This window comes from Peromyscus eremicus, unplaced genomic scaffold, assembly GCF_949786415.1.
Source record: "Peromyscus eremicus unplaced genomic scaffold, PerEre_H2_v1 PerEre#2#chrX_unloc_2, whole genome shotgun sequence".
Classification (NCBI taxonomy): Eukaryota; Metazoa; Chordata; class Mammalia; order Rodentia; family Cricetidae; genus Peromyscus; species Peromyscus eremicus.
Genome location: NW_026734289.1, coordinates 2,996,463 through 3,068,551, shown reverse-complemented (window position 1 = coordinate 3,068,551; position 72,089 = coordinate 2,996,463). Strand labels below are relative to the sequence as shown.

Below are 72,089 nucleotides of genomic sequence, written 5' to 3'. Positions count from 1 at the left end.
CCCTTTTTTCTTCTTTCTCTTCCCCTTATCTATTCCTCCACTAAATAGACCTCTTCACTCAGTGCTGTCTGAATGTCCTCTTTGTCTGTCACCAGCAGCAGGGCACCTTGGCTCTCTACCTGCCAGAGCCTTCTTTATACAATTCATAACACTGTTCATGTACAGAAGCTTGAATAATGCAATGTTTCTTTTGTTTTGTTTTTTCAACTGCCCTAGGAGTAAGATATGCTGACTATTAACAGTGCTTCCAAGCATATTCTTCCTAGCTTCATTATGCTTTAAATATACAACTTTCTTTGAAGCTTACCCTTTATTATTATTCATTTGCCAACACTGTGCTCTGATTTTCAGGAATAAAACTCCTAAAGCAATGAAGTTATATCTGAAGAGAAAGACCTATTACCTTGTTTGTGATCTACTTCCTGCATTTCTTTCCTGGTTGTAAGAAGTCCCTGTGACAACTAGGTAAAAAGTGGGTTCAGTTCACCTGACCTCAACTTGAAGTCACAAAACAAACATCTCCTTTACTGTCTTTAAATCTCTCTTTGGTTGTTAATATTCTGGGCACCCTTCCACCTGTGTGACATGGAATCACTCCACCGGACATAGTATAGTGGGCTGTACATGCTAGCCACACTGTGTCCAGGATGAAGAAGGGGAAGTACCTAAGGAGAGCAGAAAGACAGCAGGGTCTGTTATTGGAGCCAGCGACAAGTGCTATTGAAATGCAAATGTTTAGAAAAGCTCTGTGTCTGTGGTGGAAGGCAGGATCAGGAACCATTGTGCTGTGACTTTAAGCACAGTGTAACCCTATGGGAGGTGCTCTGGTCACTCAGGCCTCACTAGCCAATCAGGCCCTCCAGGTGACCTGTCAGTCAGAAGTGGTACAGGGTTCTTTCAGCTGCTAGCTTCAAGCTTGACTTTGAAGAGAAACTGGCAGCAGCAGTTTTGTGTTGTGTGCTGTGCTGTGTGTGCTGGTGCAGAGAGCTGAGCAGAGAACCTGGGTTAGCTGGAAAACTACAGCATTGTGAGTGAAGTGCAGGAGCCAGAGTGGTGGGTCCTTCTCAGATCTGGGGGGAAACTTCAGCCAGAATTCCTGTACTGTGAGGTCCCATATGGTCCTTGAAACTTCCTATTCCCAGTGCAGGCCTCTGGAAAACTTTGCTCTGTGGGACAAATCTGTTCACAGAATTGGGAATAGGGAGGTGTGTATAGAAACATCTTTGTAGGGAACTTGAACATGCTTTTGGTGCACTCATTGAAAGCAGGCCTAGTTTGTCCAGTACCTTCTAGAGGTTCAGGACTTTGTATTTAACTTTCATGTGTAAGATCCATTTATAGTTAATTTTGTGGAGGTTGTAAAAGGCATCTCATGTGTTGCGTTGCACTCTACAACTAAGATGTGAGAGAGAAGATTTGAAATGGTGATATAAAGGATTTATTAATTCTTAGGAGATAGTAAGTCTCACAAAATAGAATTTAACTGAGGGAGTACTGCCTGAAAAAAAAACCCTGCCAGGCAGTGGTTGCACACACCTTAAATGCCAGGACTCGGGAGGCAGAGACAGGCAGATCTCTGTGAGTTTTAGACCAGCCTGGTCTGCATAGCAAGATCCAGGAGAGGCTCCAAAACTACATGGAGAAACCCTGTGTTAAAGAAAAGAAAGAAAGAAAAGAAAACCACTGAAAGTTAAGAGTATTGTAGCCAGGCCTGTTAGAGATTATGACAATAGGATACACATATGTTCACCAGGATTGTCCAGAATTTTGGCTGCAACCAAACGATTACAAAGGAGGCACCCCTGATTTACAACAAGCCACCAGGCCTAACACTGTATTAAAGAATGGGACTCTAACAAACTGCTCATTGAGGAATTACAGGGTCATAACAAACCTTAAGTCCTCGTATGCCAAAAAATTCCACTTTTCTTCTTAAAAAAAACCTAGGTCTGCCATATGGGCAATATGACACCAGGTGACAACTATTTGAAAAGTAAAACACTAGCAGTTCAGTGGTGGTGCATGACTTTGCCCAGCACTCACTCAAGAGGCAGAGTCAGGTTCATCTCTGTGAGTTTGGGGCCAGCCTGGTCTACAGAGTTATGTCCAGGACAGGCTCCAAAGCTACAGAGTGAAAACCTGTCTCAATTAAAAAAAATAAAAGAAAAAAGAAAGTGGAACACTCTTATATTAAGTTCTCTACTGATCAAGCAATGCTTTCCTTTAGGCCCTCAGGCAGGAATTAAGAAAATTCTTGGGAGAGCTAGTAACAGCCTGGGGCCTAGACCTTGGGAGCTTTCCCTAAAGGCATAACATATTGACAATAAAACAGAGCTCCTTCACTAAAACCAGGAATATGCTTTGAAGAGCAGGCAATGGTCATGAATTAGGCCCTTTGTGCTGGGGTTGCTTCAGGTTCCAAGAATCCAACTCTTTCACCAAATATGGCTATGGTTTACCATCCACAGATCACTGTGGGCTTAGTCGGTGATAATCTTAAGATACCCTGTTTTCCCCTTGTACAGCATGGTTTGATTAGCCTCCTCTCTGAGTCTGTCCTATTGTATGGTACTTTCTGCTGACTTACTAGAAGTTCCCCATTTCCTTCCATTTTGCACCTAGAAGTATTATAATGCTGCTATTCTTCTTAAGATGCATACTAGACATGAGACATACCTTGTGCAAGATTTCCCCACCCCAGCTTTTATCTTTTCTACCTTACACTTTTCCTCTCTTCCTCATTCCTTGTGATCTTCACCTCAGGGACATGTCACCTCAGAAGGTCCTGCTGTCTCACATCACTGGGGTACTTAAGTAATAATTTTGGAAATGTCTTTACTGTGTAAGTTTCCCTTCTGTCCAAGGGGGTAGACTTTGATTCTTCTGTCCCTATTTAAGTTGTTCAATGTGCAACCTGGAGCCTAAACCTAAATATCACAAGGTTGATAGAATGTGTGGAATGCAAAATTTAATCACAGCAGGATAAAAGCAAGTTAGAACAAAAAATGGAGCACCAAAGGTAATTTTGTTGGTAGGTAGAACCTAAGAATGTTGTCTTTTGCAAGAATGTGGAAGATGTCAGGACTTTAGGTGGCAAAAATCATAGAAAGTTTCACAGAGAGCTTTACTGACCTGTCTTGTATGACCAGGAAGATAGGAATGTTAAAAGGAATAGCAGAAAGTGAAGACTGAGAGTATACGATTTCAGTAGGAAATAGACTCATCAAAAATTAAGCATCCATGCCGGGCGGTGGTGGTGCACGCCTTTGATCCCAGCACTCGGGAGGCAGAGCCAGGTGGATCTCTGTGAGTTCAAGGCCAGCCTGGGCTACCAAGTGAGTTCCAGGAAAGGCGCAAAGCTACACAGAGAAACCCTGTCTCGAAAAAAAAGTTAAGCAGCCAGGTAGTAGTGGCATATACCTTTAAGCACAGCACTTGGGAGGCAGAGGCAAGTGGATCTTTGTGAGTTTGAGGCCAGCCTAGGCTACTGATTGAGTTCCAAGATAGGCTCCAAAGCTACACAGAGAAACACTGTCTCAAAAAACCAAAAAATAAAACCCATAAATTATTAAGCCAGGCTTTGGAGGTGCACACCTTTAATCCCACAATTTGGGAGGCAGAGTCAGGTGGATCTCTGTGAGTTTCAGGCCAGCCTGTGCTACCAAGTGAGCTCCAGGAAAGGCATAAAGTTACACAGAGAATCCCTGTCCTGAAAAACCAAAAAAAAAATTAAGCTACAGGTCATTTGGATGATATTTTGACTACAAAATTTTATTTGGCTTTTACTCATGGAAGTATTAAACAAGGTAATTCTTACTCTTAGAAAGCAACTTCATACAAAACCTGCTACACCTGTGTTCCAGCACGTCAGTGTCCATCTGAATTAAGAAGTCAAACTTTGCAGGCTCACCTATCATCTGCTGGTCCTGGAAACAAGAAAGAATCAATATTTAAGGTCATGGATTCTTAGTCTGGGGGCTCAATTCAGCATTGCTGTAGACTTACTTGTTTGATAGTCAGAAACCCAATGAGGAGACTGTGAGAGTCCATTGCATGAAGCTGTGAGGATGAATCCTGATGTTGCTGGTTTTTGTTTAATAACTCTTTACTCTTTTGGGGGCCTGCCACCCAGCTCAAAAATAAATCACACACTAGGAGGCTTACTATTTTTTATAAGTGCCTGGACTTAGTTTGGATTGTATCTAGCCATCTTTTCCTAACTTAATTTATCTCATCTTCCTTATGTCTCTGGGCTTTTATCTTTCTCTATTCTGTATACCTCTCTTTACTTTTGATTCCATGGTTTGCTGTGTAGCTGGGTGGCTGGCCCCTAGAGTACTCTCCTTTTCTTGCTCCTTTCTTTTTTCTTTTCAGTTTTCTCTTCCCATTTATTCTCTCTGACTTCCAGCCCTGTCTAACCTTTTCTGCCAAGCTATTGGCTGTTCAACTCTTTATTAGACAAATTGGTATTTTAGGCAGACAAAGTATCACAGCCTCACAGAGTTAAACATATGCAACATAAAAGAATACAACATATCTTTGCATCTTTAAAACAATTGTTTCACAGCATAGACAAATATAACACATCTTACAATAATATTCCACAACAGCCTGGATTTCATTTTGTGACCACATGATGTTGGGATATCTAAAGTATGAGACATCTTCCATAGAGCCCTGGCTGAGATGAAGTAAATAAAGAAATGTATGAGAAATTGCATGGATAGGACCATCTGAGCCTGCTGATATTGAATCCTCATGCATCTGAGACAGAGAAAGAGAATTGATGTCTGTCCTGCTCTACTTCAGTCTTGCCTTTGCCTAATCTTCCCTTGCTATGTCTCCATTTCTCTATTTTAGAATTTGAATAGTATTCTTTGCCACTGTATGTTGGAAAGTTATAATCCATTTTCAGATTTTACAAATGTCACCATCAAGAGACTGTCTTGAGTTTCAGAAGAGACTTGAACATGTGAAACAGTGTAGGGGCTGTCGCAGACTATGAGGATCATTGAAGTGACTAAGTGCATTTTCTTCATAGATGATCATGAGCCTATGTGTACCTAGTCTAGAACAGAGTTGATTGAATGAAAAACCTCTCAGACTCAATGATATATGGGAACATGTGTCTCTCCTTGGTGAATTTCTTTTGATTGCTTCTTCAGTATGAGGAACCTTTTGGAGAAAATTCCTCACTAGGTGTGTGATATGCATCTCTATAGCCTCAACTGATTTCCTGTTCTTTGTGTGTACTGAGTTGTGGTTGAAACTAGTCATCCAGCTTCTTTGTATTGTCATGTCTTCACCACCTTTAGAGACTCTATCTCTAAATCCCATAAGATAGAGTAGAAGCAATTGTTATTCAGTGCTGTGGCTCCTATCTGTCCAAGCTATCTGCCATTTTTCTGCAGGGTGGGGGAAAGTGTGCTCAGTCGCTAGGCAACCTGTGTACAGCTAGATGCCTCTGGTGGTAGTTAAATGGAGATCTGGAACCAGATTCATAGATGATCATGAGCTTATAGGTACCTGGTTTAGAACATAGTTTATTGAATGAAAAACCTCTTAACGGGGACTAAAGGGGTCCAGCCCCCCGATAGTCCCCTCCCAGGGTCCTATTCAGTTTCCTTCTAAAGTGACTTGTTGACTACATTATAATTTGTCTGTCATGAAAGAAGTGTGAGGAGCATCAGAATTATTTGACTCTACTCTCAAAGAAGTATATATTTACAATGTTGTCAGTATTATGTTTTCTCTTGTACACATGCATGGGATATTTTAGAATGCAGTGACCTATGATGATGTGCATGTTGACTTCACTTGGGAAAAGTGGACTTTACTAGATCCTTCCCAGAAGAATCTCTACAAAGATGTAATGATTGAGACCTACAGGAACCTCACTATTATAGGTAAGATAGTGTATTTTCCTTCACATTTTAAAATAAGAGGACAACTGTCCTTAGGTTTTGAATGCTGCTCTGTCATTTGATTGAGAAATAAAATTAGATGAATAAATTAGTCATATTCTAGGATTCACTGAAGATAGTAACATAAATTTTGGACAGTTTTAAGGAAAATAACATATTTTCTGATACTATGTTTAGGATACAATTGGGAAAACCATAATACTGAAGAACATCCTCAAAGTTTTTGAGGAGATGAAACGTAATTTTCTTGTGCTAGTTGATACAAATGTGCCTCTGAAGAAGTTAAAATGTGTCCTGGAAATTTTAAACAAAAGCAACAGTGTAAATAACACAGATTTAAAGTACATCAATGATTGTTAAATTTGCAAAGCATTCTTTTAAAAAAAGACAAGGGAACAGTGGCTTAGCAGATATTACCATTTGAATCATAGCACCATGGGAAATATGTTATAGAACTGACAATTAATTCATTTTATCCTACTCTTATTACAAAAGTATACATAGTGAAGAGGTGATAATTATATCTTTAATCTTTTTAATAAGCAAATAGTGAATAGTAATGGCAGTATACTTTGTATACTTTTTGTAACTGTGCTGCTAACAGATGAGGCAGTTAGAGTCAAGAGTCAAATGGCAGTTATTGTGAAGAAACCTTAATCTATATACCACAAGTCCATGAGTACAGAAAGTCAAACTGTGAATTGAATGGTAAAAAACTTTTATTGGTTAAGCTTCCTTTACTAGATATGTCATATGTCTCTCTGGATACAAGTCATATGAGAATAGGGATATGGAAAGACATAACATACTCGTTTCTTAGAAGCATTAGAAGATATATAGCAGTCCTCATATTTAATATGCTTGTTGTTTGATTCAAGTATACAAATAATTAGTTTTCCAGGTATATTTTTGATGCATCAACAATATCACTGTGCAGAAAAGTTCTATCAGTACTAGGACTTGAAAAATTTTCTTTTTGTCCTAGTTCATTTAGTAAATGTACGATGACTTACTGTATAGGAAAATTTATTAATGCAATGCAGACATTAAAGCTCTGACATTTTCCAGTTCTCTTCAAATATATGAATAATCTCATATATAAAAATATTCTGTTTTCTGAACCATGTAATAAAGGAACTTACCATCACAAGTATCTTCACAGATGCACACCAACTCTTAATAAAGTGGAATAACATGAGAGTAAACAAGGATAAAACCTTTAGATCTCGTTCTTCTTTACAATTGAGCCAAATTGTAAAATTAATTCATATAGATATAAAGATTAAAAAGTGTTTTAAGTTTGATAATGCTTTTATATGTCCCATTATTTTTGCAGTCATGAACAAAATCAAACTGGAAGGAAACATATTATATACACTCAATGGGTTAAAGATCTTGCATGTCCCAGTACTCTTCAAATGTATGAAAAGGCACGTACTGGAGAGAAACCCTATAAATATAATCAATGTGGTAAAGCCTTTGAATTTCAAAGCTGTCTTCAAGAACCTAAAACAAAGCATACCAGAGAGAAACCCTGCGAAGTTAGTCAGTGTGGTAAAGCCTTTTCATGTCAATGTAGTCTTCAAATGCATAAAAGAACACATACTGGAGAGAAACCCTATGAATGTAATCACTGTGGTAAAGCCTTGGCATGCCAGTACATCTTCAAATACATAAAAGAACACATACTGTAGAGAAACTATATGAGTGTAATCAGTGTGTAGAGCCTCTGCACAACTCAATTGTCTTCAATATGAAACTTCAATATGCAACTATATGAAAAATTTAGGGTGGCCATCTGATTATAAAGTGTTTGGTAAGATCTTTAGGCAACATGCACATAATCAGTTACAGAAGAGTATGTCTTCAATAGAAAAGTATTTGAAAGTGTCAAAATTGGTGAAGCATTAGGTGTCTGCTTTTATACAGTTTTTAGCAACACATTCATGGAAAAAAAACATTTATGCATTTATGAACCTTTTGTATAGGGTAAATGAGGGAGCCACATAAACAAGCACTGACCCTGAACATAAGGCCAGAGAAAGACACACCCTTTGGCCCTGAAATCAGAGTGAAAAACATCCTGACACTGAAACCAGAGTCAAAGAAACACACTTTGTTCCTGAATACAGAACCAGTTATAGAAACACCTTGATCCTGAAACCAGAGTCAAAATTTTAAAAGGGGGCAGTAAAACAAACACATTTTGGACCTGAAACCAGAGCCAAAGAAACACACTCTAACTTTGACCAACTAAGCAGAAATCCAAAGACTCCCTGAGCCTGAAATCAACCAATTCTTGAGCATGAAATCCACCCAATATTTCAGATTTTTCAAGCCCTGGGCCTGTTCCTTTGGCAACTGCCTTTTTCCTCCCTGGGAGATTCTGTAACACTCCTAGATTCCTTCTTACCAAATATATATCTTGAATGCATTTTAGGTAAAGACTTTTCACTGGAGTAGATGAGAATGTGACTATAGGATTGGATTATAGAAGCAACAGACCCTTTTGCTGGCAAACGTCCTGAAAAGGTCAGAGCAGAAATAACAACTTTTCACCAGAGACTGCTACATTTCTGCAGCATTTCACCCCTTTCTTGAGTGAAGCATAGAAGTAAGAATTAGAGCTCTAGATGAGAAGAAATGGACATCTACAAACTCTAATAGAGCAGAACAGAAAATGAATTGACAGCTATGCTGAGAAACATCCTCAGGGGAGTGGAAGACAGCAGCACTGGACATCTCTCTTGGGAAACTCTCTTAGCAGTGTGGAGCAGAGTCCAACTGTAAGGGCTCACTTTTGGAGAGGAGCAGGATTAATACCTTTTGCAGGGAGACTGTTTCCCACTGAAGCACAGCATCAGGTGTAGCCTGACTTCTCAATATTCAGGTTACCTTTTCCCTCACAGCAGTAGGCATCCAGGATATCTTCCCTTCATAGCTCTAGGTAAAGGCTGACTTCTGACAGTTAGGGTATCTTTCCCTCCAGAACTGTAAAAACTTGCACAATTGTTTATTTTTTTTTTGATTTGTCATGACAAGGTTTCTTTGTGTAGTTTTGGAACTTGCACTACTGATTTAAATGGTAATGTAACAGTATTAGATTTTGCACTTCTCTTAAATTACATGAAATATCTTACTCAGGTATAAAATTATATTTATTTGTATTATTTCCTTTTCTGTGGAGATATAATATCCAGATCAACTTATAAACGAGTATAATTTGGCCCTTGGTTCCAGAGGGATATAATATCAGCATGAAAGTGGCATGACAATAAGTGTGAGACATAGCAGCTAAAGCAGGAGGCTATGAACTCACATCTTTAGATTGCAGCCTGAAGCAGAGAATGGGACCGGGAAATGGTGTTTGGATATAATTTCTTAAAGCCTTCCCTCCAGTCACATATTTACTCCAGCAGAGCAGCATTTCCTAAAAATTCCAAAAGGATACCAAAAACTTAGAAGGATTGATTACCCTGGCTTCAAGCCTACATGCTAGTTTTCTGTTACATGAACCAATTCATGATGAAGAAAAATTTTGAAAGCAGTTAGATGTCTCAACATCTGTTACAGTAATTAATGCTTAAAAGAAGAAAAACCTTTGTGTAAAATTGTTTCTTTAAACAGTTGTTGTACCTGTAATTATGTGATGTCTCTGTGTTTGTGTGGCTATGTGATCATGCAATCTGGTTGCTGAAAATGTTAGACCATTGGAACTTGGAGATAATGACAGGAAGTTGTCAAAAATCAGACCTTGGTCCTGGGAATGTACATTTCTTAACCGCCCAGTCATATCTCTAGTGCTGTAAATTTTTAAAGTCTATTTATATCATTCTGAAGTGTGGTAATGAGGACAAACTCATACAAGAGAAAAACCCTTTTCATGTAAACAATTTGGTAAAGACTTTAGACATCACAGTTGTCTTCAGCTTCAAGAAAAAGAAATCATGTTTCATTTATTTTTCTTCACACACTTGAAGGAAGTAAATTACTTACCATGTTCACTTAGGACTAGTAGTGGAGATCATTGCATTGTGATTTCTATCTTGAAACTTTTGAGGTAGATATTAAGTGTGCAATATGTGTGACAAATACATTTAGTGATGTTTATTTTGTTGCCTTTATATTTCTCCTATGTCTTGTTCATTTTCTATTGTAGTTTTCTTAGTGATAGGTATTTTTCTGCTGTAATGTATAAAATGTTATACCCATCAACTAAGTGGTCCACAGTTTACTTAAATATCAGGCAGTGTGTGATTATACTTTTCAAGTAAGGTTGTCTGTAAAATGGTGGTGGATTTTTTATGCTGGCTTTGTTTTTCATATTTTCACTAATTCCCTTTAGATATGTGCTTATAATTCTTTTTGGCTTGGATGTTAGCAATGATTCAGTGATACATTTGAACTCATGATCCTCATGTAGCCACCTCCTGAGCACAAGGCCAAAGGTAGGTGATTTACTCCCATCATGTGTACTTTTTTTTAACCAAATTTAACAATGTTAACGTTATAATGCTTAATGGAAGATAATATAAGAAACATGAAATACCTAATGTGTGTATTCAAAGCAGTATTTTCATTTATCTGATAAAATTGTAATAAAGTAGGATAATCAGCAATCCACCATGCACCTCCTACCATAGCTTGCTATGTTATATATATATATAATTTGATGTTCCATTCTTGCCCCATCCACATGAGTTAAATATTTGAATTTCATCTTGAAGTACTTCCTTCCAAGAGAATTATCCAGAGATGCTAGGTAATGTAATATCACTAAGATTTCTCTTGTAAGAAAAATTTATGAGGCATGTGATATGATTATGGATTGTAGGCTCATGGCAGATATGTGAGGACCAGAAGATATCTTTGTGGTTCTCTTAATAGGGTGGTCATCATTTGGTTACCAGCTTTGTACACAAAGACTAACAATGAGCCATCTCACAGGTGCTCAAATAAGATTTGTAGAAATACCACAACATTAAATTATTGTCTTATTTTCAGATTGTAAAGTTAATTTCATAGTAGAATATAAGAACCAAGGACAAATTGAATAATAAATTTTCTTTGCATATTAAAATATTTATGAAATCATATATTTTTCAAAATTGATTATGAGGGCTAAGCATTTGTTTATAACATTGTCTCAGAACCACAATTGAATGTCAGAGAATTGCCTCATTCTCTAAAGTTGTTTCTGCTAAGCCTGAGGACCTGAGTTCTATCTCTGGGTGATCCATACTATTCCTACAATTTTTTTTTTATTTCTACACTTGGGCATTGACATACGCACACTCCTACATCAGCAAATATATAAAATATTTTTAGACCTGTATAAGTGCCACTGAGGTCATTTGCAACTAAATGAATCCGTAAGGTTCACCACTAGATCTCACATAGAGGAAGTAGATAAAAGACAAATCTAAGTTGTCCTCTCAGTGCTAAATACACTTCCTGGCACAGGTGTAGACACACAAATGCATTTCAATCTTTTCAAGTGGTTGAAAATACCAGCAAAGAAAATAACCCAATTATTGAGAATATATAAAATGATTTGCCCAGTTAAATTATAGAATTTCAAGAAATAATTCTGTTCTTTAAAACATGGTTTCTTTTTAAATATTGTATTATCCTTTCATTTTCTGATTCCATTGTAGGTCACTTAGAAACCCATATTTCTGAACTTAGAGGTGCACGAATGTAATTCCAGCCCTTGGCAGAATATGCTGGGCCAATCTCTGAGAGTTTGAGGCCACTTTGGTCCCCATAGTGAATTCCAGGGCAGCCTGTTTGGACACATCCTGTCTCAAAAAAATTCTGAAAGAAAAAGCATACCTCAAATTATGGAATTTTTCATAATATAATCTGGCTGGACTCTGACTGGTTCAACAAAAGCTTTTGTTATCTTCACTCACATCACAAGAGATGTGTTAACAATGAAAATTAAAAAAAAATATAGAGAGTCCATTCACAGAGGTATAGAAATTCATTGAATCCTTTGACAACCATCTAGAGGGGACTTTCTTCACCTTCAAGTCACAGGAGACAGAAAGAGTAGTAGAACATCTTCATCATCAAAATTATAATGATATATTTGGGACCTGTGCAGTTAACTCAGTAGTACTGGTCCTCTCGGTTACCCAAGTTTGATTCCCAGCACCTACATCAGATTTGTCACATCTACCTGTATTTCCATACTTGAGTGCATTCACCTTGTGTGTTAGGAAAGCAGATATACATATGGTAAAAAGACAGATATGTATGTGATTCCATATTGTAAAAAAGGCTTTATTCATGTGTCTGTTATCTTAGAAAAGAATGGAATTTAATTTAAGAGCATAAGTTTTGCAAATTATTATACCATGTTCATGCTAGGTAACAATGGTGACCAGAATATGATATCTGATCCTCTGTGACTGGAGGCACTGTCAGTTTTGAGCTGTCTTGTGAGTGTAGGGAATGAGAGTCAGGTCTTGTATATAAAAAAATAGTGTTCTCAGTGCTGAGACTTACATTCAAGCCTATGACCATGTCGTTATAGTAGTAAGGTGTGGATGGCTGAATTAAGTTCATCCTTACCTCAGTCCAGGTTACCCAGAAGAAATATAAGATTGATAGAACCCAAAACTACTTCACACTTGGTGCTGTAAAAATTTGTTTTTACTCTTCCCCAAATGAGAAATTATTGGTTGAGGAGCAGAGTACACAGTCATTTCGATTTTTGAAACATGTACCCAAACTCTAAGAGTCATACATTGTGTTCATGTATCCAAAAGAGCCATGTGTTGTTTCTCTTTGAACTTATTCCAGTGATGATCCATCCTAAACTTGGCAAGATTTTGCTAAGACCTCACATAACAATCAAATGCTTGCAATTATCAATTCCATTGACTCACAGTTTTATGCCACATACAGTTCATCTTCAAAATTTCCATTTTTTTACACACATTTTCACAAATATTAGGAAAATGGACTGCTTAACCAGAGACAGTTCTGATGAGGCAAGGCCCAAGGAGTTGTTTTTTAGGAAATATTTCTACTAGAAATATGAGACCAGATATAACTAAGAATATTCGGGATAAAAATGGATGACCAAGAGACTACCATTTAGAATGGTACCATTTAGAATGCTTTGTGTTGTAGGATATAAAACTAGCCCCCTGTACTGAATGTTATGGTGACCCCTGAGACAGTCACACCCTCTCCTCATTCAGTATCCTGCTATTTTCTGGTTGTTTAAAAAAAGAAAACAAAAAATCTCAAGTGATTTAACTTCTTAAAAAATCATTTACACTTAAAATATAGAATGAAATAGGATTTTTACCCACCGTTTATAGAGCTACTAAAAAACTCACATTTTCAAATAGTTGGTTAAAATGTTCCATTGGATTGTACAAGTAGCGAGGCTGGGATACTGACAGTCACGATGGATGGTTAGTCAGACTTGGCTTTTTTCTCTTTTACTTCAGAGACTTGACTCTGTTTTTCAGTATCTCCATTTTCTGCTGGCAGATCTGTAGTTGTTGGTCAGCCATTTTAGCCTGTTGCCTTTATTTTCCTCTTCCCTTTTGTTTGCACTCTTCTGTGTGATCCTTTATCCTTTCCCATGGCCTTTTGCAGTGTTGCATCCACCTTGGCAGAGGCAGGCTTGGATAACAGTCTCACCGAGCATGACTTGGGCTCTGACTTCACCACTCTTTCTCTTGGGCAATGATTGTGGTGTCACTGGGTAGGAGGAATGTGTGACGTTGAACCTGTCATGGTGCTGCACTGTCTTAGCTGCCACCACATGAACTGCAGGGGCAGTGGGAGAACTGATCCAAGAGTTTTCTAAACCCAAATCTCCACAAAATGAGTGGAAAATACAAAGAATACAAAGAGGAGAGGAACTGACAATAAAAGTCTTTAAAAGATGGTTGACCATTTAATCCAAGCCACAACAGTGAGATTATCTCCAATGTAGTAAATAGGCAGCAATTGGAGCACAGAAACTCACATGTCAGGTGTTCCCCTTCTTGAGTTTATACCTCCTGTAAGGAGAGAAAAGGAACTTGCAGGCGTAAAGTCTGACTTGTCTGAATGGGATCATTTTCTGCTTCTCTGATGCCTGCAAAACATTCAGTTTGGAGCTCTGAATGGTGGTGACTTTAGAAGACATCCAGGTTATGAGAAGATCCTGAGACTTGAACTGAAGTCTGTCTAAGGCTAAGACAATCAGGCATCTACCAAGAGCTGTGGAGTTTTGACGAATTTTTAAGGATCGACCTTTGGGTGTAAAAGCCCAAAGTTTAAATGTCAGAGGTGTACCTGAGGACAAGCTGGCATGGACTGTACTCAATAGTCACTCAGCTGTGGGAGTGAGCTACCTCCATACGCTGGAAACCATGGTTGCTTATAACTCCAGTTGCAAGGGCTCTGATTTCATCTTTTGGTCTCGGCAGGTACTGCACACAGACACAAGCAGGTAAATACCCATATAGTTAAAACAAAGTTTAAAAAATGAAATTCTTGTTGGAAGGTGGTGATGCACAAATTTAATCCCAGAAATTGGAAGGCAGAGGAAGGCACTGTGAGATCAAGGCCAGCATGGTCTACAAAGTGAGTTCTAGGACAGCCAAGGCTACAAAGAGAAACTTGTTTTGAAAAACTAAAAAACATAAAAAATGCAATTCTTAAAAGCCAGGTTCTAGTAGTGTGTGCCCTTAATCCCAGCACCCAAAAGACAAAGGCAGGTGAATATCTGTGTTCAAGGCAAGCCTGGTCTATAGAGTGAGTTCCAGGAGGGCCAGTGGAGCTACAGAAAAACCAAAAGAAAAATGGTATTCTATACAGTAATGTCACAGCCTTGAGTTGGGCAGCAGTCAGGGCTTAGTTAAAATGAACTTGTTCTGGTCCTTCATAGAAGAATTTGTGGTCTTCTGTGCCAGCTTACTTGTAAGCAAAAGAAGCCTTATTCTCAGGTTGGAATAGCTCAGAATAACTGTTCATTTGAGACTACCATTCACAGTATGAATAGGTGACTTTCCCATGCTGGTTTTTGTATTTGTGTTCTATGTCCTTTGTGTGAAAATTGTGGCATTGATACATTCTTTAAATGCATCTTTTAGGGTATACATTATGATCTATTTCTCTTTTAAATTATACATCATGATATATTTATATTTAGATCATACTGCATGATATAAAAGATAATTTTGCTCTATAAGTCTCCATCTGCCTAAGTGGCTAAACTTGCATTCTCCTGGCCCTATTTAAATTGTTCAATATGCTACCTCAGGTAAGACTTAAGAGAAACTTAAACATGACAGCACATGTGGCATGCAAAATCTGTGCCAGACTGACTTCTCTTCTGACATTAACCACCACTTGATGCATGTTGTTATTTAAGGTATTTTTGTTCATTAAACTTTAGGTGTGTGGAAAAATTTATCACTGGGGAGGCATATTCTCTAAGAGCAGTACCTCCAGCCTTGTAGAAAAAAAAATTCTGAGACAAACTTTCTTATGTTGGATCAGGCAGCCATGAGCACAATCAATTTCACTGTGTTGTCCTTATGATTGAACTAACTACAATTTTAGATTGAAGAACTCAATTACCACTGAGATTTTAAATTAAAAATTTGGGTTATGTAGTCAACTGCCCATTTGAGTAACAGGAAAAGGATTTTTGTGTGCTTGGAGACTAGAATAGAAAGAATAATTTATTGTTTACTCTGCTGAGGGAAACAGGGTAGGCAAACAGCTGCAGAAGTCACCACTATGAAATAGGACCTGATTGTGGCAGGATCGGTGATTTTGTAATTCCCCAGCATGTATTGATCCATGTCATGTGAGTGAAGGCAGGCTAGATTTTGGTGGACAACTTAAGAAGGTTAGCTTGAGCCCATGAATATTGAATTTTGAACAAAAAATTATCCTATGCAGATATTTTCAATCCTGCTTGTCACAGTTATTTCCATTAGCTGTAGCTGTGTGTGCCAGGTCACAGGTCTCAGGAGCTAACTTTGCACATAGGGCCATGGTGATATGATATCTTATTAATACCATTCCCTCTGACAGAGAATGGTGTTCTCTTTTTGAACATCAGTAGACCCATGTGTTTTTTCAATTCTATTTTTTTTTAAAAAAGACAAATTTTGTTTCACTGTTAAGATTTGGTTTTGTTTAAATGCATCACTGCTCTCATCTCTTATTTGTTTCTGTTCCACATTGTACTCAGATCATTAAGAATTTCTTTCCATTTTTCTCAAGTGAGTTGATTATTTATTTCTGTTTAGAGCAATGTCTCCTGTTGCTTAGGCTTGCCTCATACTATGCAGTTGACAATTGCTTTGAACACCTAATACTTCTTCTGCTGCCCAGTAGGGGAAAGAAAGTTCTGCAAACTGCTTCAAGACTGGACCTAAACTGGTCATTGAGAAGAAAAAATAGACTGGTAAATGAGTGTCCTCCAACTTCTCTTGATTTTATTGCAAACTTACAAATGAAGAGGGGCCTGTGTAAGAATTGAGTTCACTGACCAACTATAAAGCAGGTGTACTGTCCTTACAGAAAGGGATGGGCAAGAAGGAAAATGAAAGGTCTCTGCCTTTGACTGTAGCTCACATTAGAAATAAGTAGTGAGGTAATCAATTTTATGTATTTTAGATGATTATTAATTGTTCTGACTGGCCATTTGCATCCACAGATCAGGGAATTGAGAATGTGGATAATGAACTGAACTTATCACAAAACCAAACTACAGTAGTTACACTAGTTTGACCCAAATAGAACTGGATAATATGGTGTAGCCCTGCCTAAAAGAATTATTATTTTATAGATTTAACATGAACAACCTGAGAGAAAATGTGTGGCTAATACTTGGTGTGCTCTAACACAAACCCCTAGTCTCGGAAGCACATGGCCATGTAGCCTGTTTCAATTTTTAAAAATAATTTTTGGGGATACTTTACATCATTTGCATTGTGGTATTCTACTTCTAAGCCTTTTCATAGATACTTCATTGTTTTTTAATTCATGGTCTCCTTTTCTTTTAACAGCACTTACTGTTTAATGTGATTTAAGTTTGGCTGCAGGATTTCTGAGCTATGAAGGAAATGGTAGGCTGCACTGGCCAGTGTCTGTGTAATGGAATACACACCACTTGGAAGAGGAAAAGAATGTGCTCTGAGAGACTGGAATAGTTTCTACTAAAATATGTATGTCCCAGACTAGAGCCCTGTCTCTCCCTAGGGTAGAATCCAGAGCTGTGAAGCCCTGTGCTGCCTTAGTCATTTGATCTCTGCTCATCTAGTAGAGGAGCTGCTACTGTCCTGAGGCCCTGTTAGAGACAAGCTATTGAGCAACTTGGGCAAGCCTAGAAATCAGGAGCACCAGTGGAAAGTAGTTTATGAGTTTTTTCAAGGGTTCTCCTCTAATTAAGATATAGGGAACCATGAGGTAGACCATAAACCATGCCATGGTGAGTGGGGGTGCATTGCCTTCCATGGAGGAGGAACAGGATGTCTGAGCTGTCAGATCTGCTGGGAGTTCAATGGATCATGTGACAGACTGCTTCTGTCGGAGAAGGAAAGAAAGAAAAGAAACTGTCACCATAAGGCAGTCTCAAAAAATGGAGGGTTGGCTGAATGAGAGCTTTCCTAGCATGTGTGAGTCCTATATTCAACTTTATCATGAAAAGGTACAAACAAAAATTTGGGCTGGTGAGATGGCTCAGTGTGTGGGTAGAGGTGCTTGGCCCCCAATCCTGGATCTGCAGGGCCAGTGTGGTGGAGGGTGAGAACCAATTTCCATAAGTTGTCCTCTGACAGCTCTATGGACATGTTGACTTGAACCCTGTCCCTAATAAAATAAAAATGTCATGTGTTAAAATGTCACCACAAAACTCAGTATTTGCACAATCAATGCTAATTAAAATGTTTCAGCCAGGTGATGGTGGCACATGCCTTTAATTCCAGCTCAAGAGGCAAAAGCAGACTGATCTCTGAGTTTGCAGCCTGGTCTACAGTCCAATTCCAGTACAGTCAGGGATACTTACAGCTTACTCTGTCTTGAAAAAAGCCAAACCAAACCAAAAATTAAATACGTAAAAATAAATGTTTCCAAAGCATATCCTTAATAATTTCAGAATGAAAATGCCATGTTTTGTAACCAGATACCACCCCTAAATATAATGCATGAAGCCTTTTATGAAACTGCAGAATAGCCACATGGTAAGGCAGGACATGGTGTTCAGGGTCTTGATGACCCTCAACATCAGCACACCCTTGACACTGACTCATGATTCTACAAAATCAACCAATGGGAAGGTTTTGCACTCTCATGTAGAATATGGATGGCCTGGGTTACATCTCCACAAGTCTGTGAACACACATGACCAACAAACAGGGTTGGATGTGGTAGCCCAAGTCCTTAATCCCAGCCTTCAGGCAGAAAGAAGCAGGTGGAACTCTGAGTTCCATGCCTGTAAGGACTATGTTGAAAGACCCTGTCTGGAAAAGAAAAAGAAAACTGCATAATGGAATATTGGTCTTTTTGAAAGCAAATCAGGAAATTGTGCTCATCAAGAAACAACTGCTGGTTGCAGATGCTGGCAAATGGCTGTAAATAAACCCCCAGACAGTAGTGAGAAAATGTCCAACTTAGAAAATATTTGAACAGAAAAGTCAGCAATGATATGAGAATATAATGACCAATAAGGGGAGCTGTGGAGACACTCGGAGGGTTTGAGCAGTCACTCTGCAATCTTGAGGACCTGAGTCTAAATCCTCAGCACCTACATAAAAACAAATCCTGGAATGTCATGGAAGCCTCTAAGCCCAGCAAGAGATGAAAGACATAAAAGCATCCTGAGAGCATGTAGTTCAGTGAAACCCTGTCACAAAATGAAGATACATGTTATTTCTCTCTGGTATCCATGTTTGCACATAGGGTTGTACAATCTGGCATGGTCTCACCTGTCACACACACACACACACACACACACACACACACACACACACACACAGAAGACAAGCAATGAGTAGAGGGCAATGCCCACAATCAACTGATGTGGCAATTGAAATTAGAGGAGAAACTGGAGCACCTGACCAAGAGGACTGCCCCAGTGTGCCTGAGGAAAATGGGAAATGGTGTGGCAGTTTGAATAACCACTGGGTAGGTTTGGTTGCAGCAAAATATGGGTCTCTATGAGGCAGCTTCTGGGAGAAATGCAAATACAAAACAGGCTGAGCACCCTTAATCCGAAACCTGAAATCTGGAGTTCAAGAACACTGAATTTCAGATCCAGGTGTTCAGTGCCTCATTATCGGAAGTGCTGCTCAACTGGAAGTGGCTTTACTCAGGACATGGAGATAAGATCCTCCAAGAATCCTCAACCAGTCAGAGGACACCTCCCTAGGCCACACCATCTGAAATCCACTCAGCCTCAGGAGAAAGCTGCAGGCATTATCATGATAATATAGACACTCAAGACTCCAGTCAGATCTAGAGGCCACCAGCTGGGGCCTGGAGGAAACTCAGCTGCAGGGTTCTGTTGATGCACCAGACCCAAAACTCCTGCCAGCCAAGCCTTCAAGGCAGCATCAGCAACAAGAATAGAAGCAAAGATAATCAGCTTGGGGAAGCTGTCTGCTGAATGATGTGAAAATGATTTTCCTCAAGGCGGACATCCAGTAATAACACTACCCTCCCCAAGGCACAGTCTAGGCAGAGGCAAACATAACATTTGGATTATCATAAACCAAGATTTGATCAGGGGATGACCTTGCCTGTGCTCAGCAGTGAGCACTGACTTTGCCAGACAACAAGAAAGCCTATGCTCTAGGGGTGAGTTGTCACCACAGGAATACACTTGCAGCTGACTGATCTCTCCAGGACACTCCCTAACCTAAATATGTGTTTCCTATTCTCACTAAGCATTGGAGCTGAAAATATTATACAGGAAATTCCAGAAATGAACATCACCAAAGTTGTACATTTTAAACCATTCTGGTTGGAATAGCAAAATCTCCCATGCTAGATGTGCTTGTGACCTCCACCAAATGCCCACTGTCAGTGCCCATCACTAAGGAGCCTCCTGAGTTACTGCAGGGATGGTGCTGGAGGACAGACTTAACAGAATAGAGGCCCCCAAAACCACAGGGCCCACAAATGAGATGCCAGCACACATCATGGAGACTGCCTAATGCTGAGACTCATGACTATGCCCAAACTGGGAGGCCACAGGTACTTGGTCAAGGTTCAAATGGTGTCCTTCTGGATGTGGCTGTGGCTGTCCATGTATCCTCCACCCCCACTCACTCACAGTGGCTTCAGGAGTAAAGGACTCCATTACGTTCTTTGTTTTCCTCTCGTGTTGCCGGAATCTGGACTCAACACAGTGTTTGTCCTAGAACATGAATACTGCATCATGAAAACACAGAACATGACCAGGACCACACAATGGAGAGCTAGGGCCACTGGCTCTTCATGCTCAATGACAGGAAAAGCATCAACCCTTCTGTTACCTGCAGACTGGCTCCTTCATTCTCCCCAGGTATGCACAGGGCAGCTACTGCATGTAGTAACCTTTAAAGGATACTTAGTGTTTACAAGACATTGATAGAACGTCTCTTGTATGCAGGTGCTTGCAGGAGAAGCAAACATCAAGTAAAAGAAACACCATGGAAAGTGAAAGCTAGGGTCACTGAGTAGGCTCAGTAGGTAGAGGGCTTGATTGGGATGGCTTCTTTGTGCCATCAAACCTAACATCTTCAGTTCAACCCCTAGGATGCACGTGGAAGGAGAGAAACAACTCCCAAGAGCTATACTCTGACTTTCACGTATGATTCCATGGTATCTCACCATCACATCACATTGATGAAACACAATAAGCAAAAAGCATATTTGGGAGAAAAAGGGTTTTGGCCTATACATCTATATCACTGTTTATCACTGAAGGAAGTCAGGACAGGAAATCAAACAGGCAAGGAAGCAGGACCTGATACAGAGTCCATAGAGGGGTGCTGCATACTGGCTTGCTTCCTCTGTCGTGACTCTAACTTTTGTCAACCTGACATAAAACCAGCTAGTGTATCCCTAGGAAAACTTGGCTGACTGCTGAGATCTTCATTTTCCTGACTTCTTATTCTTTAAATCAGCAGAGAATAAACTATCCCTTCCTGCCACCATCTGGACTGGCCCAGCATGAGGCCAGCAAGACCCAACTATAGCACAGCCTCACCCATGGCCCTTCAATGTCCCTGCTTCACTCATGGTTGCGTTCTTCCCCCAACTCTGCAGTCCCTCCCTCATTCCTATTTTCCCTCATCTCCTAGACTCAGCCTTTTGGTCTTCATAAGAATGGAGACTGTCTTGGAAAAATAAGGACTCCCTGCCCAGGGAGACTCTACAGCCCCATTATGCTTAACCCCTGCATGGCTCCTGGGCTCCAGGATCTCTTGGGCTGCCCCAGCACCACAGACACTGCTTGCTGCTACCTTTCACCTGCACACTACTTCCCAGCTGTGCTTCATATAAGCACTGTAATATCTCTGCTCTCATTGCCTGTTCTCCTATGGTCCTTTGCTGTGCTTCACATACTGTGTTGAACTTTCTGATTATAGGAGAACCCATCTTGGCACTGACCCTGAATCCAACAGCCACCAGCAGCATAGATCATGGGGCCATTGGCAGCATTGGCCCAGGACTCAGAGCCCATTTCTCCTTAAATGGTCACTCCAGGCTGAGTCACACTGGTTTGCTGCTGGGTCTTTCAAACCCTAACCCTCAGTACATCTGAATACTCCCGAGTCCTGCCCCTCAATTCAAACCAGTACCTTCTGCTGCCATCTTTGCCCTGCCTCTTCAGGCACAAATGCCCCATCAGAGCAGCCTGGGTCTCTCTGGGTTTCTAGTGTGCCATATGGCTTTCCTCCCATGGCTGGGGATGTCTGCATGCATGATTTATCACTTCAGCTAGACATGGATGCAGTGCCTGACTGTGTTGCCCCTGCTGACCTCACACTCCTGGTTTCAGGAGATTCTCCTGCCTCTCAAGTGCATGGATGGCAGATATGTGCCACCATGCTGGCTAGAAAATAAGTGTGATCAAAGACACATACACGATGTTCTCACTATTTCCAACAATCTGAGCTTATAGCCATCTTGGACTTTGTCTAACAGTGGAAGACTCCATGAATACACTGCCACCCTGTGGACATGGCTGTGTTAAGCAAACCAGGTAGCATGCATACATTGTCAGAGGTTACAAAAAAGAAGGTCAGGCTGAAATCACTCAATGATATGGTCCTCACTTGGCATGGTAAGAGCACTAGTTCCATCCCTGCCATCACAATAAACAAACATCTGCTGGGGATGTAGCTCTGTTAGCATCCTGGAGAAGTCCCATATAAGCCCACCATCCATGTATGCAATCAGCAAGAATGCTTATTATCTCAAGAAAGTTTACAGGAAGCTGGGGCCTGCCATCCCATGTAAAGGCATGATGACAAATACTGTGAGAGAGATGTATGTGCTCCTTTCAATCACAGCTGAAGGTGAGTGTCCAAGGAAGTCAGCTCATCTTAGATATGATTAACTTATGCTAGTGGCAATCATATTAGTAACTTTTAATTTGCCAGGGCTAGTTATTTGTTGATCAAGCTGTAGTTTTCCATTTTGGTACAGGCCTGGACAAGTTCTAGGCTTTGTCAATGATCTTCTGTCAAGGATGGCTGGCCTAGTATGCACTGACCATAGGGGCTAGCTCAGTGACCCAGGCCTGGTGTGTCCTGTCTCCCTTGTCTTTGTCGTTAGAGGCACTAGTAATTAATTGTCCTTTGTTCATGTATTCTCCTCAGAAACTGCCTGCCCAGTCTCAGGAAACTGAAATTGAGGTCTCATCTCTGAGAGAAGATTGATCAGCCTGTCAGAGCATCTGCTTGGTCCTCTGATTCCTCCCTTGAATAGTGCATGATCTCAAATCTTGGAGATATTTCTAATTGTTAAAAAAAAAAAACTTCATTATCAGGGTAGGAGACTATCATGGAGACTCATTGGACCAGGATGCAAAAACCTTTTGTGTGATTTAAAATCTTAACATTAACATAGGGGGTTTAAGCCAGAAGTATAGCTCATCAGGTATCTTCTAGTGGGATCGGGAAGCTGGATCCCATTGGCATCTAAGTGAGGTTGCAGAGTTGGGAATAGCCATGCAGACATTGTTCTAAACAGCGACCATTTTCCCATTACCAGTGGCAAAATGAGCCTCCCCTTATTTGGTTGTGGTGATCTGCAAGCTTGTCATGGGTTTGGTCCAAGGGCTGACATTGGGATTTTTGCATCATCATTTTAGTGGTACCCAGACAGGAATTATCATTGAGTTAAGGCATCAGTGATGCAAGAGCCAACAGCAATTAACAGAAGCAGAAGGGTAAAAAGCCTTTGATGGCTGACAGACTTCCTTATTGAGAAGGAACTTGAAAATGAGAATGAGCATCTGTAACTATTATTATTATTATTATTATTATTATTATTGGTTTTTCAAGACAGGGTTTCTCTTTTCTGTTTTTGTGCCTCTCTTGAATATTGCTCTGAAGATCAGGCTGTCCTTGAACTCACAGAAATCTGCCTGGCTCTGCCTCCTGAGTGCCAGGATTAAAGGTGACCACCACTGCTCCATGACTAAGCATCAGTAATTATTTTATCTCAGGTTCCATATGACAAGAAATTACCTTTTGATGTAACATTCCAAGGGAGGAGGTGGAACAAGGGCTTCTGTAATTACTTCCTGCTGACATTGGCACATTATTTTCAGGACCTTGGAAGGCTAGAATGTTAATCAAAGGTAAGGAGGCAATTTAGAAACCTCTGGTTCATTGACCAGCTGAAGAAACAGCATTTGCATCAGTTGGATTAGTTTATATCAGCTTTCATGAAGTTCAGGGCTCATAGTCACATGGAGCAGGTTGTCATTAACAATTGATGCCTGGATGTGTCTGTCAGCAAAGTGCAAACCTGTAGAGACAGATATAAACTAGGAACAGAAATTAAAATTTATGACCTTATTTGGAACTTTTAGACCCATATAATGCAAGCCTTTATGTCATCAGACCTTTATATTTCTCAGACTCTTGTCAGGACCAGCCAACCTGTCAAACAATACTTGAGTAGCGGAGTGTGGATTAAGAAGAGACAGATAGAAAAAACAGAGATGTACAAGAAAGACAAAGACATAGGATAGATTTAGGAGGACTGTCACTGAATACTGTTGTATCCAGTTTATTCTACCCAGTGCTTATATACAGCCAAGCAATAGACAAGGGAGCATCATCAAAGAATACTACATTGTTACAGACTTCTTTATCTGAAGATTCTTTGGGTTCAAGGAGCAGTTAAGCCACTTCCCTGCAACACAGATCTTAAAAGGTCTTATTAATAAAAAAAAAAAAACTAGAGCCAGATATGGGGTAAAACCTGAAAGATTAGAGAGGTAGAGAGCAAGCTACTACATCTTAGCCCTATGAAATCCTCTGCCAAAAAAGAGAGTTAGCTCCTCTATGCACCCTGCCTTATCACTTCCTCTCTTCAGAACCTCTCAACATAGTTACTGACTCTCAGTATGCAGAAAAAGTGGTCCTACATATTGAACTATAGAATTTATCCCTGATGAGTCAGAATTAACTTTGGTACTTATTCAATTACAAGAAATAATCAGAAACAGGAATTATCCCTTATACATAACTCACATCTAATACCATATGAGTCTGTCAGGCCCATTAGCACAAGAAAATGAAGAGATTGATCAACTATTGATAGGAAATGTACAGGAGGAGTTTCATAAAAAAAAATCATGTCAATAGTGAGGTTGTAAAAAAGGATTTTTCCATAACCTGGAAACAAGCTAAGGAAATTATATGGAAATGTTCTACTTGTTCATTTTACAATCATACTCCACTACCCGCAGGATGTAACCAAAAGAGCACTCAGAAGAATGAAATTTGTCAGATGGATGTGTTTCATTTTGTAGAATTTGGAAAACTGAAACATGTGCACCACACCATTGATATCTACTCAGGATTTCCATGAGCAACTTCTCTGAGTTTCAAAAAGGCTGATTCTGTAATCAAGAAATTGCTAGAAGTTAAACCTGACAATGATCTAGCATATGACTCTGGTAAAATGAAACATTTTTTTGCTTATTAGAATATTAAACATATTACATGTATACCATACAATCTTACAGGAGAAGCAGTCATAGAAATAACAAACTGAACTCTAAAGGGTATCCTAAATAAACAAAAAGGAGCAACAAAACCACCCAGAAATAGATTACATAATGCTTTATTAACTTTGTATTTTCTCAATGCTAATGAGAAAGGAACAATAGCATTGAGAGATATTGTACAATAGAAAAAAAAACTACAGAGTTAAATCAGCCTATATATTTTAAGGATTTGTTGACCTCAGAATGGAAACCAGGATATGTGTTACACTGGGGATGAGGTTTTGCTATTGTTTCTACAAGAGAAGATAAGCTATAAATACCATCAAAATTGATAAAGGTTCGATTTGAACAAGACAGACCTCTTAATTAGAAGAGGTGATAATTCCTCAACCAGCAGGACCATCCAATTTAAATTAACTTGGCCTATTGGTATTACATCACATAAGTCTTCCTAAATGTTTATTTCGCTCTTCTCTACAGACACTGATCACAAATGGTGTTTATGTAGTCCTAGTTCAATTAAAAATTAAAGCTGGCTTTGGAGCTGGAGAATGACTCTCTCCTTCTTTAAAGCCAAGCATGTTGTTAAAAAGAAAATGCAAAATCTCTGTGTCATGTCAGAAGAATCAATTGATATAGGGCAGAATAAAGCCAAAATTAAGGGACGATTCTATTGCCACTGTTCTCATAATACTTTGGTTCTATTTTGATGCTTTAAACTTTCCTTAAAGAATGATCTATCTATCTATCTATCTATCTATCTATCTATCTATCTATCTATCTATCTATCTGTATGTATGTATGTATATGTAACTCAACATAAATCTAGTTACTCTGAACCTGATAGAAGGGAAAGTAGAAAGTAATCTTGAACACATTGGTATATGGGATGACTTCCTAAATATAACACAAGTATCACAGTCACTGAGAGAAACAATCAATCAATGAGACCTCTTAAACCAGAGAAGCTTTTGTAGAGCAAAAGACACAGTCAACAAGACAAAGCAACAACCTAAAAAATGGGAAAAGATCTTCACCAAGCACACATCTGACTGAGGGCTGATATCCGGAATATATAAAGAACTCAAGAAATTAGACATCAAAATGCCCAACAGTCCAATTAAGAAATGGGCTATAGAGATAAACAGAGAATTCTCAACAGAGGAAGCTCAAATGGCTGAAAGACTTTTAAGGAATTGCAAAACCTCCCTAATCAGCAGGGAAATGCAAATCAAAAGGACTGTGAGATACCACCTAAACCCATCAGAATGGCTAAGATCAAAAACACAGAAGACAGCTTATGCTGAAGAGGATGTGGAGCAAAAGGAACTCTTCTCCACTGTTGGTAGAAATGCAAGATTGTACTTTATCAATTTGGAAATCAATTTGGCGATTTCTTTGAAAATTGGGAATCAATCTCCTCCAAGATCCAGCTATACCACTCTTGGGCATACACCCAAGGAATGCTCAATCATACCACAAGGGGATATGCTCAGCTATGTTCATAGTCGTATTGTTTGTAATAGCCAGAGCCTGGAAACAACCTAGATGCCCTTCAACTGAAGAATGGATAAAGAAAATGTGGTGCATATACGCAGTGGAATACTACTCAGCAGAGAAAAATAAAAACATCATGAGGTTTGCACACAAATGAATGGATCTAGAAAAAAATCATTCTGAGTGAGGTAAACCAGACTCAGAAAGACAAATACATATGTATTCACTTGTAGGAGGATAATACATGTAAAACAAAGGTTGACTAGACTTCTACTAACAACTCCAGGGAGGCTACCTAGAAAACAGGACCCTAAGAAAGACACAGGGATCACCCAACAACAGAGAAATGGATGAGGTCTACATGAGCAAACTGGACATGAGGGGGTTAATGAAGGGCAAGTGTCAGGGGAAAGAGAGCTTAGGGGAGTGGGAGGTCCCCGCTTGATCAGGAACAGAGAGGGATAACAAGGAAAAAGAGACCATGATAAATGATGACCCATGGGAATAGGAAGAAGCAAAGTGGTAGAAAGGTCCCCAGAAATCCACAAAGATACCTCAACAATAATCTACTGGCAATGGTCCAGAGAAAGCCCGAACTGCTCTGGTGATCAGATGGCTGAACATTCTAACTGTCGTGCTAGAACTCTCCGCCAATGACTGATGGAAGGAGATGCAGAGATCCATGGCCAGGCCCCAGGTGGAGCTCCAGGAGTCCAAACGGTGAGAGAGAAGAGGGATTGTATGAGCAAGAGATATTGAGACCATCATTGGAAAAAGCACAGGGACAAATACCCAAACTGGTGGAAACACATGAACTATGAACCAATAGCTGAGGAGCCGCCAACTGGATCAGGCCCTCTGGATAAGTGAGACAGATGATTAGCTTGAAATATTTAGGAGGCATCCAGGCAGTGGGACAGAAACCTGTCCTTAGTGCATGAGCTGGTTTTTTTGGAGCCTGGGTACTATGCTGGGACACTTTGCTCAGCCTGGGTGAAGGGAGGAGGGGACTGGACCTGCCTGGACTGAATCAACCAGGCTGAGCTGAGTCTCCAAGTGAGTCCTTGCCCTGGAGGAGATGGGAATGGGGAGTTGATAGGGGTGAGGGGGGGACACGGAAGAGGGAGGACAGGGAATTATATGGCTGATATGAAAATTAAATTAATTATAAAATTAAAAAATAAAGTGATTCTCCCATCAAAGTGCTAAAAGAAAAAAAAATCTGTTTTTGCAAGATTTGCTTACTCTGATGTTTGCCTCCAGCATGTAACAAGATCCTCTTAAATTCTGATTTTTTTCAATGAAAAAACTTTTACAACTCCCAATCATATTCTGTTACAGTAGTTTATTTAAAAAAATTTTCCCCCATTTAAATTGGGGTGGTTCACTTCCACTCAAACAAACAAACCTTCCAAATAAGAATAGCAAGAGAGAAGAAAACATTAACATCTGGAATTCATATATACTACATAAGTTCTAATAAGTCACCAAAATCGTTTATGTGCTTCTATTATTACACCAATGGACACAGGTGTCATTTATTTGTTGTTAGATTAGCCAGATAAGGATTAGAATTCTGAGATTGGAACAGGCAAACACAACTCTATATTTAGGATCAAACATGTTCATTTCTCACTTCGCTGTCCATCTTCTTTGCTTTTAGCTTCTGAGAAGTGCTTAATCAATAAAGAATAGCTAGCTTGTGACTCTTTCCAAATGACAAAGGACAGGAGCCACACACAATATTTGGTAAGTCATAAAGTGAAGTGTTGATTATTTTCAACCAAGTCAAGTGATTCCCTGCTCTAAGCATCATTTTCAGTATTTTTGTAAGTTTAGGATCTGATTTCTCTGTTCCCAGAAAAAGACATTCACTAGAAAGAGATGTGCAGCTTAGCTCATGTAAATGCTAGCTCATCACCCCCATGCCCTAAAAAAAACCCATGCAAACAAACAAACAAAGTCCCAGTTATGAAGGAAGTGATTTTATAAGTCATGCCTTGAGACATCAATCATCTCCATGGTGTATCCCAACCCATCTTTCTCTAGGTAGAAGAAACTGACATGCAGAGGGGCTAAACTGCCAAAGACATAACCAAGAATTTCCTGGGTGTGCCTGCTGTCCTGCCCTTGTTTTGCACTCTATTCCTCAGACCTGCATTATAAACCTGTACTTCTGGTTATTTCAGACTTTATGCTCATTGGATAGCCTTTGATGTAGCTCAAAAGGGCCTGTTACAGGTCCTAGTAGGAGAAGGACAAAATCAATGTGACTTCACATCTGATAAGGTCTATTTACCTTTGAAGGAGGAAATTTATCAAAGATCTCTTTACAAAAACCTTAATGAAGAGGCACAGAAGTTAGAGGGATACTGAGAAGTTTTCACAGGGGTCTGTGTACATCAGCCCTAGGCTGTGTCATCCATCTTCAACATAAGGTAACTAGTGGACACATTGCCTGTCACTACTTACACCCCCACATACCTGGAATTTAAGGTGCTACTTTGCTCTCAGGTTTATGGAGCTTCTTCTGACCTTCAAGGAAGGACATAGCATAAGATTGAAATTCATTGTCAAGGCTGTGAATTCAAACCCAATTTCCCATGTCTGAAAATTTTAATAGTCAGGAAATTCAAAGAAAAATACATTCATTGAAGTGAAGCTTGTATATAACACATTAGAAGAATTTAGCATGGTACTTGATGTGGCAAGACAATATCAAGGCACATTTGTTGACAGGGTGAAGTGGTTTGTGAGTCTATGGGTGTCTCTGGGTCTTTGTAAAACTGTGACAAGGAAACACAGGTTGGGTTCAGGAGGAAGTAGGATCTCTTCTTCTGAAACAGATATGGTGCTGTTGAGCATTTCATGAAATACATATCTCACTGACTTGTGAAAACCCCACTGTCATAGAGTACTTTCTTAACATCTTTATTACACTGAGTTATCAGGTACAGCAACTTAGAATGGGAAAAATTGATCATAGCCCACAATTCCAGGTAATAGTTCCATTTTTGGAAAATCAAGATAGAAACTCAGCTAATCATATCACATCCACAGCCAAGAGCAGAGATAAACAAATGTACCCATGCTGCCTGTTTGCTTGTGCTTATGCTCTAGCTTTTTCATATGTACACAGTATAGGTTACAGACAATGAAATGATTCTGTCCATTTTAGGGACTATTAACAATTAACAATTAATAAAATCCAATAGAAACCTTCTCAAAGTAAATCTGATCTATATAATTTCACATTGAGGGTCCCTCTTCCCAGGTGACTAGTATGATTCAGTCTGATAATAAAAACTAAGAATAGCTAGGAGGTGGTGGTGCACGCCTTTAATCTCAGCACTTGGGAGGCAGATGTAGACGGATCTCTGTGAGTTCAAGGCCAGCCTGGTCTCCAAAGTGAATTGCAGGAATGGCTCCACAGCTACACAGAGAAAGCGTGTCTCAAAACTAAAAATTACATTGCCCCAGCATCACTGACAGGATTTGAGGAGATTTCTGCCTGCATTCAGAGCTGTGGTTCTCAACCTGTGTGGGTCACCACCCCATTGGGAGTCGCATATCAGATATACTGCACATCAAATATTTGAATTACGATTCATAACAGTAGCAAAATTAGGACTGGAGAGATGGCTCAGAGGTTAAAAGCACTGCTTGCTCTTCCAAAGATCCTGAGTTCTATTCCCAGTAACCACATGGTGGCTCACAACCATCTGTAATGAGATCTGGTGCCCTCTTCTGGCCTGCAGGGATATGTGCAGACAGAATACTGTATACATAATAAATAAATAAATCTTTAAAAAAAAGAGTAGCAAAATTAAAGTTAAGAAACAACAAAACAGTTATGTTTAGGGCTCACCACAACAAGAGGAAGTACTGTTCATGCTATTTAAAGATTTAAAGGGTCAGAGAATTGGAAAAAAATAACTATTGATCTAGAGTGTCCAGTGGAACCCAAGTGTTTATGTTGCTAACTATGAAGGAGCTTGCAAAGGATTTTCCTAATATCCTTTGCTCTAAGGGAAACTCAAGTTCTGTGTGGAAGACTCCAGCTATCTGGCCACCTTTACTACCCAGTAATAGCAGACCACTTTGAGCTACTGAACAGAGAGGACAAAACCCACTACACACATGCCAATGACACAGATTTTCGTCACATTGGGCTCCATGACCATATCACGCTTCTATGGGTACTTGTTCCTAGGCTGTATCAGTCTCTTCCTCTAGCATAGCTCTGCCTAGCTGTTTCCTGTAGACTCTTTACCAGGAAGTTGTTTAACAAGTGTCCTTCTCAGTCATCAATAAGTCTATAATGTCTTGTGGCTAAGGAGATAAGGAGATGTAGGTACTTTTTTTTTGATTTTACATTTTTTGTATTGTTTTGTTTTTTTCATTTTTCATTATTAAGAAATTTTCTCCTCACCCCACATACTGTCCACAGAGCCCCCATCCTCCCTCTAACCACCCCATCCCTCTCTCCCAAGCCACTCCACATTCCCACATCCCCCAAATCAAGGTCTCCGATCGGCAGTCAACAGAGCCCAGAACACTGAGCCTAAGCAAGTCCAACACCCTCCACACTAAACCAAGGCTGTTCAAGGTGTCACACCACAGGCACTGGGTTCCAGAAGCCTGCCCATTGACCAGGGATAGATCCCTATCCCCTGCCTGAGTGCCTCTCAAACAGTTCGAACCAAACAACCATCTTCTGTATCCAGAAGACCTAGTCCAGTCTCATGGGGGCTCCACAGCCACCAGTCCACAGTTCAAGGGCTTCCACTAGTGTGGTCAGTCACCTCAGTTGCAGGTATTTATGATGAACTTCAGCATATATAAATTTCTATGATATTGTAACCTTGTGTACATAAAATTTCAGTAGGAGATAAAGATTCAGTTCTACACAGGGAAAGAACTGGAGAATGTTCAATCATCAGGGAGAGATCTCTGGCTTTGGATGAAGAGGGTGCTGAAGGGCTTCCCTTGTATCCCAGCAGAGGCTCCTGCAAAGGTCAACTTGACTTCTAGTATAAGGAAAGCTCATTAGCAGGGAAGCAATGTCAGTTCCCATGACATCTGCAGCTCTTCCCTAGACATTCTATTGTATCCTAGAGAGCCTTGGCATCCTCTGTGATGTCACTATGTTGTGGCAACACCCAATGTCCTTGGGAAATTTATTCAGTGCCTTCACCATTTACTGATGAACATGATGGCATACTGAAGAGTCTAAATTGGAAAGAGAATGGAGAGGGTAGAGAGACCAGAGAGTGACAGAAGAAAGCTGATCTTCAGCCTCCATGTAAAACATCAAGGAAGAAATGATCGAGAGAATGGTGTAATGAGTTCTGTGCAGGAAAAGGGAAGCTTCCTGGAGGAAGTGGGCTTGAGCTGAATCTTCCAGTAATGGGGAATAGAAAATTGGAGTCTCTGGAAACCAACAGAACTACCCTGCTTGTCATGGCTCTTGAAATTCAAGGATTTCAGGATATTAATTATTTTGCCTCAGAAGTCAGGAACTGGTGAGATCAAAGCTTTATGCTGGGAACTCTTGGCTTTCATTCCTTTTGGAGGATAGGCATTGGTAAGTGAACATGAGACCAACATTAAAGAAGAAGGGATTAATGAGGTGTGCCCATTTCAAGGCAGGACATAACTGTACTTCAACCACACTGGCTAACTTTAGGTACTTCCCACCTGCTTTGTGTTCCTGAGTTGTCAGTGAGGTGACTTGTTGAGTCTGGTGACCATGTTCTGCCCTTCTATGTCTTCTCCATCAATAGATATATGGTTAGTGACCTCTCAAGATATTTGGGGAAACTCTAAATTACTGGGGTGATTATTAACTATTGCAATTTTCTGCTGACTTGTAAACCCACAGGATTGCGGACTCTGCAGCCAAGATAAATTCTGAGTGTGCAGCTGTGAATAAGCCTGAAGAGGCTATCTCCTTGATTACTTGGAGCATGTGTTATGAGGGCAGAGAGAACCAGAGAGCTGAGAAAACCACTTATCTTCAAATAGAGGAGACAGCTGAGTTCCCCAGAGGGGGCATCAGAAGCATGGGACAAAATAATTTGGGGTGTCAACTAGTCATTGATAAACAAGCTTTCTCAAACATTTGATTAGGGCTCAGGGTGGTCTGTCCATCCTCTTTGCCTTGTCATACTGTAAGCTAATTTGTGTTCATCTACACACAAGGAGCAGCAGGGAGCCACCATCCCACCAAACCTTTCTCACCAAGATGCAGGTGAACAGAATGTGCAGAGACTGACCTGTCAGATACAGCAAATGACAATTGAAAGAAATTAGCAGTGAGATCGCATGATCTTTATCACAGAAGAGATCATGAAGAATAGGTATTCATTCTTTTAAACCATGTGGTTTCAACCTTAGGTCCACTCTGTCATCATTAACTCATTTTATACAAGGTTTTTGATTCTGGTAGGCTGCATGTTCAGGGTTTGCCTTCAGGGTATGCCAAAATCATGTCTCTGAACTCCACCTAAAGGCAGAACCTCAAATGTGGACAGGAATGACATGAGGACAAAGACTCTTCTGCTTCCTCTAAAAAGAAACAAAAACAGAGTCTGTGGCATGAGTCATACTACTCATGCATTGAAGTAGTAGTAAGTGAGTTCCCAGAATGCATTTGAAGAGATTCTATCAAGTGCTGGCTAGTGTGAGATGTTAGTTGCTGTGAGTTTGAGTTGATTGTTTTGTAACTTGCTTAGAAAGGCCTTGTGTGTTTGATTCTCCAAGCAGCAGTAGGAGAGGACTGATCACACTTCTAAATGTGTGGATACAGGGACTGAGACTGATTCCTGCTCCTTTTGTTCCTCCCTGAGAGGACACGCCTGCATGCATTTGTTCAACATCCAATTGATAGAGTTCTCCCACTCTCACTCAGTCTCTCTAAGTATCTCTTTCTCTGTCTCTTTGTCTCTCACACACTTGTGTATATGTTATGCATTTTTTGATATGTTTGTGCATGTATATCCCAATAGTTCCTGCAATCAGGGATCTGTGGTTGGGCATGAGCAGTTCCCTATCTCACAGTTCCCAGGTGATACCTGGGTGAAAATTGAGAGCACCACTTTGAGCATTATAGTTCTGCCAATGTACTTATTTTAATGACACATAGATATACCTTTGAGGAGTTTATAAATCTATCATGATGTTTAGTCCCATCCTCAAAACGGTTCATGATGTTATTTTCATCTCCATTGTCACAGGAATGATTATAGAGAATTTGTTTTTGAATACAGGAGAAACATCTTCACAGACTCTGGAGGGTACACACCTGTGGAGTAGACACTAAGTAAATTCTTAGCTATTTCAGCAAACATCCTGAGAGAGCTCATGCAGCTCCATCTCCTATCATCTAAACAGCCTGCCTCTGCTGGCCTAGGGTCAGAATAGGTGTAATTAAATTGTATGTAACTCTGTGGGTTTGGTCCCAGGTTTTGGCACAAACAATGTAAGTAAATTTGTTGTAACAACTCTGGGGAAACGTGTCCTGACTACCTGGGGAGTCAGGCAACACCTTGAGCTGCTTAGGATAGCTCTGATGGCTGGAACTGCAAGAAGACTGTTTAGCCCTAGAAGGCAAGATATCCCACTCACCTTGAGCTGATCAGAACAGCAGCTGTTCCCTGAAGGTGTCCTGGACACCTGGAGTTGTTTAGCACAGCTCTGATGGCTGGAACGTCAAGGAGACAGATCAGCCCTGGAGGATGAGTTATCCTGGACACCTCAAGCTGCTCACAACACCTCTGCCCTGAAGGTGTCCCAGAGACCTGGAGCTGTTGTGCACATCTCTGACAGCTAGAATTGCAAAGAAGCAGCCCGACCCTGGAAGGGACAATTTTCTGACTTATTGGGAAATTCAGGCCTGGAACTGATGGGGGATGATTCCCTGCAGGATACAACAATCCTGCTCTTCTCCTGGAGAGCTGCTACAGCTGAGTTTTGCTCAGGCCCCTCTTAAGATGGCTTCCTAGCAGAGCTTTGCTTCTCTGGCCTAAGATGTTTGTTCTTTTGTTCACTCTTCAAAAGGGAAAATGCCTGCAGAAATGTAGCTATGTCCTCCGGCTCTGGAAAATAGTGTTACTTTTTAGCTTTTTATTGCTCTGTCCACTGAGTGATGTCTCAGCAGAGGTCTTCTGTCCAGCTCCTCCTTGTTCTGCTCTTTCAGCTCTCTTGATTTGTACATGGAGGGATGTCTCAACAAGGATCTTCTCTATGCCAGTGAATAAAGAGTTCACAGACAAAATTCTTTTGAGAAAGAGATTTATTTGGGAAGGAGTAGTCCAGGAGAGTAGCTGCCTCTATGAGGGTGGAGAAAACAGCCTTTTCTTCTAACTGACCAGGCAGGCAGATTACACAAGAAGTTTTGGGGATGGAGTCAACCAGGGGTTGACTTCAGGCCCAGGGTTCTACTGTCCTACTCTGTGATTGGTTGGTTTCACAAGTCAGTTGGCCAGGGGCACAGATGGCTCTGATCTGACTGAGCCAAACTGTGTTTGTTTTTTGCCCTGATCTGAGTCTTCATTCCCTAGTTCTGGCCTTCAGGGTCAGGATGGGTTTCTTTAGCCAGCCACTTGTCTCTAAAATAGCAGGTTTAATAAATGCCAAAAGTTCCCAGTACTTAGGAGACAGGATGTGGCACCCCTGATGTCCAGTAGTCTAGAATATACCCAGAATTTCTGTGATACTTGAGGCCTATGTTTATGGAATTCTTTACCTCTAGGTCCAGGACCTACCACCAGCCAAATCCTTTCTATCGAAAGCTCAAGATGGAACATAAGCAGGTCATGTCACACACGCAGAGCTTGAAGATTGAGAACACCAAAGTCTCAGAGAAATTAAATGGTCTGGCCGAGGAGTCAGTCTTCCATTGTTAAGTACCTGTTGTTCAGGGGACCACAACATTGTGCAATGGCCTTCTCTGGCTTTTCTTGTTGCTGTACTGCAGAGTCTGAAGCTCTGGTTCCAGCCCTTCTGCCTCTTAGCAAGCTTCTTTAGCAAGTAGTGCTTTGTCTTATGCATCTCATTCTCAGCTTTGCCAATAGTGAAAGAGACTGTTAGCTAATCCCACCCCCATATTGTCATACTTTATTGCTCCAGAACGACTATTTTTAACCTTCCTAATGCCATGACCATTGAAGTACAAATCCTCATGTTGTGACATAACACCATAAAATTATTTTTCTTGCTACTTCATAATTGGAAACACTATTGTTATCAATCATAATGTAAATATCTGTTATGCAGAGTGTCTGAGATGCCTCCCCTCTGAAATAGTAATTCCATCACTAAATGAGTCATGACATTTAGAAGTCCAGTTTGCAACACGAGATAGGTATGTTGCATGGTCTTGGGCAGGGGTCTATTGACATAGGACTGATACAGCACTAGTGTCTCCTACTCTCACTCAGAGAGGATTTGTCCTCTACTTGCTGATGTTTCCCATTTTCAGATGTGTTGGCATGTACCTTTACTTGCTGAACCATCTACTGGTCCCTAACTTCTTAAATGTGTATCTTTATACCAATAGACTTTGACTTCCCTCTTGCAACACCTTTTTTTCTGTAGATTCCAGTGTTCTGTTATATTTGCACATTTCAAGAATGTTATGCTCTATTCCTACCGCCATTTTTGTGTAAGAACTTTGGAATCCACTCCCAATTTCTTTAGCATCTCACTGATTGTTCGGTGTTTTATTTTCTAGTCTCCATTTGTTTGTATATTTTCTGTAGTTTATTTTTGTTCTATTTTGTATTTTTTTATACTGTGATCTTATAAAAATAATAGTTATTTCACTTACCGTGTTTTTGAGAAGATTTGTTTTGCATAAACCCATTTTGCTTTGCATAAAACCATTTTGAAAAATAATTGCTTAGGCTGCTGTTAAAAATACATTCTGCTACTGTTCCACGGAAAGTTCTGTAAGTGTTAAATCAGTCCATTTATTTGTATATAGGTTGTTCACAGGTTTGCTTTTGTTTTGATAACTGATATAATCATGTATTAAATTCACCCAAAATATTGTTGACTTCTATCTGTTAGCTCATATTTAGTAGTGTGTGCTTTATAAAATTGGGAACATCAATGTCACAAGAACATACGTTTATAAACTCTTGTTGAATTTCTCACTTTATCAATATGTAGTGACCTTCATTTTCTCATTCACTAATTTAACTTTAAAGTGTACATTGTGGACTATCAGTATGGTTAAACTTGTTTGTTTCCACATGTGATTTTCTGCCTAATACTTTGGCACTGAAGTTCATTGGTTGCAGGTACCAAATAGCTCTATGTAGTAGAATATTACTTTAAGGTGTACTGCTTTTGTTTATGTTGAATTTTTTAACTCTGTGAAGCTATGTTACTGTGCCTGTGTAAAACACCTGATGATTTAATAAAAAAAAAAACAGGCCAATAGCAAGAAAGGAGAAAGGATAGGTGGGGCTGGCAGGCTTAGAGTATATATAGAAGGAGAAAACTGGGTGGAAAGATCAAAAATCAAAGACTCAGAGAAGGAGGAGGGTTCCAGGAGCCACGCATCCAGCTACACAGCAAGCACAAAGTAAGAGTAAAATTTACAGAATGTAGAGAATAAGAAAAGACAGAGGAAAAAGATAAAAGGGTTAATTTAAGAAAAGCTGGTTGGAAATTAAGCCAAACTAAGGACTGGGCACTCATAAGTAAGAATAAGCCTCTGTGTATGATTTACTTGGGAGCTGGATGGATGGCTGTCAAAGAGCAATAATCTCCAATAACAGCTCTCTTTCATTTATGTGGTCTATTTTGTCAGGTTATTTTTTCTAATTGGAATGTGAGACACTTAAAACTCAGAATTATCTCAAGTTGTAAAATTATTACTGTCATTTTCTTATATGTCCTTTACTATATGTTTTAAGTTTTAAAGATAGTTTTTACTTAAATATTTTTAGTCTAATGGTGTATTTGGACTCTCTCACATACATTTATACTCAATCTTCCCAGTTCTCTTCTTCTTGCTTTGGTTTTGGGAATGCTTTCATCTAACTTATTATTTTTGTCTGTTTTTATAGGATACATTTATAGAATTCATTGCAATCTTTGTCTTTAGCTATCTTAAATGCACCAAAGATGAATACATTCTGAATGTAAGTTTTCCTTTATATTATTCAATATAACAATTTTTTTAATAAATAGAGTTTTCAAGATAGCACTACTCAATTTCACCCAAAGAGAAAATGACATGATTGTAGGCTATGACAGGCAAAACTGAAGGGTGTTAGATAATTTAAGCTGCCTTATCCAAGCTTGTAAAATTCTAGTTGTGTCCATATTCTACAAAGCCTTTTGATAGTACTGCATAATTTATTTGTGGCATAATGACATTATAAGTTACCCAAACTATTGATAGTATTTGAATGATCAATGTAATAGTAAAACTTACCCTAAAAGTTTCTCTTTTAATCACCAATAACCTCATATGACAAATTATTGGAATTCTCAGTGATTTTTAAAAAATTAATTTATTCATAATAGACATAGAGCCTCAGGTGGAAAATATTAATATTTAAAAGGGGTAAAGTAACAAGGGCCTGAGTAAATAAAGGGCAAAAGAGTGGGGTTATTTCCATTCTCCTGATTTGAAGAGTAGATTATATGGACCATGTCTTAATGTTCAACAATCTCCTGGGATAAAAAATGATGCCTTCAATAATGCTTGGTTTACTATATTAAAGGTAGAAGGAAAAATACTTACAACTCACAGAGAGACTTCTGTTTTCAGGAGTAGAAAAATGAGGATATAAAGTGAGGTCATGATTGGGTGGGGTTGATTTGCCATGGGGCTATTGTGGCAGACTGTGAGATCGACATTGTTGCCTGGCAACCCAAGTGGGATTCTCTCTGCCCATGTCATGGGACCCACAAGCAGGGAGCAGCTGAGATGCAGTGTTTCCTAAGGACAGTTTATTATCCAAAATATGTGTACCATACAACATTTATTGTGCACAAAATGGGAGGTGATTCCAATCAGGCCAAGGCAAAATCCTTCAACATTACCCTTGTACCTGGCACTATTATTTAATAAAGGGTACCTAATCCCACTGAATACTGCCTGAGCAAAAGATGTTCAGAGTCTTTTCTGGGAGAATGTCCCATTAACTAAGAAGTAAACTATGGAATAAGAAATAAAAGCCTCAGAGTTATCTTCCAGGGTAACAGTTATTCTATTGTTACCTTCTTTCTGCAAGGTTTTAAGCCATTTCTTATACTAGATTGAGGTTGAAGTGGGAGTTGCTTTTCTCTGAGATAAGTGCCCAACTTAACCTATCTGATGCATGCTAAAACCCTAGATGAATGGGGACAGTACCATCTATGAAAATTGAGGGCATTGTGTGTCACTTTTGAACTTGGGGTCTAAAGACAGGTGAGGTTCCTGCCACACTGTTCAAGTTAGGATGTTATTGTTACATATTGAGAAGCCTCAGTCTCTGGCTCTAGGCCAAGTGTTGATAATATTATATACTCTCATGCTTCTGGACCTTCTTACTGCTAATAATGGGGTTACATTAATTTTTCAATATTTATAGTTACTGTATATTGTGGAGGTGCCATTGACACTAGAAGAGTGACTCTGGTCTTAGAATCAAGTGAGTAAACCTGTGTTAATTCTATGGAAATTCTATGCTGAAACTGAATTATCTTAGTAATACATTCAGTTTTTTCTTTGGTTTCATGTGAGAGATTGCAAGTAATGGAGGTAATTCTCCTGGACATCCAAGGTGATTTAAGATCTGTGGATCTGGTGGACACTGTACATTCCCAAAGCATGCAGGGCTCTTGAATTCTTGACCAAACAGAAAGAGAAAAATAGTCTTACAGTTATAATAGTTGTTGTACTTAGCAGGAAAACAAAAATTATCACATGAGGAGTCTATAAATGGAGCTTAGGTAAGAAGAGAAGTTGCCTGGGCTTTCTTTCTTAACACTTGATAGAAAATAGAGATACAAATTCTACAGAGCCTCACTCAGTGTCCCTAGCTGTTCTTCGGTTCTTTAAACTAAACCATTCCACATTTCCAGAGAACCCAACATATCCAGGTTGTTCTCTCTTCCCATGAAGTAAGAAGAATACTGGTATTTCTCCTTGTGTTTGTTTTTGTTTGGCCATTGAGATTATAATATGATTATGTTATTTCCCCTTGATTTGTGGACTCACAAACATTTCATTTATGTTTATGTTCTATCCATTTGATAAAGTTTTAACAATATGAATACCCAAACAGGAGCTAAATAATCCAACAATTGCTGTGCCAATTTGCATGATAAAAAACCCAGGAGGCTGCAATCCTATGTAACAATCTAGCAGAAACTCAGGGATGTTGGGCATGGGAGAAATTGTCTTTCCAATGGAATAGGACAATATGGTACCTGATATAGTTCTTTTTTTAGATTGCATTATACTATATTAAATCCTCTTTCCATGTGTGAACAATACCACATATATTCCTTTGTTTATACATTCAGGGCTTCTTCTATCAGTATTTTTTTAATAAAATCTAAATCATTTATAAGCACATACATTTCTAATATCATAAATATTATCTTCCTAGTTATCTGTTCTAGCTGCTTTTCCTTTCTCCTTCCTTGATTCTTCTCTCCTACCTACTTAAATTAAATTTAAAAAGCCTTCCATCCATGCTCTTCCATAGAGACATAGAGATACTGTCTATTTAAGATATTGTATGATCACAGGTGCAATAATGAGGAGCATAAGGCCTACTTATAATCTAAGATTGGTTTGAACTCAGAGAGCCCATGAATTGGCAAAGAAGAAAACATTCTATATACTCTAGAGATGAAGCCAAACTTCAAAAGATTCAGAAGACATCACAGAGTGATTCTTATATGTAGTAGGTATAGGATACCATATCTACTGTTAGCATTATCCAAGTTTAAAATAGGAACAAAATTGGGGTTTTTGGTGAAAGCCACATAAAACCACAAGGTTCAAGAGTAGCTGAAGTTATAGCAGGTTATAGTCCAGTGATGAGAAGAGACATACCTACCTTTCTCATGGTAATTATTTTTTCTTTTGAGAGAAGAGGTAAGACTGTTGGCTCAAAAGGTTAAAATTAGATTCTCAGAGATTTGAATTATATAACAAGCTACTTTTTATACCTTACAGCTTGTCCTCATGAATAAAGAAGATTTGTCAGCAACAAAAGGGATTCTGAGACCAGTTTAGTAAAGAGGGAGGATCTCATGTCTCCAGTCATAATGTAAAGCAAAGGATAACCAGACTACAACCCACAGCTCCAGAGAAGCAAGCTAAGAAGAAAGACCCTAAGAGAGACACATAGAGAGTCTTGCAAAGAAGAAATAGATGAGATCTACATGAGCAAACTGGTATTAATGGGGGTAATGGAGGGCAAAGAATGGGGAATGAGAACACAGGGGAATGGGATGGTCAAGCTGGAAAGGGACAGAATGTGAGAGCAAGGAAAGAGATACTATGATAAATGAAGACATCATGGGAATATTGAGAAACAGGGTGCTAGGAAAGTTCTCAGGAACCCACAAGGATGACCTCAACTTAGAGTACTGGCAATAGTCAAGAGGGTGCCTGAGCTGACCTACTCAGTGATTGGATGGCTAAATATTCTAACAATCATCAAAGAACCTTCATCCAGTGACTCATGGAAGTAGATGAACAGATCCACAGCCAGGTGCCAGGCCAATTTCCAGGTGTCTAATTGATGAAAGAGACAAGGAATTCTATGACCATGATGGAAAAAAGTTCAGAGACAACTAGCCAAAGTAGTGGAAATGCATGAGCTGTGGTCCAATAGCTGAAGAGACCCCATGGTACTGGACTAGGCCCTCTTGAAAGGTGAGACAGTTGTTTAGTTTGAATTGTTTAGGGGGAACACAGGCAGTGGGATCAGGACTTGTCCCTAGTGCATTAGCCAGCTTTTTGGAGCCTAGTTCCTATGGTGACACACTTTGAGAAGCCTTGGTGCAGGGAGGAGGGGCTTGGACCTGCTTCAACTGAATGTACCAGGCTCTGCTGACTCCCCATAAGAGACCTTGCCTTGGAGTAGATAGGAATGGGGATGGGTTGGGTTGAAGGCTGGGAGGTGGGAGAAAGGAGGACAGGAAAATTTGTGGTTGGTATGTAAAATGAATAGAAATTTTCTCAATAAAAAAAAATCTTAGTGCCATTACATTATCTGACATCTCTGGAAAATTCCCTTACAGCGCAATACTTCAATATGACGTGCCAAATGAATAACTGATGGGGAAAGGAAGATGCACGGACTTCAAATTATATATACATATATATATGTATATATAATGTATTATATATACATACATATATATATAATGAAGCTATGATATAAGATAAACAACTGATTGCTGATTATCCTACTTAATTACATTTCTACCAGACACATGAAAATATCTCTTTGAATATACACATTAAGTATTGAATGTTTCTTATAATTTTTTCTGTTAAGCATTTTAAAATTAACATTGCTGTGTTGACAAAACAGCACACATTGGGAGTAGATTATCTACTCTTGGACTTGTACACTGGAGGTAGACACATGAGGATCATGAGTTCAAATGTATCCTTCAATCATTGCTGAAATCTATGCCAGGCTTAATATAAACAACACTATCTCAAGGGAACTTGTGAAAACATAAAATCAAAACCAAACACCACAACCCACTACACTTTTCACGGAACATCTTACTTGGAAAGTATGATCATACACTGCCTGACATTTAAATAAACAATAGACTAGTAAGATGATGGATTTTCCATTTTATGTATTACAGTAGAAAAATATATATCACTAAGTAAAAACACAATGGAAGATGAACAAAAGCCACATAAGGAATATAAAGATCACAAAAGTAAATTTAACTAAAATGAATTTGCCACACATATAGCACACTTTGGTATCTTCCTCAAATGTTTCAAAATAGAAACAAAAATGCATTGATCTCTCCCATCAGTCTTGACTAAACATAGCAAATAATTTACTTCCTTCAAGGCTATGATGAAAAAAAATGAAGTAAGATCTTTTTCTTTAAGCTGAAGACAACTGTGATGTCTAAAATCTGTACCAAATTGTTTACATAAATAAAATTTTTCTTGTGCATGAGTTTGTCCCTATTTCCTGATTTTAACATGATATAAATAGGCTTTAAAATATTTTCATGGCTAGAGACATGGTTGAGCAGTTGAGGAAAGTTCATTCCCAGGAATAAGACTTGATTTTGACAACTTCTTTTAGTCCTTGTTACAAGAAGATTCAAGAGCCTAACATTTTCAGAAACTACCATGCAAATTCACATACCCTCAAAACATGTACTGACATCACATTATTAAAACTGAGAAATCTCTTTAAAAAACAATTTTTCACTAATGAATATTTTTCATTTGTAAGCATGCATTCCTATAACACACCTGTGTCTCAATACCTACTGAGATATTTAAAGGTTTACAGAGATTTTCTTCATTGTGAATTGGTTCATGTAACAGAAAGCAAGCTTGTGTGCTTGAAGTCAGAGAAATCCTTTTCAGTTGGCAGTATAATTTGTGAAGGTTTAGGAAATGCTGTTCTGCTGAGGAAATATATCACTGGGAGTACGCTTTGATCAATTACATGCACACATCATTTTCATTTCCCACTCACTGCTTCATACTGCCAGCTAAGTATGTGAGCTCTCAATTTAGTTGCCATGTCTGACACTTGATGCCATGCCACTTACATGTTGATCCTGGGGCCAAATAATACTCATTAAGTTAACATAGGCATTACATAACAAGAACAGAAAAGGAACTAATACAAATCCATAAAATTTTACAACTGAATTAGTTATTTCATGTAATTAAAGAAGAGTTTAAAATCTAAAAATACTACATTATTATTTAAATTCATAGTGGAAGTGTTTAGCTCTGGAAGGAAAGGTTCCCTGAGTATCAAAAGTTAGGCTATGCTTGTATTTGGGAGTGGAAGGTATCCTGGATATACACAATTGAGAAGGGAAAAATATCCTGGCTGTTGGTTGTCAGGCTCTACCTGAAGCTGTGCAGGAAAGGTTTCCAGGATACCCACAGCTCTCAAAAAAAAAGAAAAGCTGTGAAAGGAAACTAGATACCTAAAGCTGTGAGGAGATAGGAATACTGGCTGTCAGAAAGTTAGGCTAGTCCTGGACATTTGTCCCAGTGTGGGATGGTTCACCTGAAGGATGTGGCAAACCTGCTCCTCTGCAAAAAATAGCCATTACAACTTACTTGTGCTACACTCAGCTAAGAGATATTTCCAGCAGAGATGGCCTTTGCTGCTCAGCTCCACTCCCTGAAAAGAATTTTCCTGCAGAAGTGTCCATTATTTCTCTGTTCCACTCCACTAGCGAGTTTCCCAGCAGAGATGTCAATTGCTTCTCTGCTCAACTCCACTAGGGAGTTTCCCAGCAGAGATTCTGCACTGCTCTGGCAAAATATCTTCACCCAAATCTAACTCAAGAGGTTTATATAGGGGAGAGGAATCCAGAATAGTGGCTGCCTGTGTCAATGTGAAACAGGACAAGCTGCCAGCTGAACAGACACATGACTTATATGGGGCTTCATAGTGGTGGAGATTTCCAGGAAAAAGAGCTAAAGGATAGGTATTGGTTGGATTTCAGGCTCAAGCTCAGAGATTGGGAGGCTTTCATGGGCAGTGATTGGTTGGTTTTGTGTTCAGGGATTCGTTGGTTTTTCTGCTCATGGATTGGATGGCTTTGTGCTCAGTTGGTCAGAGGTAGAGTGTATTTCTTTGGATCTGGTTTCAGTACCAAATTGAATGTTTTTCACTGGCTCTGGTTTTAATTTCCAGGTGTGTTTCTTTGGCTGATCTTTTACCCTATACAGAGGACTTTATAAACTAATAAATTCATTTATTCCATGGTTTTACAGGTGCAAATATTGTGAAAATGGACAGCATGATACATGAAAAGATTGCTGACACTGTCAAATTGTTCTTTACGGAAAGAACACCATTGTGTAACTGAATGCAAGTGTTTTGGATAGGGATCTTGCCAAATACTTTATAATAATAAGCCCTCAGTATATTTTGCAGGTACTCAAAGACTACTGTAATATGTAAAGACTTTAAAAGACTGACTGCACAGAAAAAGGTATATTCATGTATAAAGAGCAAAACTGTATGACACTGACTATATTTTTAGGGTTTCTCTGCAGTATAACTTTTTCTAATAATTTCAAAGACTACTGATACATACAAAGGCTTTATCACACAGATTACATTCATAGGGTTTCTCTCCAGTAGGTGTTGTTTCATGCACTTGAAGAGTACTGTGTGTGAAGAAAGTCCTTGCCACATTGATTAAATTCATGGGGTTTCTCTCTAGTATGTGATCTTTCATGCATTTGAAGATGACTGTGATGACAAAAAGCTTTACCACGTTAATTATGGTTATAGTCTTTTGCTTCAGCATGTCTTCTTGAATGTATTTTAAGAGTAGTGTGATGAGCATAGACTTAACCACATTGATTACATTCATTGGGTTTCTCTCCAGGATGTCTTCTTTTAAGTATTTGAAGAGTACTGTGATGAGCATAGGACTTAAAACATTGATTGCATTCATAGTTTATCTCCAGTATGTCTTCTTTTATTCATTTGAAGAGTTTGGTGATGTGCATAGGCTTTACAACACTGATTACATTCATAGGGTTTCTCTCCTGTATGTATTCTTTTATGATTTTGAAGATTATCATGTCGTTCAAAGGCTTTACCACATTGATTACATTCATAGGGTTTCTCTCCAGTATGTGTTCTTTTATGCCTTTGAAGATTATTGTGATGTGCAAAGGCTTTAACACACTGATTACATTGAAATCGTTTCTTTCCCATAGTTGCACTTTCATGCCTTTGAAGATGACTCTCATATACAATGGTTTTACCACATTCAGTATATATGAAAGGTTTCTTCTCTCTAGTTTGACTTCTTTCATGCCTGTAAGCACATGTAAAATCTTTACATAATCATTACACTGTTGACTCTTTATATCTATATGAATTAAATTTAAATTTGGTCTAATTGTAAAGAGGAATCAGTTCTTAAGATTTCATCATTGTTTTTACACCCATGTTTTATTTAAGCAGTCCTAGTACTCATAGGGCTTCTCTGTAGTGTGATGTTGTTAATATATTAACAATGAAGATAGAAAATCAATTACTTGTATACTTTAATCAAATTCAACAAGTATACTCAATGTGGAGACTGCTACATATCTTCTGATTTTATAAGAATGAGGTATCTTATGTCTTCCTTATTCCTATGCTCACATGGCTTGTTTCCATAAGAACATATTATATAGCTAGTAAAGGAAGAATAACAGATAGTAGATTTCCCCACTGAATTCTGTTTGACTTTCTGTCCTCATAGACTTGTGGTATAGGGATTAAGGTTTCTCTTTCACAACATCCCTTGACTTTTTACTCTAACTGCCACACTCACTAAACAGCACAGTCACAACAAATATATGAGTTACACTAGCTTTACTATGGACTATTTGCTTAATAGAAAGCTTTGACAATATACTCATCACCTCTTCACTGTGTGTAACTTTTGTAATATGAATGTTATGAAATAAAAAGACTGACAGTTCTACAGCATAGTTCTCATGGTGTTATCATTTTAATGGTGATATCTTTTGGGGAATTGTTTCTTTGACATTGTTCTTAAAAGAATGCGCTGCAAATGCAATTCACCAACCTGAAATTGAGATTTATGTTTTTGTGAGAATTTAATAATCATCAATGCACTTTAAGTTGTACTTATTTACACTGTTGTTTTTGTTTAAAGTTTCCAGGACACAATATAATTTCTTCACAGGCCTTTTTATAAGCTTGCACAAAAAAGTTACCTTGCATGTCTTCTAGAATTTTGAAAATGTTCTTCAATATTATGATTTTCCCAACTGTATCCTAAAATAGAGTACCAGAAAATTTATATTATTGAAAGCATTGTAAAATTTATGTTACTATCTTCAGTGAATCTTAGAAACATGCCTGATTTATTTACCTCACTCTTCTTTCTCAATCAAATTACACAGGAACATTCAAAACCAAGAAACAGTTGTCCACCTATTTTAAAATGTGAAGGAAAATACACTGTCTTACCTATAGTAGTGAGGTTCCTGTAGGTCTCAATCATCACCTCTTTGTAGAATTCTTCTGGGAAGGATCCAGCAAAGTCCACTCTTCCAAAGTGAAGTTGACATGCACATCATCATAGGTCACTGCATTCTAAAACAATCCATACATGTGAACAACAGAAAGCATGATACTGGCAACATTGTAAATGTATAATTCTTTGATAGTATATTCATACAATTCTGGTGCTCACTATCTTACTCCATTACATAGATGTTATAATGTAATCACCAAGTCACTTTAGAAGAAAACTGAAGAGGGCGTTAACCTCTCTCAATTCTGTACCCTTTTAAAAAGGAATCACCTTGCAAGAAAAATGCCAATTAACAAACATACACAGACAAGTAAACAAAACAACAGTATAGAGTACACATGAGAGAAATTGTATGAACTAACTACAAAGAGGAAATAAGATAGACAAGTGTGTAATCAGGTCCAAGTCAGATAGAACCTAGATGAGCAATTGTCCTTGTGGTAAGATGGAAGATTAACATTGGGTATATGCACAAAAGAGGTATAACTGGATCTTGAGGTAGATTGACTCCCAATTATCTGAGGATATCATACTGATTTCCACAGTGCCTGTATAAATTTGAACTTGTGACAGCAATGAATTCCCTTGCTCCATAGCCTTTCCACCATTAGCTGTCACTTGTGTTATTGATCTTAACCATTCTTACAAGTGTAAGATGAAAGCTCAAAGTAGTTTCAATATGGATTTGCCTGATGGCTAAGAATGTTGAACATTTTTTCAAGTATTTCTCAGCCACTTTAGATTCTTGTACTGAGAATTCTATTTAGAGGTATATCCCATTATAATTGCATTATTTGGTTTGTTGTTTAGTTTCTAGAGTTCTTTATTATCTTTTGTGAGAAAACCCAGAATCACATAGACAAACATGTTGTACTCACTCATACATGAAAATTAGCTGTTAAGTAAAGTACACTCACAATAAACATAGTTAATCACAGTACAATACACAGATGCATAGAGGCTAAGTAAGAAGAGCAGCTCTAGGGTATATGCATGAATCTCACTGGGAGAAGTATATGGAATAGATTTTGTGGGTGCACTGGAGACAATTGGAGATGGGAACAGAGGAGAAGACAGGAAAAGGTAACTGGATTAGGGGAGATTTAAGCAGGAGACATGGACACAGTGCAGTGCAAACTTCATGGAACCTAATAGGCTGACCCTAGTGAGGAGTCCTAGTTATCAAGAATTCAGAAGCTGGCTGGGTAATGATAGCACATACCTTTAATCTCAGTACTCAGAAGGCAGAGGCAGGCAGATCTCTGTGAGTTTGAGGCCAGCTTTCTCTAAAAAGTGAGTTCTAGGACAGGCTCCAAAAGCTACACAGAGAAAAAACAAACAAACAAACAAAAAGAATACAGAGGCTGAACCAACCATCTTCTGTAACCACACAACACTCTCAGTGGTAGGATTGGGACACCAAGCTAGACACAAAACACTCAGCTAACACGTGTCCGGCCTGAAAGATATGCTGGAGCAATGGTGGCTCAGAGTGTCTAACCAATGAATGACTAGTCTGAATTGATGCCCAAGCTATGAAAGGAGGCTCATGCCTTACAAAGCCTAGATGGATAGGAGCTGCAATAGGATGGTCCAGAAAACTAGGAAAGGACCAAGTACAACTGACCAAGGAAAATACAATGAGATGATGTATAACTATATTCTGTTATAATCAAAGATTTGTGCCTAGCCTAATTGTCATCAGAGAGGCTTCTTTCAGTAGATGATGGGAACACATGCAGAGATCCCTACCCAAACATGAGGATGAGCTCTAAGAATCTTGTGGAAGGAGAGAATGAATATTGTAGGATACAGAAGGGTTGTGAAAACAAAGAAATCTTGGCCCATAGAATCAATAAAGCAGGGTGCATAGGGGTTCAGAGAAATTGAAGTGGCAGTCATGAAGCCTGTATGGTTCTGTGCCAGGTCATCTGCGTACATTCTATGGTTGTTTAGCTTGGTGTGTTTGTGGGACTTATAACTGTAGGAGTCCTGGTAGGATTGGCTCTTTTGCTTGCTCTTGGGACCCCTTTCCTCCTATTGGATTACTTGTCCAGCCTTTACATGAGGGTTTGTTCCTAGCCTTACTGCACCTTGTTATGTGTTTGGTTGATATCCCTAGGAGGCCTACTATTTCCTGAAGGAAAACAGGGTAGCAGTGGATTTGGAGGAATGATTATTTCAGGGTGGTGACAAGAAGGAATGGAGAAAGGGGAAGGAAGCTGCAAGTTAGGATGTATTGTATGAGAGAAGAATAAATACCAAGAAAAAAAGAAAAAGGGAAATGCATTGAATCTTAGTACAATGATCCTCATAGTCTGTAACAGCCCCAAACAGCTCAAATGTCCAGTTTCTTTTGACACTCAAGATAATCTCTTGCCTGTCACATCTTGTACAAATCAAGAGACAGGGATTTCCAACAAATAATGGCACAGTATATATTCCCATTCAGAAAAAAGAAATGTGACAGTGTTCCTGGACCCAACACATGCAGATATTCCCAGCTCATGTGCATGTCACACCAGCCAGAAGGTTAAGTAGCCAGGCCACCAGCCCATGAAACTCCCACCATCCCCACATACCCACAGACACAATCCTCCACCAAACATACAGCTGCCACTCCCAAATCCATGTCCCCACCCATAATTAATTTATCTCTGTTCTCTTTTAATTGGATGAGGGTATGTAACCTTTGAATTTACTGGTTGGTGGTTACAATTTATTACTTTGGGGGCAGTCCAGCACAAGTCCCAGGCTTTGTCCTTGAGCCACCATGGGGGCTGGCTGGTCAAGCACATACTGCACATAACTCTAAGTTAGTGAGGGGCCCCAGAGAGTAAACATCTGGCTGAACTTTGAGCAGTGAGAATACGTGCAGAAAGGGAGCTATTTCAAGGACTATGTCTTTTATTCATAGCCCTCCCAGAAACTGCTTGCTCAAGTGTCAGGAAACTGAAATTGAGGCCTTATCTCTGAGAGAAGACTGAGCAGCTTGTTACGGCATCTGCTTGGTCCTTTCATTCCCCCCTTGAGTTGTATATCATCTCATAAATTACCTTAAAATGTTGTTTGTTATCCAGCCTGGCTGAGACATCAGTAATTAGTCAAGGATATGTTTGAACTCATAATCCTCATGTTTTGGTCTGCTAAGTACAATTCTAAGTACAGATGATGCACACCCAACATTTTCTGTTTTGTCAAATCATTTTAACAATGTAATGTTAACATACTTAATAGAGAATATAAAATAAATTAAATACCTCATATGTGTATGCTAAGAAACATTGTATTTCCTTGTTATAAACTTTTTTTTGCATTTTCTCAGGTATTGATAATTTTTTTCTATTTAGAACACTTTCTTCTTTAGCTCACACTTTCCTCACACAATGTAATTGAGAATTGCTTTGATCTTTTAATCCTGATTGTGCTGTTAAGGGTTGTGAAGATAGTTCTGCCATTTCTTCTAGTCTGGGTCTTAACTGGTCAGTGAGAAAGAAAAATAGACCAATAAATGAGTGTCTTCCAAACTCTGGCATTTCTGGAAACTTATAATTGAAGAGGGACCTGTGCAAGAGTTGAGTTTGTTGACCAACTTTGAAGCTGGTAGAGTCACAGTGCAGAAAGGGAGAGGAAGGATAGAGTTTGAGAGATTTCCTACTTCAACAATAGTTGAGATTAGCAATGTGGAATTAGGTAATCAATTTTAATTGCTCTGTAAATGTCCTGATTGACCATATCTTTCAGTCCACAGACCAGGGCAATCCAGAACCTGAATAAAGGATTGAACTTATCTTGAAATCAAAAGTTGCTATAGTTACAATAGTTCAACCAAAATAGATCTGTGTAAAATGTTGTGGCTCTCCTTATCAGGATGTTATTTTTCTGGTTTTAGAAGTATACTCTGCCCTGCCTGCAGGGCTTCAACGGGTTCTCGACCACCCTAAGGACGGAATGATAGGGACAGGAGATACAAGGAAACACACCAAGTCTGGATTCTGATCAAGGTGCAACTTTATTTTTCTCCAAGAGGGTTTATATAGTTTCTGCAGGGTGGGGGGAGCAAGAAGCTGTCATCTGCATAAGGTGGGGCAAGCTAAGGATGTTTGTATAGGATGTTTACAGGGTGAAAGGGTCAAGGGCTCTGCCTCAATGTCCTGTTGCTAGGCAACCTGACTGTAAGATGATCTAGTTCCCTGTCTTATGGGGGTCTGTATTTTTCCACTAACTAGAGATTCTGTCCTTGTCCCTGACATCTCCCCCTTTTTAGTAATAAATCTAAGGGCCAACATAAACCAGGTTCGAATGGTCTAAAAGGAGGACTCTGAAAGAGGCTTTGCATGGAGGATTACAGAGGCCCTATCCCTCTAAAGGTTGTGAAAAAAGGTCCGAGAGGGAATGTCTCTCCAGACTCAAGCATCACAGGCGTTCCCATATCGCAGGAATCAATGGACCGTGCAGTTTTTTGAGGGAGCGGAAATGGGTAAGCGCAAGGCTGTTACTGCACAACCGCTATGCAACAGGGCATATAATCCAGGCTCTCGGAATTTTGGGGTACCATGGTCCCCAGCCTGTGCAGTCCCAGCTGCACTCCAATCATGCCTTGAGTGAGCCTTTTTCCCACACACAGGTGCAGCCTCCCCGGAGTGAAGGGGTCTGTGTGGGGCATCTCTGTCAGGGGAAATTTCACCCCTGGAGTCCTGCATATCAAAACAATGGTAATGAACCTGGATCTGCCTGGCTGGCAGGTCTGTTATTTGGCTTCGGATGAACCGAGTGAGCCAGGAAAGTGCCCATGGCCCAAAGGCAAGGACCAGGAGCAGGCCTACAACAGGTCCTAGGAGGGAGGGAAAAAGGGTTATTAGCTAAGGGAAGTTGGAAAACCAATTCTAGAACCAACCAAGCTCTTGTTCTCCTTTTCTCTCTCTCTCTCTCTCTTTTTTTCTTTTTATAGTCCTTTTCTAACCTTCCATACTGTCCCTGACTATCTTGGTGTGGTCTATAAAGAAGCAACATTCCTCTTTGAGCCCAGTACAAAGACCACCCTGTTGTAGAAAGAGGAGATCCAGGCCTCTCCTGTTCTGTAAAACTACCTCAGCTAGGGAGGAAAGGGATGACTGGAGGGCTGAAATTCCCTGTTCAAATTGAGCAATATCCTCGTCTATGGACAGTCAAAGCTCAGATTAATGTTGGTTGGACAGGACCAGAGAGGCAATTCCTGTGCCTGTTCCCGTTGCTCCAACCCCCATAAGGACTGCTAAGGTGATGGCAGTAACAGGATCCCATCAAGGCAGTCGTCTCAGCGCGGCTTCTCTTCCTAGAGATCTAGGAATTGATCTGAGGAATAATAGGTTAGTCTAGGTGGAAGGGACCTAAGTGCCCTGAGTGGCATCTCTGGTGCTACCCTGTTTGTTGTGCTACCTGCCAGCCACAGGCTGTGTCAAGCTGGCCCAACACGGCTATGACTGCCCTGTGACACCAAGGCCAGCAGGTCCGACAAGTCTTTCTGACACCATGGATGAAAATTCAGCACTGCCCTTGGAAACATGACCCCTGCTGTCAGACTGGATTTGTGACAAGCAGTGTCACAGCCCAGAACGTGATTGACTATGGGACTTGTATACTCTGTGAAAAGTCTCAAACACAGTTTGTTGTAAAGTTCCCACTGTCCTCCCCACAGGAACTCTGACCAGAGTGATAACAGAGCTAAAGGGCTGGTGGGGGTTGCTGTGGGTGAGGACAACAGCCTGGAGGGCTTGCTGGAGGGACAACATTTAAAACAGAAGAAGTTTCCTCAGGAGACGGGCTATCTGTCCTGGGCAGATCAGGTATATTTACAGCTCTAACCAGGCGTTCTGGTAACCATCTGGGAGCAGAGTGTATCTGGTCAAGAATGCAGGCCGAACCTCGTCCCCAAATAAGGACCGGGTCGGGGCCCTTCCAATGCCCCGTGAGGGGATCTCGCCACATGGCTAGTGGCCGGGTGGCATCTGGAGAAGGGTGCCAGTGCCTGTCAGTGGCAGAGTGCCCTGCAGCATCTAAGGTGAGACTAATTAAAGGATTATTAGACTGCCCGATTCCTTTTAAATTGGTGAGGGATGGAACCAGTGGCCAAGCAGACGGCCAGTGAGACTGTGAAATGACTGTGGTGTTTGTCCCTGTATCCAAGATACCCTGAAACTTCTTTCCCTCTATAGTAAGGGTGAGAGTAGGGCGATCCTGAGTAACAGGATGGACCTAGTAGGCGTCCGAGGAGCCAAATCCAGCTGACCCCCGAGGGGTGTTTGTAATTGAGGGATTATCACAGACAGAGGAGGGTAGAGGAACTAGCTGTGCCAGGCGCGTACCTTGAGGAATCGTGACCATGCCATTTACAGCAGTGGCCAGAATCTTAGTTTCACCTGTGAAATCACTATCTATTACGCCAGGGTAGACCTGGACCCCTCAGAGGGCCACAGAAGCACGGCCAAGGACAAGCGCACAAACATTAGGAGGTAGGGGCCCTGTCACCCCTGTAGGGATGACCTGAGCCCCTTCAAGGGAGTTTAATACTGTTTCGGCAGCGGCACACAAGTCCAATCCATCACTGCCTGGAGTTGCTCTCCAGAAGGAGGAGAATGGAACTGGGGCGGGAGAATTTGTTGAGGCTGGGGAGTTAGGGGGTGAGTGGAACTCAAGGCCCCAGGGTGCGCTCTTGGAGGCATTGGGGCCAGGGGCTGGCCCCTTTGGAAGTTTCCCTGCACCCTCGGAGGAAGGGGCTGACCGAGATAATTGACTTTTGACCTGCATTCTGTAGCCCAATGACGGCCCTTGTTGCAGCGAGGGCAGAGAGTGGAAGGCAGGGCCCTCATAGAGGCGGCCTCCTGAGCCGGCTGGGCTAAGGGCGGGAGGCTGTGACCTTTCTGGGGACATTCCCTAGCGAAATGTTGTTACAGAAATAACAGGTGCAGGCTCCAGGCTGTTGTGAAGCCCTGAGGGCAGCACCTATAGCTAATCCCATGGCATGGGCGGCGCCAACACCTGAACAGAGTCTCACACATTCAGACAGGTCCGCTCTGTTTTTATGAGGGCAGAGGACTTCCTGGCAGGCAGGGTTTGCATTTTCAAAGGCCAAGTGTTTAACAAAGGTGCTTTCGTGTTCGTTCGGCCCAAAAAGTCTCTCAGCTGCATCATTTAAGCGAGAGACAAATTCACTATAAGGTTCATCAGGGCCCTGACGAATCTTTGCTAATGAGGTGGTAGCCGATCCCTTTTGGGCCAGGCGTTTCCAGGCCTGGACCCCCATGTTTTGAATCTGGGCCAAGAGGCCAGGAGGGAATTTTGCCTGTGCTGCGTTTGTATCGTAAGGGGGGTTGCTGAGGAGTTTCTTTAGTGTCCAAGTTTTTGAGGGCGGCTGTTCAATATTTTTTTGAGCAACTTCTCGACAATTTTCTCTAAATTCTATTTTCCAGAGGACAAAGTCAACCCCAGAAAGAGCTGCACGGGCAAGAAAATACCTGTCATTAGGGGTCAACCAATGTTCACGTTGGTTTTCCACCAAGGCTAATGTAAAAGGAGCTGTAGGACCATACAGAGCACAGGCAGATTTCAGCTCTTCAACAAGGTGGAAATTTAATTTGTGATAAGTCTGTCCTGGCGGAGGGGGGGGTCCTCTGGTGATGGCTTCTCCTCCTCCTCTGCCTCCTCCTCCTCCCCCTCCTCATTTTGATCTTCCAAACCCCCTGAGGGGCCGCTCTGGGTGGCCACCTTGGATGAGTCCCCAGAGGTCTGGCTTCTGGTAACAGGAAATGCCAGGACAGGCTGAGGCTTACTCTTCGATTTACTAGATTTTTGAGATGGTTTTAGTGGATACAAGGAACTAGGGTAAAGAAAAAAGACCTTAAAGCCTTTGTTGATTATTAATGACATTCTCAGGGTCTATAAATATTCCCCTGACATACAAAAGCTTATTAATATAGGAGAAAAAATCTCCAAAGAAGCCTTTCGCTCCCCCTCTACCTGCCCTAAGACCCCGGAGCGCTTTCTGGTCCGCCTTCAGTCTGTCCCTTGGTTCACGACCTGAGCTCTATGCAAGAGGGGATGCTCACGACTTTTAAACCTAACAATCCCCAGGAGTCTGCTCCTGCCAATCCTCATCCCTCTGTTAATTTGACCTCTATCTCCCCTCTAGAACCCACCTAGGTGGCTTCCCTAGAGAAAGGGGCAGCCCGTTACCATAATCCAGACTGGCCCCCCTTGCAAAAATCTCCCCTTAACACAGGAGTCCTTGGGCCCTTTTATACCACCTCAAAAATCTCTGGCAGTTCCCCCTTCTGCAATGCCACTTCCCTATGTTTTTCTGTCTTCCCATTTTTGAGGGCCTATTCTTGATGAGTTGGCTCCCCCTGTCCCAGATCTCGGCTCACTGTGAAGGGCCCTCCAGGCTCGTAGGAAACATGTTGAGCTTTTAAGGGAATTGAAAACTCTTGACAAAGAATTTAAAGATCTTGCCCAAGAAAATGAGGAAATTGATCAACTATTGATAAGAAATGTACAGGAGGCCTCAGAGTTTCATAAAAAAAAAAAATGTCAATAGTGAGGTTTTAAAAAAGGATTTTTCCATAACCTGGAAACAAGCTAAGGAAATTATATGGAAATATCCTACTTGTTAATTTTACAATCAGACTCCACTACCCAAAGGATGTAACTCAAAGAACACTCAGAGGAATGAAATCTGGCAGATGGATGCATTTCATTTTGTAGAATTTGGAAAATTGAAACATGTGCACCACACCATTGATATCTACTCAGGATTTCCATGAGCAACTGCTCTGAGTTTCAAAAAGGCTGATTCTGTAATCCAGAAATTGCTAGAAGTTATGGCCATCATGGGTATACCTATATATGTTAAACCTAACAATATCTAGCCTATGTCTCTGGTAAAATGAAACAGTTTTTTGCTTATTACGATATAAAACATATTACAAGTATACCACACAATGCGACAGGAGAAACAGTCATAGAAACATCAAATTGAACTCTAAAGGGTATGCTAAATAAACAAAAAGGAGCAACAAAATCCCCCAGAAATAGATTACATAATTCTTTATTAACTTTGTATTTTCTCAATGCTAATGAGAAAGGAACAATAGCTGCGGAGAGACAGTTGATAATAGAAAAAAAAATTACAGAGTTAAATCAGCCTGAATATTTTAAGGATGTGCTGACCTCAGAATGAAAACCAGGATATGTGTTACATTGGGGATGAGGTTTTGCTTTTGTTTCTATCAGAGAAGATAAGCTATAAGTACCATCAAAATTGATAAAGGGCCAGGCGGTTTTGGTGGTGGTGGCGCATGCCTTTAATCCCAGCACTCGGGAGGCAGAGCCAGGCAGATCTTTGTGAGTTCAAGGCCAGCCAGGTCTACAGAGCAAGATCTAGGAAAGGCACAAAGCTACACAGAGAAACCCTGTCTCAATAAAAAACAAACAAACAAAAATGTATGGGCTTGGGGATTTAACTCAGTGGTAGAGAGCTTGCCTAGCATGCGCAAGGCCCTGGGTTTGATCCTCAGCTCCAGAAAAAAAAAATTGATAAAAGTTTGATTTGAACAAGACAGACTTCTTAATTGGAAGAGGTAATAGTTCCTCAACCAGCATGACTATCCAATTTAAAGTAACTTGGCCTATTGGTATTACATCACACATAACATTCATAAGTCTTCCTAAATGTTTGTTTTTGCTCTTCTCTATAAACACTTATCACAAATGGTGTTTATGTAGTCCCAGATCAATTAAAAATTAAAGCTGGCTTTGGAGTTGGACAATGACTCTCTCCTTCTTTAAAGCCAAGCATGTTGTTAAAAAGAAAATGCATAATCTCTGTATCATGTCAGAAGAATCAACTGATATGGGACAGAAGAAAGCCAAAATTAAGGGATGATTCTATTGCCACTGTTCTCATAATATTTTGATGCTATTTTGATTCTTTAAACTTTCCTTAAAGTATGAATTTTATATCAAAATATATATATATATATATATATTTGTAACTCAACATAAATCCAGTTACTCTGATCCTCATAGAACAGAAAGTAGGAAGTAGTCTTGAATGCATTGGCATAGGAGATCACTTCCTAAATATAAGATCAGTATCACAGTCACTGAGAGAAACAATCAATCAATGGGACCTCTTATACCAGAGAAGCTTTTGTAGAGAAAAGGACACGGTCAACAAGACAAAGTGACAGCCTACAGAATGGGAAAAGATCTTCACCAACCCCACATCTGACAGAGGGCTGATATCCAGAATATATAAAGAACTCAAGAAATTAGACATCAAAATATCCAACAGTCCAATTAAGAAATGGGCTATAGAGCTAAACATAGAATTCTCAACAGAGGAAGCTCAAATGACTGAAAGACATTTAAGGAATTGCTCAACCTCCCTAATCAGCAGGGAAATGCAAGTCAAAACGACTGTGAGATACCACCTTACACCCATCAGAATGGCTAAGATCAAAAACACTGAAGAGGACGTGGAGCAAGGGAAACACTCCTACATTGTTGGTGGGAATGCAAGCTTGTACTTTTCCATTTTGGAAATGAATATGGCGATTTCTTAGAAAATTGGGAATCAATCTCCCCCAAACACAGCTTTATCACTCTTGGGTATATACCCAAGGAATGCTCAATCATACCACAAGGGCACATGCTCAGCTATGTTTATAGCAGTATTATTTGTAATAACCAGAACCTGGAAACAACCTAGATGCCCTTCAATTGAAGAATGAATAAATGAAATGTGGTACATATACACAGTGGCGTACTACTCAGCAGAGAAAAACAATGACATCGTGAGGTCTGCAGGCAAATGGATGGATTTAGAAAAAAAAAATCACCCTGAGTGAGGTAACCCATACTCAGAAAGACAAACTTGGTATGTACAAACACATAGAAGGATAATAGATGTAAAACAAAGGATGACTAGAGTGCTACTCACAACTCCAGGGAGGCTACCTAGAAAACAGGACCCTAAGAAAGACACAGGGATCACCCAACAACAGAAAAATGAATGAGGTCTACATGAGCAAACTGAACATGAGGGGAGTTAATGAAGGGCAAGTGTCGGGAGAAAGAAAGCTTAGGGGAGCAGGAGGTCCCAGCTGGATGAGGAACAGAGAGGGAGAACAAGGAAAAAGAGACCAAGATAAATGAAGACCCCATGGGAATAGGAAGAAGAAAAGTGCTAGAGAAGTCCCCAGAAATCAAGAAAGATACCTCCACAATAGACTGTTGGCAATGGTCAAGAGAAAGCCCGAACTGACCTTCTCTGGTGATCAGATGGCTGAACATTCTAACTGTCGTGCTAGAACTCTCCGCCAATGACTGATGGAAGTAAATGCAGAGATCCATGTCCAGGCCCCAGGTGGAGCTCCAGGAGTCCCATCAGCAAGAGAGAAGAGGGATTGTATGAGCAATAGATATTGAGACCATCATTGGAAAAAGCACAGGGACAATTAGCCAAACTAGTGGAAACACATGAACTATGAACCAATAGCTGAGGAGCCCCCAACTGAATGAGGCCCTCTGGATAAGTGAGACAGTTGATTAGCTTGAACTATTTAGGAGGCCCCCAGGCAGTGGGACCAGAACCTGTTCTTAGTGCATGAGCTGGTTTTTTTGGAGCCCAGAGCCTATGCTTGGACTCTTTGCTCAGCCTGGGTGAAGGGAGGAGGGGACTGGACCTGCCTCCACTGAATCTACCAGGCTGAGCTAAATCCCCAGGGGAGTCCTTGCACTGGAGCAGATGGGAATAGGGGGTGCATTGGGGGGAGGGGGGGACCCATAGAAGGGAGGACAGGGGAATACATGGCTGATACGTAAAATTAAATTAATTATAAAATTAAAGAAAATGAAGTGCTTCTTCCATCAAAGTGCTAAAAGAAAAAATACCTGTTTTTGCAAGCTTTGCTGACTCTGATATCTGCCCTCAGTATGTAACAGGATCCTCTTAAATTCTGATTTTTTCAGTGGAAAAACTTTTACAACTCCCAAACATATTCTGTTACAGTAGTTTATTTAAAAAATTTTCTCCCATTTAAATTGGGGCGGTTCAGTTCCACTCAAACAAACAAATGTTCCAAATAAGAATAGAAAGACAGAGAAGAAAATATTAATAGTTGGACTCAATACATACTACGTGAGTTATAGTAAGTCACCAAAATCGTTTATGTGCTTTTATTAAAATACAACAATGGGTACAGGTGGCATTTATTTGTTGTTAGATTAGCCAGATAAGGATTAGAATTCTGAGATTAGAACAGGCAAACACCACTCTATATTTAGGATCAAACATGTCGATTTCTACCTTCCCTCTTCATCTTCTTTACTTTTAGCATCTGAAAGTGGCTAATCAATAAAGAATAGCTAGCTGGTGAGTCTTTCCAAATGGCAAAGGACAGGAGCCACGCACAATATTTGCTAATGGTTATGAAGAGAAGTGTCAATTTTTTTCAACCAAGTGAAGTGAATCTCTGCTCTAAAGCATAATTTTCAGCATTTTTGTAAGTTTAATATCTGATTCCTTTGTTCCCAGAAAGAGATGTTCTCCAGAAATAGATGTGCAGCTTAGCTCATATAAATGCTAGCTTGTAACCCCACACACAAAAAGAAACGTGAAAAAAAACAAAGTCCCACTTATGAAGGAAGTGATTTTATAAGTTATGCCTTGTGACAGCACCCATCTCCATGGTGTATCGCAACCCATCTTTCTCTAGGTAGAAGAAACTGACATGCAGAGAGGCTAAACTGCCAAAGACATAACCAAGAATTTCCTGTGTGTGCCTGCTTTCCTGCCCTTGTTTTGCACTCTGTTCCTCAGACCTGCATTCTAAACCTGTACCTGTGGTTATTTCAGACCTTATTCTCCTTGGATAACCTTTCATGTAGCTCAAAAGGGCCTGTTTCATGTCCTAGGAGGAGAAGGAAAAAAATCAAAGTGACTTTTCACATCTGATAAAGTCTATTTACTTTCAAAGGAGGAAATTTGTCAAAGATCCGTTTACAGAAACCTTGTTGAAGAGGCACAGAAGTTAGCGTGATACTGACAAGTTTTCAAAGGGATCTACGTACATCAGCCCTGGAGTTAATCTCCAACATAAGGTAACTAGAGGACACATTGCCAATCATTGCTTACACCCCCACATACCTGGAATTTATGGTGCTACATTGCTCTCAGCTTTAAGGAGCCTCTTCTGACCTTCAAGGAAGGACATAGCATAAGATTGAAATTCATTGTCAAGGCAGTGAATTCAGACCCAGTTCCCCATGTCTGAAAATTCCAATGGTCAGGAAATTCAAGGAAAAATACATTCATTGAAGTGAAGCTTGTATATAACATATTAGAAGAATTTAGCATGGTACTTGTTATGGCAAAACAATATCAGGGGACACTTATTGACAGGGTAAAGTGGTTTGTGAGTCTTTTGGTGTCTCTGGTTCTTTGTAAAACTGTGACAGGGAAACACAGGTTGGGTTCAGGAGGAAGGAGAATCTCTTCTTCTGAGACAGGTAAGGTGCTGTTGAGCATTTCGTGAAACACACATCTCACTGACTTGTGAAAACCCTCTGTCATATAGTGCTTTCTTAACATCTTTATTACACTGAGTTGTCAGGCACAGCAACTTAGAATGGGAAAAATTGATCATAGCCCACAATTCCAGGTAATAGTTCCATTTTTGGAAAATCAGGATAGGAACTCAGCTAATCATATCACATCCACAGCCAAGAGCAGAGATAAACAAATGTACTCATGCTACCTCTTTTCTTATGCTTATGCTCTAGCTTCTTCACAGTACAGGTTGTAGACAATGAAATGATTCTGCCCATTTTAGGGAGTCTTATCTCAATTAACAATTACTAAAATCCCACTGAGACAAGTTCAAAGAAAAATCTGATCTATATAATTCCTCATTGAGGGTCCTTTTCCCAGGTGACAAGTTTGATTCAGTCTGATAATAAAAACTAAGAATCACAATGCCCCACCATTCACTGCCAGGATTTGACGAGATTTCTGCCTGCATTCAGAGCTGTGGTCCTCATCCTGTGTGGGTCACCACCCCATTGGGGGTCACATATCACATATACTGCACAACAAATATTTGAATTACAATTCATAACAATAGCAAAATTAGGGCTGGAGAGATGGCTAAGAGGTTAAAAGCACTGCTTGCTCTTCCAAATCTCCTGAGTTCAATTCCCAGCAATCACGTGGCGGCTCACAACCATCTGTAATGATATCCGGTGCCCTCTTCTGGCCTGCAGGGATATGTGCAGACAGAATACTGTATACATAATAAATAAATAAAACTTAAAAAAAAATAGTAGCAAAATTAGTTAAGAAACAACGAAACAGTTATGTTTAGGGCTCACCACAACGCGAGGAACTACTGTTCATGCTATTTAAAGATTTAAAGGGTCAGAGAATTGGAAAAAAAAATAACCATTGATCTAGAGTGTCTAGTGGAACCCGAGTGTCTATGTGGCTAACTATGAAGGGGCTTGCAAAGGATTTTCCTGAATATCCTTTGCTCTAAGGTAAACTCATGTTCTTTGTGGAAGACTCCAGCTATCTGGCCATTTTTACTACCCAGTAAGAGCAGACCACTTTGAGCTACTAAACAGAGAGTACAACACCCACTACACACATGCTGATGACACAGATTTTAGTCACACTGGGCTTCATGACCATATCACGCTCCTATGAGTGCTTGTTCCTAGACTATATCAGCCTCTTCCTCTAGCATAACTCTGCCTAGCTGTTTCCTGTAGACTCTTTACAAGGAAGTTGTTTAACAAGTGTACTTCTCAGTCATCATTAAGTCTATAATGTCTTGTGGCTAAGGACATAAGGAGATGTAGCTACTTTTTTTTTTTTTAATTTTACATCTTTTTTGTATTGTTTTTTTTTTCATTTTTCATTATTAAGAAATTTTCTCCTCTCCCCACGTACTGTCCACAGAGCCCCCTTCCTCCCTCTACACACCCCCATCCCTCTCTCCCAAACCACTGCACATCCCCACATCCCCCAAATCGAGGTCTCCCATGGGCAGTCAGCAGAGTCCAGAATACTGAGCCTAGGCAGGTCCAACCCCCTCCACACTAAACCAAGGCTGTTCAAGGTGTCACACCACAGGCACTGGTTTCCAGAAGCCTGCCCATTGACCACGGATAGATCCCTATACCCTGTCTGGGTGCCTCCCAAACAATTTGAGCCAAACAACCAGCGTCTGTATCCAGAGGACCTAGTCCAGTCTCATGGGGGCTCCACAGCCACCAGTCCACAGTTCATGGGTTTCCACTAGTGTGGCCAGTCACCTCAGTTGCAGGTACTTATGATGAACTTTAGCATATATAAATTTCTATGATATTATTACCTTGTGTACATAAAATTTCAGTAGGAGATAAAGATTCAGTTCTACACAGGGAAAGAACTGAAGGATGTTCAATCAATCAAGGAGAGATCTCTGGGTTTGGATGAAGGGGATGCTGAAGGGCTTCCCTTATATTCCAGCATAGGCTGCTGCAAAGGACAACTTGACATCTAGTGTAAAGAAAGCTCTTAGCAATCTCAGTTCCCATGACATCTGCAGCTCTTTCCTAGACATTCTATTGTATCCTGGAGAGCCCTGGCATCCTCTGTGATGTCACTATGTTGTGGCAACACCCACTGTCCTTGAGAAGTTTATTCAGTGCCTTCACCATTTACTGATGAACATGATGGCATACTGAAGAGTCTAATTCAGAAAGAGAATGGAGAGGTTAGAGAAACCAGAGAGTGACTGAAGAAAGTTGACCTTCAGCCTTAATGTAAAACGTCAAGAAAGAAATGGTCAAGAGAATCATGTAATGAGTTCTGTGCAAGAAAAGGGAATCTTCCTGGAGGAAGTGGGCTTGTGCTGAATCTTCCAGTAATGGGAAACAGAAAGCTGGAGTCTCTGGGAACCAACAGAACTTCCCTGCTTGTCATGCCTCTTGAAATTCAAGGATTCCAGGATATTAATTGTTCTGGTTCAGAAGACGGGAACTGGTAAGGCTAATGCTTTATGCTGGGAACTCTTGGCTTTCATTCCTTTTGGTAGATAGGCATTGATGTGTGAACATGAGACCGACATTGAAGTGGGAGGGATTAATAAGATGTGCCCATTTCAAGGCAGGACATCACTCTACTTCAACCACAGTGGCTAACTTTAGTTACTTCCCAGCTGCTCTGTGTTTCTCAGTTGTCAGTGAGGAGACATGTTGAGTCTGGTGACCATGTTCTGTCCTTATATGTCTTTTCCATCAATAGTTATATGGTTAGAGTGACCTGTCAAGATATTTGGGGAACCTCTAAATGACTGGGGTGATTATGAACTATGGCAATTTTTTCTGACTTTTAAACCCACAGGCTTGTGGACTCTGTAGCCAAGTTGAATTCTGAGTCTGCAGCTGTGAATGAGCCTGAAGAGGCTATCTCCTTGGTTACTTGGAGCATGTGCTATGAGGGCAGAGAAAACCAGATAGCTGGGATAACCACTTCCCTTCAAATAGAGAAGACAGCTGAGTTCCCCAGAGGGGGCATCTGAAGCACAGGACAAAATAATTTGGGGTGTCACTGAGTCACTTTTAAACAAGCAATCTCAAACAATTGATTAGGTCTTAGGGTGGTCTGTCCATTATCTTTGCCTTGTCATACTGCAAGTTAATTTGTGTTCATCTACCCCAAGGAGCACCAAGGAGCCACCATCCCACCAAACCTTCCTCACCAAGATGCAGGTGAAGCAGAAGGTTCAGAGAGTGACCAGTCAGCTACGGCAAATGACTATTGAAAGTAATTAGCAGTGAGATTGCCTGATCTTTATCACAGAAGAGAGCATGAATAATATGTATTCATTCTTTCAAACCCTGTGGTTTTAATCTCAGGTCCACTCTGTCATCATTTCTTCATTTTATATAAGGTCTGTGTTTCTGGTAGGCTGCATCTTCAGGGTATGCTTTCAGGGTATGCCAAAATCATGTCTCTGAACTACTCCCAAAGGCAGAACCTCAAATGTGGACAGGAATGACATGAGGACAAAGACTATTCTCTTTCCTCTAAAAAGAAACAAAAACATAGCCTGTGGCATGAGTCATAGTACTCATGGACTGAGGCAGTAGTATGAATTCCCAGCATGACTTTGAAGAGATTCAATCAAGTGCTGGCTAGTGTGAGATGTTAGTTGTTGTGAGTTTGAGTTAATTTTTTTGTTACTTACTTTAAAAGGCCTTGTATGTTTGATTCTCCAAGCAGCAGTTGGAGAGGCCTGGTCACACATCTAAATGTGTCCATACAGGGACTCAGACTGATCCCTGCTCCTTTTGTTCCCCTCTGAGAAGACACACCTGCATTCATTTCTTCAGCATCCAGTTGATAGAGTTCTCCCACTCTCACTCAGTCTCTCTTTCTCTGTCTCTCTAAGTATCACTTTCTCTGTACCTCTGTCTCTCACATACATGTGTTTATGTTGTGTATGTTTCTATGTGTTTGTGCATGTATCTCCCTCTAGTCCCTGCAGTCAGGGATCTGTGGTTGCGCATGAGCAGTTCCCTATCGCACAGTTCCCAGGTAATACCTTGGTGAAAATTGGGAGCACCACTTTGAGTATTATAGTTCCACCAGTGTACTTACTTTAGTGACACATAGATATTTCCATGCAGGTGTTTATAAATCTGTCATGATGTTGAGTCCCATCCTCAAAACTGTTCATGATGTTATTTTGGTCTCCATTGTGACAGGTCCCATCATAGACAATTTGTTTTTGAAGACAGGAGAAACATCTTCACAGACTCTGGAGGGTACACACCTGTGGAGTAGACACCAGGGAAATTCTTAGACAGCTATTTCAGCAAGCCTCCTGAGAGAGCTCATGCAACTCCACCTCCCATCATCTAAACAGCCTGCCTCTACTGGTGTAGGGTCAGCATAGGTGTAAGTAAATTGTTTTGAAATCTGTGGGTTGGTCCCGGGTTTGGGTACCAACAATATAAGTAAATTTGTTGCAACAACTCTGGGAAAAGGTGTCCTGACTACCTGGGGAGTCAGGCAACACCTTGATCTGCTTAGGACAGCTCTGATGGCTGGAACTGCAAGGAGACAGTTCAGCCCTGGAGGACGAGGTATCCCACACACCTTGAGCTGCTCAGAACAGCAGCTCTGCCCTGAAGGTGTCCTGGACACCTGAAGTTCTTTAGCACAGCTCTGATGGCTTAAACTGCAAGGGACCGTTCAGCCCTGAAGGGTGAGGTATTCTGGACACCTCAAGCTGCTCACGATAGCTCTGCCCTGAAGGTGTCCCAGAGACCTGGAGCTGTTGTGCACAGCTCTGACAGCTGGAACTGCAAAGAAGCAACCCAACCCTGGATGGGACAATTTTCTGACTTCTTGGGAAATTCAGGCCTGGAACTGATGGGGGATGATCTCCCTGCAGGATACAAAAATCCTGCTCTTCTCCTGGAGAGCTGCTACAGCTGAGCTTTGCTTAGTCCCCTCATAGGGGGCTTCCTAGCAGAGCTCTGCTTCTCTTGCCTATGCTGTGGCTTTCTTTTGCTTCACTCTGCAAAAAGGGAAAAAACCCTGCAGAAATGTAGCAGTGTACTCTGGCTATGGAAAAAAGTGTTACTTTTTAGCTCTTTATGGCTCTATCCACTGAGGGACGTCTCATCAAAAATCTTCTGTTCAGCTCCTCCTTGCTCTGCTCTTTCAGCTCCCTCTTGCTCTGTCCACTGGGGGACATTTCAACAAGGATCTTCTCTATGCCAGTGAATGAAGATCATCACACCCAAAATTCTTTTGAGAAAGAAGTTTATTTGGGAAGGAGGAGTCCAGGAGAGTAGCTGCCTCTACCAGGGTGGACAGAACCGCCTTTTTTTTTAAACTGAGCAGGCAGGGTGGTTTATACTGGATGTTTTGGAGGTGCAGTCAACCTCAGGTTGACTTGGGGCTCAGGGTTCTATTGTTCTGCTCTGTGATTGGTTGATTTCACAAGTCAGTTGGCCAGGGGCAGAGAAGGCTCTGATCTGACTGAGACAAACAGTGTGTTTCTTACTGCCCTGATCTGAGTCTTTCCTCCCTAGTTCTGAGCTCCAGGGTCAGGGTAGGTTTCTTTAGCCAGCTCCTTGTCCCTACAATAGCAAGTTTAATAAATACCAGAAGTTCCCAGCACTTAGAAGACAGGATGTGGCATCCCGTGACATCTAGTAGTCTAGAACACACCCTGAATTCCTGTGATACTTGAGGACTATGTTCATGGAGTTCATTACCTCTAGGTCCAGGACCTACTACCAGGCAAATCCTTTCTATGAAAAGCTCAAGATGGGGCATGAGCAGGTCATGTCACACACGCAGAGCTTAAAGTTTGAGAACACCAAGGTCTCAGAGAAATTAAATGGTCTGGCCGAGGAGTCACTCTTCCATTGTTAAGTGCCTGTTTTTCAGGGGACCACAACATTGTGCAATGGCCATCTCTGGCTTTTCTTGTTGCTGTACTGCAGAGTCTGAAGCTCTGGCTCCAGCCTTTCTGCCTCTTAGCAAGCTTCCTTAGCAAGTAGTGCTTTGTCTTACGCTTCTCATTCTCAGCATTGCCAATAGTGAAATAGACTGTTAGCTACTCACAACCCCATATTGTCATGCTTAATAGCCTCCAGAACTACTATTTTTAACCTTCCTAATGGTGGGAACATTGAAGTATAATTCCTCATGTTTTGACATTTCACCATAAAATTATTTTTCTTGCTATGTCATAATTGTAATCACTGCTGTTATCAATCATAATGTAAATATCTGTTATGCAGAGTATCTGAGATGCCTCCCCCTTGAAAGTGTAATTCCATCACCAAATGAGTCATGACACTTAGAAGTCCAGTTTACAACACGAGTTGGATATCATGTATGGTTTTGTGCAGGGGTCTATTGCCATAGGATTGCTACCCGCCAGTAGTTCAAACCCGCATTTTGGGGCGTCCACCTGCCCATATGAGACATGAAGCAGGAACCTGGTTTTGGCTCTGTTTAGAATTGGTTAATAGCCAGGCGGTGGTGGCCTTTAATCCAGCACTTGGGATGCAGAGCCAGGCGGATCTCTGTGAGTTTGAGGACAGCCTGGGCTACCAAGTGAGTTCCAGGAGAGGCGCAAAGCTACACAGAAAAACCCTGTCTCGAAAAACCAAAAAAAAAAAAAAAAAGAATTGGTTATTAAATATTCTCAGGTTTAAGGTGGAAACTCGAGCCATTGGGTGCCATTTGTAGCTGGAGAATTTTTCTCCAGCTCCCACTGCCAAGTCCCGCCAGTCCCGGAGTGCACTTATAAAATAAACACACAGACTCCTACATTATTTAAACTGCTTGGCCATTAGCTCAGGCCTATCATTGTCTAGCTCTCACTCTTATATTCAGCCCATTTCTATTAATCTTTACTTTGCCACGTAGAGGAAAACTGAATAGAATGTTCACATCTGTCAATTCTGTACCCTTTGAAAGGGGTATCACCTCACAAGAAAAATGCCAATTAACAAACATATACAGACAAGTAAACAAAACAACAGTACAGAGTACACATGAGAGAAATTGTATGAACTAATTACAAAGAAGAAATAAGATAGACAAGCTATTGGCTAACGACTTTAATCCCAACACTTCAAAGTCAGATGCAGGTATATCTGCCCCTGAGTTGAATGCCAGAATAGTCTATGTAATCAGGTCCAAGACAGATAGAACCTAGATGAGCAATTGTCCTTGTGGTAAGATGGAAGAGTAACAGTGGGTATATGCACAAAAGTGGTATAACTGGATCTTGAGGTAGATTGACTTCCAATTATCTGAGGATATCATATTGATTTCCACAGTGCCTGTATAAATTTGAACCTCTGACAGCAATGAATTCCCTTGCTCCATATCCTTTCAAACATTAGCTGTCACTTGTGTTATTGATCTTAGCCATTCTTACAAGTGTAAGATGAAAGCTCAAAGTAGTTTCAATATGCATTTGCCTGATGGCAAAAAATATTGACCATTTTTTCAAGTGTTTCTCAGCCACATTAGATTCTTCTACTGAGAATTCTATTTAGAGGTATACCCCATTATAATTGCATTATTTGGTTTGTTGTTTAGTTTCTAGAGTTCTTTGTTATCTTTTGTGGGAAAACCCAGAAGCACATAGACAAACATGTTGTACTCACTCATACATGAAAATTAGCTGTTAAGTAAAGTACACTCACAATAAACATAGTTAATCACAATACAATCCACAGATGCATAGAGGCTAAGTAAGAAGAGCAGCTCTAGGGTATATGCATGAATCTCACTGGGAGAAGTATATAGAATAGATTTGTGGGTACACTGGAGGCATTTGTAGATGGGAACAGGATTGGTCAGGTGAGTAAGGAAGGGACAGAGGAGAAGACAGGGAAAGATAACTGGATTAGGGGAGATTTTAGCAGGAGACATGGACACAGTGCAGTGCAAACTTCATGGAAGCTAATAGGGTGACCCTAGTGAGGAGTCCTAGTTATCAAAAATTCAGAGGCTGGCTGGGTAGTGATAGCACATACCTTTAATCCCAGTACTCAGAAGGCAGAGACAGGCAGATTCTGTGAGTTTGAGGCCAGCTTTCTCTAAAAAGTGAGTTCTAGGACAGGCTCCAAAAGCTACACAGAGAAAAAATAAACAAACATACAAAAAGAATACAGAGGCTGAACCAACCATCTTCTGTAAACACTCAACACTCCCAGTGGTAGGATTGGGACACCAAGTTAGACACAAAACACTCAGTTAACACTTGTCTTGCCTGAAAGATATGCTGGAGCAATGGTGGCTCAGAGTGTCTAACAAAGGAATGACTAGTGTAAATTGTTGCCCAAGCTATGAAAGGAGGCTCATGCCTTACAAAGCCTAGGTGGATAGGAACTGCAATAGGATGGTCCAGAAAACTAGGAAAGGACGAAGTACAACTGACCAAGGAAAATACAATGAGATGATGTATAACTGTATTCTGTTATAATCAAAGATTTGTGCCTAGCCTAATTGTCATCAGAGAGCCTTCTTTCAGTAGATGATGGGAGCACATGCAGAGATCCCTACTCAAACATGAGGATGAGCTCTAAGAATCCTGTGGAAGGAGGGAATGAATATTGTAGGATACAGAAGGGTTGTGGAAACAAGGAAATCTTGGCCCATAAAATCTACAAAGCAGGGTACATAGGGGTTCAGAGAAATTGAAGTGGCAATCATAAAGCCTGTATGGTTCTGTGCCAGGTCATCTGCATACATTCTATAGTTGTTTACCTTGGTGTGTTTGTGGGACTTATAACTGTAGGAGTCCTGGTGTCTGGCTCTTTTGCTTGCTTTTGGGACCCCTTTCCTCCTATTGGGTTACCTTGTCCAGCCTTGATATGAGGGTTTGTTCCTAGCCTTATTGCACCTTGTTATGGTGTGTTTGGTTGATATCCCTGGGAAGCCTACTATTTTCTGAAGGAAAACAGGGTAGCAGTGGATTTGGAGGAATGAGGATTTCAGGGTGGTGACTAGAAGGAGTGGAGAAAGGGGAAGGAAGCTGCAAGTTAGGATGTATTGTATGAGAGAAGAATAAATACCAAGAGAAAAAGAAAAAGGGAAATGCATTTAATCTTAGTACAATGATCCTCATTGTCTGTAAGAGCCCCAAACAGCTCAAATGTTCAGTTTCTTTTGACACTCAAGATAATCTCTTGCCTCTCACATCTTGTACAAATTAAGAGACAAGGATTTCCACCAAATAATGCCACAGTATATATTCCCATTCAGAAAAAAAAAGGAATCTGACTGTGTTCCTGGACCCAACACAAGCAGACATCCCTGACTCATGTGCATATCACACCAGCCAGAAGATTAGGTAGCCAGGCCAACAGCCCATGAAACTTTTACCATCCACATATTTCTACACACACAATCTTCCACCAACCCTACAGCTGCCACTCCCAAATCCATATCCTCAACCCCAAATTGGATGGATATCCTCTGCTCAAAAGCAAGCCACACCAGACAGAAGAACAGATGGGCAACCTGTGGTAAAGATGCCCTTTTGGGCCAGAGGCCAGGCGAGCCACCAGAAATCCAAAAAAGCTGCTCACTTTTGGACATCCTGCAGTCTTTCAATAATCCCCTAACAATATTTTCAGTCCCACTTCTCTCTTCATCTCTGTGTTGTTGCCTCAAAATTGGGTTGAATCCTTTCTTTAACAAAGGACACACAATCTGCCAGATGTCTATGTAGGCCATCTGCCCATAGACCTCCCCTACTTTCACAATGCCCCCTCAACCCTATCTCCAAACTTCCTCTTCTCCTCCCTTTGGTCATCCCCAAACCTGGGCAGATACTCGCTGCTGGAACAAAGGTAACACTGCAAGATTTCAAGGCCCCACTTGAGATGAGAACCCCTGTTCAATCATAGACCACAAAGAAGAGAAGAACAAAGAGCAAATAGAAACCAAGGAATAAAACACCCATCCAAAAAAGACAAACTGAGAAATCAGCACCCAGAGCCACAATCACCACAAATCCAGATACCTGGACACCAGAATAAGAACATAATAACAACAGCTGGAGCAATATTTCACTAGCAGATTCCTGTTATCCTGCTACAGCATGCTCTGGACATTGCATCACAGGTAAAGGACAATGAAGACAGACATTATAAAGATGATGGGAGTTCTTAAAGAGGAAGTTAATTGAATCCCTTTAAAGAAAGTATAGAAAGGATAAATGTAATAATATAGGAAAAAATTAACAAATCCCTTAAAGACAGCCAAAGACAAAAAATGGTTTATGGTAATGAATGACCTCTTCAAGACCTGATAATGTAAATAGAAGCAATTAAAAAATGCAAACTGAAGAAATTCTAGAAATGAAAATCTAGGTATTCAAGCAGGAACTACAGAGGCAAGCTTCACTAAAGATTACAAAACATGGAATGAGAATTTCAGGCTTTAAACATATGATAGAAAATATGGCTATATTGATGAAAGAAAATGTTAAATTGAAAGATTTCCTGAAACATAAGATCCAGGAAATATGGAACACTATTAAAAGACCAAACCTTAGAATAATAGGAATAGAAGAAGGAAACTCTCAGCTCAAATCCCAAAAATGATTATCAAACAAATTTTTCTAACTAAAAGGACAGAAGAGAACATAGCCCAGAAAATCTACTAAGCAGAGCTCACAAAGGCTCACAGACATGGAAAATGCATTTACTACCTGCATGTGTCCACACCTGCTCCCCTGCATATGTGTTACCGTTGTATAGCTTGGTGGTTTTGTCCAACTCCTAACAGTAGAAATGGGTGGTGTGTCTCTGACTTCTTTGCCTGCTCTTGACATTCTGTGACTTGTACTAGCTTGCTTCATCCAGCCTTGATATGAGGGTTCCTCCCTACTCTTATTGTCACTTGTTATGCAGGGTTTGGTTGATAACCTTGGAATGCTGCTCTAATCTGAAAGGAAATGGAGGAAGTGTGGATCTGGTCAAGAGGAGAACAATGGAGAGGATAGAAGAAGTCGTTGGAGGGAAAACTGCAGTTGGGATGTATTGTATGATGGAAGAATAAATAAAAATAAAAAAGAAAGATTGTAATGTGGACACAGTGTGGAAAGACAACAAATCCTGTAGCTCTGTTTCAGACAGGTGTAGCTTCATTCTCTAAAGGCTTACATAGCTCTACCCATGAAATGTTTTTTACATGTCTCTGGCTTGGTACTTCTACTCCTTTTTGTATCAAAAAAGGAGAGACAGAGACAAAGAGGCAGAGAGACACAGAGAAAAGAGAGAAACACAGAAAGAGAGAGGAGCTCCCCCCAAAAACTCACTGAACTTGAACTCACAATGTCCCCCAAACTGTAACAAGGCTCTGCATTAATTAAGTGTAGCTCTCCCTCACAAAACGACACTTTCCCAAAGTCCCTATTACCTACCAATATCTGTGTTAAATCCATAGTAAAAGTCTCTTTTTAATCCACATCTGGTCACATGAAGCAGAAGCAGGTGGGTCTCTTCAAGTTCCAGGCCTAGCCTATCTACTACTTAGTGAGTTCAAGGCAAGACAGGGTTAGAATGTGAGACTGAGTCTCAAAACAGATGCACTCAAAAATCTCTAC

The 72,089-nt window shown here is 40.4% G+C and overlaps 1 long non-coding RNA gene across 1 annotated transcript; it reads right to left on the bottom strand.

Moving 5' to 3' along the window:
* Nucleotides 1-17,413: 17,413 nt before the first annotated feature.
* Nucleotides 17,414-60,200, bottom strand: LOC131901060 (uncharacterized). Its single transcript, XR_009376317.1, has 3 exons — nucleotides 60,092-60,200; nucleotides 59,803-59,855; nucleotides 17,414-17,480 (listed from the first exon to the last, which is right to left on the bottom strand). It is a non-coding gene; the product is annotated as an uncharacterized LOC131901060 (long non-coding RNA).
* Nucleotides 60,201-72,089: the final 11,889 nt, after the last annotated feature.